This window comes from Ursus maritimus, unplaced genomic scaffold (genome assembly GCF_017311325.1).
Source record: "Ursus maritimus isolate PB19 unplaced genomic scaffold, ASM1731132v1 scaffold_11, whole genome shotgun sequence".
NCBI classification, from domain to species: domain Eukaryota; kingdom Metazoa; phylum Chordata; class Mammalia; order Carnivora; family Ursidae; genus Ursus; species Ursus maritimus.
The window spans coordinates 46,094,132-46,166,220 of record NW_024423453.1 but is presented as its reverse complement, the minus strand read 5'-3'; the positions used below and the strand labels follow the sequence as shown (position 1 = coordinate 46,166,220).

The 72,089-nt window shown below is 37.1% G+C and overlaps 1 protein-coding gene and 1 pseudogene across 3 annotated transcripts; both read right to left on the bottom strand.

Moving 5' to 3' along the window:
- Positions 1-22,471: 22,471 nt before the first annotated feature.
- Positions 22,472-61,907, bottom strand: TMEM144 (transmembrane protein 144). Of its 3 annotated transcripts, none has more exons than XM_040626400.1 (13): positions 61,508-61,907; positions 60,765-60,833; positions 57,582-57,753; positions 55,078-55,200; positions 52,991-53,090; positions 51,207-51,287; positions 43,186-43,267; positions 41,004-41,080; positions 39,054-39,172; positions 36,548-36,667; positions 35,362-35,459; positions 31,786-31,839; positions 22,472-24,959 (listed from the first exon to the last, which is right to left on the bottom strand). In XM_040626400.1, the coding sequence occupies exons 3-13, from the start codon at positions 57,688-57,690 to the stop codon at positions 24,876-24,878; spliced, it is 1,047 nt and encodes a 348-aa protein (XP_040482334.1). In that variant the 5' UTR covers positions 57,691-57,753; positions 60,765-60,833; positions 61,508-61,907; the 3' UTR covers positions 22,472-24,875. The 3 variants fall into 3 exon arrangements, with proteins under 3 accessions (XP_040482334.1, XP_040482333.1, XP_008683766.1); XM_040626399.1 differs by lacking the exon at positions 60,765-60,833 and having other exon boundaries at positions 61,508-61,636; positions 61,764-61,907; XM_008685544.2 differs by lacking the exon at positions 60,765-60,833 and having other exon boundaries at positions 61,508-61,659; positions 61,764-61,816.
- LOC103658060 lies at positions 46,614-48,041 on the bottom strand (annotated as a pseudogene).
- Positions 61,908-72,089: the final 10,182 nt, after the last annotated feature.

Here is a 72,089-nt window from a genome sequence, read left to right as displayed (position 1 = left end):
ATCCAGAATCCAACTGTTGTAGAATCACTGAGACTAATGCCATCTGTGGACACACAAGGTGGGGCAGCTTGCAAGCATTGACCTGATGACACCCTCTTTCTATTATTTCGTTCATTCTTTGAACTTCTGTAGGGATGATTTTCTCTATTTTACAAATCAAGAAGAAATGGAAGTTTAAAAGCTATAATATGCTAAAATTTACTCAGATGAGAAGTGGCAGGACTGGAGTTTAACCAGGTCTATAAAGTGTCAGAGCCTATTCTTATCAATCATTACATCGTTTACCCTTTCATAAGCAGTACTGAGGAATCTAGAAGCAATAAGCAACTAAGTCACTACAAATTATTATTTCATGTTCAATTTCATCATGCAATTATTGACCTTTGATGTAGTATAAGGAAAGCTCAGTTGCTATGTATTATGAAACAAACAAAAGTAAATATCCATCAGAGAAAATAGAATTTATAAAAATCCTAAATAATATAAACACAAGTGTATGATTTCACGTCTTAATCCTGTTTCACTTTTGCAGCAAAGATACTCAGAATAACTATTAATTTGACTACTAGTTAAATTTATATTTTGTAGGATAATGATGTAACCAAAGCTTTTCTCTTAAGTATACTTGATTAGAGCAATGAGAACCATAATAATGAGCACTTAATGTTACAACACATTAGTTTACATGATAATGTTTTCATTTGCATTATTTCCCTTGTTCCTCCAAATAACCATGTGCCAGACAGGGCTGATATTTAAAATTTTTATTTTTTATTGTGAAAACGGACTTTCAGATTGCTAGAAATGGTTCTCAGACCCTTTAAAAAGTCCTGGATATGGAATCTGGTACAAGGCAGTCAGAAAAAAAAATTATTTGGAGTTCTGACAGGTACATTCTCTTTCTTCTATTGTGACTTTGACATGCATCTGACACTACTTCATCATCCTAGCTGTTGTGGCTGTTTGCTTTGTCCCTGGCAACCTGGTTAAACCAATTTGGAGTTTGGCCTATTTCTGAGTTCATCTTGATTCTAATGACTGCTAATACACCTTGTGTTCCAGGCTCCCAGCTTAAGCATTCGTCCTCCTCCTCTTTGTGTGACAAATCTCTGGAGCTTTGCCATTCCCACTTCTGTGCTCTTCAGCAGTCTGGCAAATAGCGGGTCTTCATAATCGATAAAGAAACCGAGGCTTGGAGAAGTTAATTAAATTACCTAGTACCACATTAAATTATCTAGGTGGCAGGACTGGGATTTTAACTTTTGCCTCTCTGGCATCAAGCTGTATGTTCTTCCTATTAGCTGTTACTGAAAATTACAGTTATGTTCATAGTCTTTTTTTTTTTTTAAAGATTTTATTTATTTATTTGACAGAGATAGAGACAGCCAGCGAGAGAGGGAACACAAGCAGGGGAAGTGGGAGAGGAAGAAGCAGGCTCACAGCAGAGGAGCCTGATGTGGGGCTCGATCCCACAACGGCGGGATCACGCCCTGAGCCGAAGGCAGACGCTTAACCGCTGTGCCACCCAGGCGCCCCTATGTTCATAGTCTTGAACATGACTATCTGCATGATGCTTTGCATTCATTCTAATACAAATTCTAATGTAAAATTCTAATACAAAGCTCCGCTTCCAAAGTTCAAGCAGAACCTCAACTATAACTGGTCCACATCTAAGAGACTAGTAGGGTTTTGTAAATTGTTGAAGCAACATTCTAAATCCAAATGGTCCAAGGATCATTTGCATTCTTTTTAGCTGTCCCTCATCAGCTCGTTGTTCCACTGAGTAGAAGCTGGAACACCCTCCCAGCGTGCACTATTTTAAAGCTCTGCCTATCACAGTTGTTTGCATAGGCGTATGGCATAAGTGGTCTGGCTACTGAAGGAATATGTGATCACACTGAAACAAGCTCTTTGCAAATCAATTCTATTAATTTCCTCTGACATTTTAATCTTTTTTTTCCAAATCTTTAAAATTTGTTAAATGTTGGCAGTACCACTTTTGGAATTCTATATTAAAGAAAAGTAGATCTCTCTTCAAATCATTTTTCCACTCAAAGAAGTTTGATCTCCATGTGAAAACTTTGATTCTCTTTGAGACTGGCTTCCTGTTGAGCCAACTGAAGGTAGATTAATTTTGTGCTTTGGAAAAGGACAGATTAAAAGAGTCAGTTGATACATTATTCTAATCACTAAACACACATTTCACATGAGAAAGGACATAAACTTAATAAAGCAATCCCCCAAGAGCAAAGCTTTTCAATGATTAACAAACACAACTTTCATAAATCTTGTAGAGCAGAATTCCTGAGCAAGACAAATAACCAAAGCAGGGCTTCTATTTGGCTCACCCAGTAGAAGTTAACTTTGGCCAAACTCTGAAGTCTTTTACATTTGTTTTCTGTGAAGACAAATACTTGAGGACATGATTTGATAGCTAGTTCGATTCATGTATGGGTTGACTGACTTTCTTTAGTGAGTTTTTTCATTCACAAACAATTTTTGTTTTTAGCCAGGGATTTGATTGTGAGCCTGTTAACTCTAAGTTGTGAAATAAAAAGTTTCCTCTTGTTAGAGGCAGTTCAGGCAATAGCATACTTGATTTCATTAAGTACAATACCTACTATGTCCCCCTAGTGATTATATACCAGCAGGCAATATTAGGGAGTGGATGGATTAAAAGTATGGATTCTGGGGCCAGACTAGCTGGGCTTGAACCCTGGCTCCATCCTTTGTTCGCTCTGTGTTCCTAGGCCAGCTGACCTCTTTGTGTCTCAGTTGTTTAACCTGTAAAATGGAGGAAAAATTGACAGTAGCTATATTATAGGCTTATTGGGAGGATACGTGTTAATATGTGAAAGCATTTGGGACGCAGATCGGTACATGGGAAATATGGTAAGCTGAATATGCAAGGTAACATGGCCACTTTAATTGAAAAGCCCATGGGCGCATGCACCCCAATGTTTATAGCAGCATTATCAACAACAGCCAAATTACGGAAAAAGCCCAGATGTCCACTGACTGATGAACGGATAAAGAAGAGGTGGTATATATGTACAATGGATTATTATTCAGCCATCAAAAAGATAAAACCTTCCCATTTGCAACAACGTGGATGGAACTAGAGAGTATAATGTTAAGTGAAATAAGGTAGTCAGAAAGATAAATATACCATTTCACTTATAGGTGGAATTTAAAAAGCAAAACTGATGAACATAGGGGAAGGGAAGGAAAAATAAAATAGGATAAAAACAGGAAGGGAGACAAACCATAAGAGACTCTTAACTGTAGAGAACAAGCTGAGGGTTGCTGGAGGGGGGGTGGGTGGGGGATGGGCTGAATGGGTGATGGGCATTAAGGAGGTCACTTAATGGGATGAGCACTGGGTATTGTGTGTGGGTAATGAATCACTGGAATCACTCTTGAACCCATGCTGCACTACATGTTAACTAACTTGAATTTAAATAATAATAAAAAAAACCCAGAAATGCATTGAATATATAACTATATGTACTGAGCTTGCCTCACACTATGTATTTTGCCCCTCGAACTTTTTTTTTTTCCTCTTGCTTACGGCTTTAGTAGGTCAAGTATGAAGTCTAGGCTGGCCCATTCCCTGAGATGGGTAAATTACTTAGAGCTGTGATGTCAAATATGATAATCATTAGCCACATATGGCTATTAAAATTAAAATTTATATTAATTGAAATAAAACAAAATTGAAAAATTCAGTTCCTTTGTCACACTAACCACATTTCAAGGGCTCAGTAGTCACATGTGGGTAGTAGCTACCATACTGGACAGTGTGATAATAGAACATTTCTAACTTTGCAGAAAGTCCTACTGGATAGTGCTGATAGAGAGTTTGGTAGTGTGCTATCTTTCTTGTTCCATTCTAACATGTAGCTAATATAAATAGCTTCTAACTTACAAGTGAGATGTATTCTGAAAGTTCATTTGCAAGTCAGTGGGGACTTTGAATAAAACTCCCTGTGGACCAATACCATTAAGATTACAGAAACAGAAAGCATATGAAGAGACAAATGGCTAACAAACATAAGGAAATGTTCAAGCTTATTAGAAATGGAAATTGCAACAATGAGCTTAGTTTTGATGATATGACTGGAAAGATTAAAATAGTGGTCAGGTACAATGCTGGTAAGTGTGCAGTGAGGCAAATGCATGTGGGTATGTATTTTTGGTAGAACTTACCTTTAAAGCATTTTGGCAATACGTATTAAAAGTCTTAAAATTGTTTATACTTTTTGGTCCTGTAATTTGCCTTCCAAGACTTTAATATAAGAAAATAGAGATGCTTACAAGATTCAGTACAAAGTTGCTCTCAACAGCATTAACTATAGTAATAACTGGAAACAACCAATCAGGAGAGGGTTAGCTCAGTTATGACTTTGACATACTGGAACACTGTATATTCACTAAAATGTTTTTGTAACATATTTGAGAATGTAGGAAATACACTTGTAGAAATAAATGAGAAAATGATATTTAATACTGTATAGTATGATTAAATAATTAAAATATCCTTGGGAAGCACTTGAAAATTAACCAACATATTAACAGTAGTTCATCTGTTTTATGGGATGGTGTGTGAGTTTTTATACTTTATATTTTTGAGTTGTCTACAGTGTACATGTGTTCCTTCTTTCAGAAAAAAAATGCAAGAGTACCTCAAAACTATTTAGTGTAAATTATTGGTAGTGAACCTAATAGCACTATAAATACAACTAATCAAATGAAAACAGTCAATAACCATTGGACACATCATCTGTACTTTGTCCTGCATGAGATGCTTAGGTTAAAAAATAGAACTGAACAATGAATAAAATTAATGGAGCATGAATAATTAATCTGATTAGGGTTGTCAAAGGAGACACAGACATATCCTGCTAGGTTATCCTGTGGAAACAAATACACCCCAAATCATAGCTACTCACAACAAAGATTTATTTCTGTTCATGTTACATGTCCCTTTTAGGCTGGCTGTAGCTGTGATCCATGTCCTTTTCACTTGAGGACTGAGGAAGGAGCCCCCATATGGAATATTGCTGATCTTCCTGGCATAGAGAAAAAGAAGGTGGAAGCACTAATGGCCTTAAAGCTTCTGCTCTGACAGAGCTTCACTCCATTTACATTACCTTGGCCAGTGCAAGTCACATGGCTAAACTTGAAGTCAGTGAAGTAGGAAGTACAATATTTCTACAGGAGAGGCCAGAAGTGGAAGTGATTGGATACTTTGATGTTATCACATTCAGCCACACTCACCCAGACGTGGGATTTAAATTCTCTAGATAAGGCTCAGGAAGCTGTACCTTAAACAGTGCTCTTTAAAAAATTGATGAATCCAAAGAGGGGACCCATATTTGGGAATAAATAAATTAGAATATACAAAAATTTATTATTACAATCTATGGCGATCAAGGGATCAAAGTAGAGTGATTATAGGTCCTAACTTGCTAAGGCTTACTAGTTGGCCCAATGTATTATCAAAAATTCCCCCTTTATTCTCCAATGTATCCCAATTTATGTGATTAAATAATACGGCCACCCTAAGAATACGTCATTCTTTCCTGAAATAGAGAAGATATATACAGCTTCCCCTTCTTCCTTTCACATTTGCTTAGCTCAGTATATTCAGTATTTCCTTAGGCCAAGCATATAAGCAATATCTCTTTGGGTCCAATGGATGGTATTTCAGAGAAACTCTAGCCATGATATTCCCTTACAATTTACTGACACATTATTTCTAGGCATCTTCAGAGATAGCTTACATTTCCTCAAAAAGACAGTTCTCTTTGACCCTTTAATTATTGTGGTCAACTGTATTACTGAGAAAATAATTTGCTGCCTCTCTCTACTGAACCACTTTCTACCAGGCATTTCTCTACTCAGCTGTCTCTGCTGAATGATTTTACTTTTTGCCCTGTTGCTATCAGGGTTGGCCAGGACACAGGCATTGACCAGTGAAAGGTGAGTGTGAGTGGAAGTAATGGTGTCATTTCAGAAGTTTTAAGCACCATCACATGGTTCTGCTTTATCCCTTTTCTGTCTTACAGGAGAATGGAAGTTTCCAGATAGAAGCTGCTCCTTCAGCTTTGGTCCTAAAATGAAGAGTATGTACAACGTACCAGATTTCAAAGCAAGACAGAGACCCTGCTGAGTGAGTCACTGTGGTTCTGGGATTGTTTAGCGATGACTTAGTCTAAACTGAATGATGCAGTTTTCAGAGCTCTCCATTTCCTTTTTCTATTCCAGCTCTCTCTCATGGTCAGTCTCTGATACCATGAAGCTACATATGGTTCTGAAGAGCCATTGATATGTTGGATTAGAGGATGCTGCAACATTCCATATAGTGATAACTATACCAAAATGTCTTGCCTCATATCTTCTGGGCCAGAGGTACTGCTGTTATAAAAGCTAAGCTGTAGTGGACACATGATATTTTTGTTTGATGTGCCTCTTCCCTCCTTCACGAGGCGGTCTTTTTCTCTCTTCGTTCATGTTCTATTGGGAGTGCCACTCACAGATTCCTCCCTTCTCACATAGGAATTAACAGTCTACCCATTCATGGTATCTCATTCCCCCAGTCCAGTGATTGCTCCAAGGGTAAGCATGTGGCTGATGTGCTTTTTTGGGACTGATCAGTTTCTAGCTGACATAGAAGGCACTTTTCTTAAGAGATGTTGGAGCTAGAATGGTAGGTAGCTGGAGCTGCTTGTGAAGTCTCACTACCATGTGGAGATAGCCTATATAAGAATAGGGAAAGTAAAAGCAAGCAAGGATATGTAGGGCTGAAAGAAAGTCCTAGAAAATTTAGAGAAGCAGAGGGAGAAAGGAACAAGATGCGAGGAGGGAAAGAGACAGAGAACCCACCAATTCTGAACTAAGTCATGCCTGAATACCATTACACTTACTCTCTCCCTATTTATATAAATGAATAAATTTCTATTTATCTCAAGCGGGTTTGTATTGTTTTCTTTTCCCTTGAAATCAAAAGAGACTTAACTAACACATGAACTGTGTTAGGTGAAGCCATGCAGAAGTTATCCTGTGGCTTTTTCCGAAATTCTTTATTAGAAAGACGGAGAAATAGAGTGAAGGTAGCCACAGGGAAAACTGGAAATGCACCTATTGGGACCTCTTCTTTGCCAGAGAAAAGCAAGGAAAGGTGCAGAGGTGTCCTCTTTATTTTGTCTGATCTAGACTCTTAATCCAGAGAATCAGGCTGCTGAACGAAGTTGGAGAAACAGAGATTAATAGCCAGATGAACAGCTATGAGCTATATGCTTTCTGTTGGAGCCATGTCCATCTGTTGCTGGGTCATCTTCTTTCTCCGAATAGGAAATAACAGAAGATGAAAGGAGGTAACTCACTGAGACAGGAACACAGTAGACCTAAAAAATTCTGAAAGTGATTGCTGGAATTAAAGCTATAATTTACTAGCTCCAGCCCCTCCTCCACAATATTCTTGAGCAAATTGCATGTCTAAATATAACAGCCTCATTAAAATCATGATATTTAAAAAGGTCTAACATACGACCTTTCCTTAGTAGTACAAAACAGCAGGAAAGAAGTGTAGGAAGTAAATGACAAATGAAAAATACACATAAGTAAAATGATTTCTCCAGTATGCAAGAAAATGAGACAATTCTTGGTTTCTAAATGTCATTTCCCAGTAAAAAGAACTAACCTCTTTGAAGAAAGGATTGATAATGGTTTGGGTGGGAGAAATAGAAGGTGAGTTAATGTACCAGAAAGCTAAGAAGTGCACAAAGACTGACGGAGGGGCATTGAGGGGCTCTCCCTGCTGGCTGACTCTGAGGAACTGAAGTATAAAAACAACGACATTTACAATATATTTTGATACACCGAACAACAACAACAAGTTTCCAAGTCTATAGAAAAAGAGAGAAGGGAAGGAGCAGGAAAAATTTACTTCCACAGAAGAATACTGGGTAAAAAATATACAATTAATGATAGAATTACAAAATCACATTTTTTGCAGTCACTGATATAATTTATTCAGGCAGGGATCATCACTGGGTGCTACAGGCAATGGGTGAAAGTTAGTTGGGGAATAGGATATTTACAAACACTCAAAGTATTTTCTAATAATGTACAAGTCCAGTAGGAAACACTTTAATCAAATCATCAAACTCAGCACCTCTCTGGATAGGATACAATGCGAAGTCTACTACATTAACTATTGTATTCTGACAAAAATATCTAAATTGCAGCTATTCACAAGGAAATAATCAGACAAATCAAGATTATAGATTATTTTATAAGGCAACAGGCCTAGATTCTTTACTAAAAAAGTCAGTATCTCTAAAGATAAAAACAGCTAAGAGAGGGGACAGGTATAAATAAAAAGTCAGTAAAGAAACATAACTAAATTCAACGTGTAAGTATTGAATGGATCTGGATCAAAAAAAAAAATGATAGGAAGCCATAAAGGACATTATTTTAACAATCAGGGTAATTTAGGGGCGCCTGGGTGGCACAGCGGTTAAGCGCCTGCGTTCGGCTCAGGGCGTGATCCCGGCGTTATGGGATCGAGCCCCACATCAGGCTCTTCAGCTATGAGCCTGCTTCTTCCTCTCCCGCTCCCCTTGCTTGTGTTCCCTCTCTCTCTGGCTGTCTCTATCTCTGTCGAATAAATAAATAAAATCTTTAAAAAAAAAAAAAAAGAAAGAAAGAAAGAAAATGGATGAAGTGGGCTTCCAGAAAAGCAACTGACCGTTATTTAAAAAAAACAAAAAACAAAAAACAAAAAAAACCAATCAGGGTAATTTAAATATAGGCTGTCAGACAGATACTGCTGTGTAATAAATTCAAATTCAGTGGCTTAAATAATTATTATTTCTCTGGGTTCTGTGGATGGGTTGGGATGTTCTACTGATATTGTTAGTACTCTCTCAGGCAGCTAGAGGGAAATACTGGATTCCCTCCAAGACCCACAGGCACTTTTATTTTCTAGAGGGCCAGACCAGTGTCCTCAGTGGCACCAGCAGCCTTCCATGAGGACAGGCCCCAGTCAGCATATGCATATCTAGTCTCTGCTTGTCGTGGGCTCTTTTGTTGATGTCTCAGATGTTCGCGGTGGCCATCAATGTAACAATCAACCACAAGTGTCATATTAAATAAAGGTTTTGGATCAACGTTAGACTTTTTGGCTCTGTTAATGATATTATAGATTATACAGCACAATATTCTAGTCTTCAACAATAAAGGCTGAAGTCATTGAAATAATGTGACATGATTTGTTTCATGATTGGTGGAATTTACCTTTCAGGAACTCTAGGGAGGAAGGGCAGGAGACAGGGAGGAGAGGGAGACAGAGAGACAATAAGAGAGAGAGAGAGAGCAAGTAAAGGGAGCAAAATGTTAACAATTATTAAAGTTGGATGAGGGGGAGACAGACATTTTCAAATTTTCAAACCTGTGTTTGTTGCACAAATTTTTAGTATGTTTGATACTTTGCAAAATAAGACTTGGTGGAGTTCAAAAGAACGCTGGCAAGCTTGTGAAGAGCAAGCCCACACCTTTTTCACCTCTCAGATCCTTGATTCAGGAGGCCTGGGATCTGCCTGTGTGACAAGAACCGAGCTGACTCTATTAGTCTCTGGTTCACACTTTTAGAGACACCACACCACACCATACACGTTGTAACTACAAGGACAGAGGGTCAGAAAATACAGGTTAAACAGGAAAAGAAGGAGAAAGGGAAGTTACGAAAAATGAAAAGGTAACATAAAATATGATGGAACAAATGAAACCAAACAGCGTTTGTAGGGATAATGATAAATAGCATAACCTCACTGGTTAGATAAAAAGACTCACATTGGATCAAAAAGCAAAGTTCAGCTATACGCTATAAGCAACTCATGTAAAGTTAGGTCAAATAGTGCATTCAAAAGACCCAGTGGAACTTTATAAAGATAAATTTTACCTTCTGTAACGAAGATGCAACTGGAATAAATTTTTCTGAACTAAGTAGTATGACATCAGAATTCAAGAAGCAAACCTGCAAGAAATAGAAAAGGAAGTGAATAGAAAAATAATCCTTTCAGGAAACATTAACTGACAGATTAAATTTTAAAAATAACTATTTGGTTTAAATGATGTGAAAGAGATAATAAATAAGGTTGATTTGATTTGTGTATGCAGAATTTAAACACCTGAGAACAGTCATGGCATCTTACCATCAAGCTTCTATTACACATTTGTAGAAATTGATCCTATCTTAGTGCACAAAAATGCTTCAATGACTTTTAATAACTAGAAAGAATATGGATTTCATTAATTTTATGAAGAATAAAAACTATAAAAATAAAAATTTAAAAACTTTAACCACCTGGAAATTTTGAAGATTTATTTATTTATTTGAGAGAGAGAGAGAGAGCATAGGGGAAGAGCCGAGGGGGAGGGGGAGAGAGAGAATCTCAAGCAGACTCCCTGCTGAACACAGAGCCAGACGCAGGGCTCCATCTCCCTGAGATCATGACCTGAGCCGCAATGAAGAATCAGACGCTTAATTGACTGAGCCACCCAAGTGTCCCTAACCACCTGGAAATTTTAAAATGCTATCTTAATTATTCTTGTGTAAAACAGAATATGTTAACTGGTAGTGCAGAATATCTAGAAAATGAAAATAAAAACTATATATATCAGCTAAAGCTATATTCATAGAAAAATTAATAGATGTAAGTACTTTACGAGATAGAATAAAATATTAATTTAAAAACTTAACTCATTAAAAATAAAGAGGATTAAAATGATTAAAACAGAAATATAAAAGACAAATAATAGAATTGATAAGTAAAACCAGGAACTGTTTTTTTCCCCAAGATCTGGTATTTTAAACCAATAATAATAAACTATAAAACCATGCAGTAGCACAACCAAAATACTAAAAAATTTGAAAGACGTCAGTCGTCCCTGAATTAAATTTACAGATTTAGCTGGTGTCCAATCAAAATACCAATAGATGGGAGTCCCTGGGTGGCTCAGTTGGTTAAGTGACCAACTCTTGATTTCTGCTCAGGTCTCATGGTTCTGAGATCAAGCCCCACATAGGGCAAAACCCCCAAAACAAAAAACAAAAACAAACTAAGAGATGTATTGTGGCTGCTGTTTGTTTGCTTGGAACATGGTAGACTTATTCTACATTTATCTTGAAGTGTAAACATATAAGAATAACCAGAAATAACATGTAAGGGAAGAGGAGTAACTTTGAATAAGCTAACCAGTTTTAAGATGTACTACAAAGAGGTGCCTGGGTGGCTCAGTCGTTAAGCGTCTGCCTTCGGCTCAGGGCGTGATCTCGGCATTCTGGGATCAAGCCCCGCATCAGGCTCCCTGCTCTGCTGGATCCTGCTTCTTCCTCTCCCACTCCCCCTGCTTGTGTTCCCTCTCTTGCTGGCTGTCTCTCTCTGTCAAATAAATTAAAAAAAATCTTAAAAAAAAAAAAAGATGTATAATCAAGACATAGGAAGTACACCTCTTGGTCCTAGCACAAAAAAAATGATTACATGATCCAGAGATTGACTCAAGTACCTATAGGAATTTAGCATACAATAAAAATATTTCAGAACATTGAAGAAAAGCAGAATTTATTCAACAAATGGTGCTAAGAAAATGTACGAGATTTTTGGAAAAATAACATAGGTAAGTCTTCACCTCTTGCTCTAAAATTAACTCCATATGAACTAACACTTTAAATATAAGATATGAAAATAAAATGTTAGGAAAAATCACAGAGGTTTATAAGAATTATTTTGATAGTGTGACCAAAATCTGTTAAAAGGGAACACTTGATATGTTTTACCTTGTAAGAATTAAATGTATAGGTGGTAATCATCAACACAAGCAAAATGAAAAATAAACTAGGAAAAGTATTTACCAAAAAAGTACACCACAAGCAAAGAGATTAATTCCCTTAATATACAAAAGGATCCTACAAATTATCATTTAGGTCCCAAACTTCCTAGACAAAATTGTTAAGAAATAGGAACAAGAAGAAAGACCACAAGAAAGGCAATGCAAGGCATTGATAATACATAGAAAGAATTGATCAATTCTGCTCACAAACAAATACACACCTAAACCCCCCTAGATGTTTAGATGCCATTTTTAATCAAATCACATTGGTAAGTAATTAAGAAACTGATACAAATCATTTGGCAGTATATAGAGAAATCTGTTAGCAGGGTTAAAATACAATTACAACTTTTGCAGAGTATTATGGCAATATCTATCAAAATTTAAAATATGTATCTATCTTGTGATATAATAATTCTACTAGGAATATACCTTATAAACTTATACACAGAAATGCACAAAATACACATGCAAAGATATTAATGGCAGCATTTTATTTATTTTTTTAGTAATAAATATAAGAAATAATGTCTAATATCTTGTGTGTGCCTGTGTGTGTGCGTGTGTGTGTGTGTGTGTAAAAGATGAAAATTGAGAGATTGGGAGAGAATCAAGGTGCTATTTAATTTTCAGTTTTATACTTTTGTTTTTTTCATTGTTTTAAAATAAACTCGTTTTATTAGTAAACCAATTTTAAACAAAATCTATGTCCATTTCAGTGAGAATGTAGATGGGCATGGTAAGTTATGCTAAAAAACAACAAATTCTTGTTCTATAAAGAAATTTCTTTTAGTGTAGTTTAAACTCCAGCCAATATGAATAACAATCTATGTTGATGTGCTTCTCTCCCTCTTTCCCTTCCTTTCTCTCTCTCTCTCTCTTCCATGACTAAACTGCCTAAGAATGGGCCATAAGAAAAGCCCTGTTGGATTCTGAGAGACTTTTCTGAAAAGTTCGCCTGAATGAATAGTAAGTCAAACAGCTGGGCTACAGAACCCGGTAAAACCACACAAAAGCTGAGGGAAATTACGTTGTCTTCCTTTGATTTATGATTTTGAGACATCTTTTCAGGAGGAGAAATCAATCCCACAAAGCATTGAAGTTCAGAAATAATTAGACATGTTGAATTTTTGCAACGGTCACAGAAAAGAGATCCACATTTACATAAAATGGCGCAGCATGTAGAGAGAGCCTGGTTTCTGCAAAAAATCCCTCCTACAGGAAAGCATTCAATTCCAAGTTGCCTTCCAATTGCTCCCCCACCCCCTACATAAAATGCACAAAAAATCTCTTGGAATATATTGTGAGATTTAGCTTTCTATATACATTTTTTTACCACTTATTTAAGAAATCTGTCACGTTCCCATATAAAACTTGATGGTTTTATTACCCAAACAACACATATATGTGATTTTGAATTTCAGACCTGAGGTCCTCAATAAGAAGCATCACAATTAAGATGATACAAGTGAAGAGACAGGATTCAAAATGACTTTGGTTGAGTAAACGAAGAGAAATGAAGAAGGTTCTGGAAAATATCTCAGCTTATGATTTGAGTATTTTAGACATGTCCAACTTTCCTATCTCCATGGAATTTGCTTCTTGGTAATTTTCCACTAGGCATTTCAGAGCTGAAACAAACAGGATCGTTTGGTACCCGACTTTACATCAGACAGTTACCTTAGTAAAACATCATTCTGTACCCAGGAAATAGGAACTGAGGACACACCCTCCTTTAGCCAGTCCACCCGGTGATGGTAGGAAGCCATAAGAATCCATATTCAGAATCCATCCAATTACAGCAAATGATTATTTAATAGCCTATTGGGAAAACATTTCCGCCTTTGGGTTGCAAAAAGGTCTTCAAAAATAGCAGGTCAAATAGTCCCAGGTCTTTGTGACCTAAAATGTCTAATGAAGCTGAAGAAGAATTATTAGAGTATCTTAGAGAAACCTGAAGCCATTCAGCCTAATGATTAAGTAATGATGTCATTAGGTCAGAGAATAATGTGGCTGCTAGCTCCGTATTTATTCAGCCACATTCACCACTGTGGGTAGTCCTGGTTTTGAGAATTTTCCTATGCCCTGAAAGTTCTCAGGCAACACACTCTTCTGTTTACATAACTCTAAAAATGGATTTATTTTGTGATGTGTTCCACTTCTAGGAAATTAAATGATAAAGACTAAAAAAGTCATAAAGTAATAGAAACCCAAGACTGAAAAACAGATGTCACACTGAGAATTCAACTGAGACGTATAGGGTATTAGATAGAAAATAGTTTTCTTTCTTAGTTCAGATTTTTAAAAAATCCATAAATGGCAAAGTACAGTCATTTCAGAGGACAGAATCAGGGGGGAAAAATAGAGAAAACAAGCCCAAACTTAAAAAAAAAAAAAAAAAAAGTTTACATTTTTCACAATTAAACCTGCACTGGCCTCTGGTGGTCAAAATTGAAAATGTGTTTTTACAGAGGAATTAAATGAATGATTATTTAATACACATTAATAACTAAAGGTGAAGCTACCAGATGCTTCATGTTGAGTGAATATTTCGTTTTAACTAACTCACTTGACTACAACATTTCTCCTAATTATTAAAGTTGAATGGCTTCTCTTTGGAAAGGTCACTATTGTTCTAAACTTTTCAACTGTAATTCAGGGGCTATAAATAGTAAGTGTTAGATGACACCACTGATATACTTGGGATTTAGGTATTCATGTATGTTACAATTTATGTAGAAATAATGGGAAAGACTATTTTTCTGGATTTCTTAGGCTACTTCATTTTAGGGAAGTAGGCTATGACTTATTTTATGCCTTATTTTATCACACACATTAAAATGAAAATTTTAAGAACACAGACAGATACCTGATTGTCAAAGAATATCAGGATATAGAATCTTAACCCAGCAACCAAACCTAGTGCCTTTGGTTACTGTATGCAAACATTAGACATATCTTAGGGTATTGATCCTTTTTTTTTTTTTTTAAGATTTTATTTATTTATGTGACAGAGAGACAGCCAGCGAGAGAGGGAACACAGCAGGTGAATGAGAGAGGAAGACGCAGGCTCCCAGCGGAGGAGCCCGATGTGGGACTCGATCCCGAAACCCCGGGATCACGCCCTGAGCCGAAGGCAGACGCTTTAACGACTGCGCTACCCAGGCGCCCCTTAGGGTACTGATCCTTAAGCAGAAAAAAAAAATGTGTAATTCATTATACCTTAAGAAATACAAGATTAATTCCAAGATAACTTGGAATATTAATTTTTCTATCTAGAGAAAATTGAAGGCTGCATTTTCTTGGCTGTTTAGTTTTAACATCATCTTGGATAATTTCATATGGGAGCCAACAAAATTTTTTACTAATGTATTCTTTAAGCCTCAGAAAAAATAATTCCTAAAATGTATAAATAATTTTATTTGGTTCCTCTTTTTATTCTAACCATAAGACATGTTTTTAACTAAGGAAAATACGACAGAAACTATGTTTTACTTTTTGTTCTTTCTGATAATTAGAGGATTTAAAACGGTTTCCTGTTTAACTGTGTAAATTTTATCTACTGTATTAATTGGATGTGAACTCTTATTAAAAGAAGTTACACAGTGAAATTATAAATGGTCTTGAATTTTAGTCTCTTAATTTTTCTCAAATAAACTTCTTTCAATATAAAACCTAAATACATGATAGAAGATAATTTTAGCACCAAATGAGGCCTTTGAGATCTTATTTTAATTCATTCAATAAACATTCATTGTGTACCTATTTAAAATATTGAGTTGGCTACCTAAACAAGTGAGGGGAAACTACAAAGATAAATCGGAACGTATCATGAGATTAAGATGCTTGTAGCTTTGCGGAGAGACAAGAAGGGTTTAAGGAAAGTGAGACTGTAAAGTAGAAAGTGAAGACATGCATTGTATCAAAGAAATGACGCTAAGTGCACTTACGCTGAAACCTTTTGTGGAGATGGGCAGATGGAAAACTAGAAAGAGGAGCATTTTTAAGAAAATATGGAACACATGCAAATCCAGAAGAAAACACTAATATTTTAATAGATCAAAGGATTGTGGTACAAAATGTCAATTCATCGAAGAGAAAACGTCAACAGAAAAATGTTAAAACAGGTAATAAAAGAAAGGCAAATTAAGTAAATGACAAGCTATTTTTACCCTACTGGATATTAACTTTAGAAAATGTTTTAAATTTTTTACTAGGGAAAATTTCAAACATACACAAATGTGCAAATGATAACATAACGCCGCCCCAAGTACCCATCGACCACGCTCTGTAACTGTCAATGAATGTCCAACTTTGTTATTAAAAGCCCCGCCCACTTAACCCCACCCCTGTAGCATTTTGTAACAAATCCCAGACCTTATTTGATTTCATTCATAAGTAATTCTGTTTGAATTTCTAAAAAAGGACACTTTTTAAAAGTAACCAAAATACCATTATCAAACCTAAACATACTTTAAGATAACTTAGACAGTTTTCAAATTTTCAATTGCTTTATTATTGAAATAAGGATTGGAATAAGGTCCAGATATTGCTTTTGGTTCACACATCTATGGATCCTTCTCTCTTTCTCTGAATGTACACCTCCACACACGTGTATATATAAGCAGCTAAATATATATTACATAGATGTACAGAAGTACATACGTACACACACGTGCACATGTGTGTATGCGCACACACACGTGTCTATGTTGAAGGAATCAAATCCTTTGTCCCGTACAGTTTCCCACACTTGGTATTTTGCTGATTTGATTCCTGTGGTGTCTTTAACATCTCCCTTTCCCTATTTTGTGTATATTGGTAATTGCAATTAATTACAATTAGGATTGAGACTCTGTTAGGGGGTTTTGGAGAGGGTTTAAGGAAGTGGGGCTTTGCTCTGGACTGGATGCTGTCAGGAAATGGGTAATTCAATGACGGTCTTTATAAATCTTCTCTAGGAGGAGGGAAGACTAGAAAGAGGCCAAAGCTGTCATTGGTAAAGCAGCCAGGCACTCATCTCAGCCAGAAGGGGTATTTTGTGGCTCGAACAATACTTATGTTTTGTCCATGTTCAGACATGATTGTGAGTTTTTCTCTTGATCCATCCTGGTCACAGGGTGGCCTTGTCTGATGTTGATGTTCTGTGAAGTTGTATCTGTTCAACAGAACCCCAAGGCCTAACTTTGAATCCTGGGCCAGTTCCTGGATATCAGTACCTCTTTGCTCAGTGTTCACTCACCTCCACCCAGCAGTTCATCTCCTCAGTATATGTCTGAAAGAAATGCATGCATATATCCACGGAAAGTCTAGTGCAGGAGTGTTCGTAGTCTATGAACAGAAGAGTGGATAAACAAATTGTGGCATATCCATAAAATGTGCTGGAATACTACTCATTAACAAAGCAAACTAGTGATACATACAACAAAACATCTGAGTCTTAAAAACATTATGCAGAGGGAAAATCACCAAACACCAAGGAAACATATCATATTATTACAGATATTGTAAGGGCAAGCGAAATTTGTAATGGGGGAAGAACAGTGATCGCCTAGAATGATGTGCGTGTGGTGTGGGGTGGGGTAGAAGGTGTAGGCCTGGGGGATTGACCACAAAGAGTCATGAGGGAAATTTCTTGGGTGATAGAAGCCTTTATAACTTGATTTGTGTCATGGCAGGTCAAATGTTTAACTTTGTAAAAATTATCAGAGTGAGCGTTTATTGTATGTAAATTGTGCCTCAATAAAGTAAATGCCATATTCAATTACAATTTTTCTATTTGTTGGGCTATTACTGTCTCTTCAACTCTTCCTTTTTTAAAAAGATTTAATTTATTTATGCCCGAGAGACAGAGAGAGAGGCAGAGGCAGAGGGATAAGCAGGCTCCCGACAGAGCAGGGAGACCAATGCGGGACTCAATCCCAGGACCGTGGGATCAAGACCTGAGCTGAAGGCAGACACTTAACTGACTGAGCCACCCAGGGGCCCCTCTCTTCAACTCTTTTTATCCATGTTCTATCAACATACAAGTTTCATATGTTGCCTCAATGAGACTAATTCTCAAAGTTCCCTTAAAACCTCTTTGTCTTACTATATCATATTCTGAACCAAATATAAACATTGTTTTTGAACATAGTCTTTTACCCTCAAAATTTACGGAATTTTATACATAATAAAACATTTTATGTATTTTTAAAATGTATCATGAATGAATTGACCACCAAACTCATAATGCTGTGTCGGGTCAAGTAAATGACAACTTACTTTACGCTGTCTTTCAAGAGCTATATGTCATGTTTCAATTGAGAAATATATTATGTATGTGGAGAGAATATATAGAGTTTCCTTCTTCAGACGGTGGATAATTTTTTGAAAAGTTCTAACCATATTTTTTATTAGATTCCTTATTGCCCCGCCTCCAACGCCTTTGCTTAATTTGACTAGAGCTTAATTTGACTTCAACAGAAGCAAGTGAAATTCTAATTACTCTCAGACCAGGTATGACCCAGAGGAAAATTTCCCAAGAATTCCATGTTTTTTTGTGTGTTTATAATAAGCATGTTTTTACTATAGTCTCAGATACATTATAAAGCAATCTTCACAGAATAGTAATACAAGGCAGTGTACTTAAGAGTTTAAACTCAAATTCTTTTTATGGCTAAAGAGCTAATTACCCCAAAATGGTTTACCACATGTGTGATGGCTGATTTTATGTGTCAACCTGACTGGGCCACAGGGTGTCCAGGTGTTTGGTTAAACATTATTCCTGGTGTGTGTATGAGAATGTTTCTGGAAGAGATTAACATTTGAACTGGTAGACTGAGTAAAACAGATTGCCCTCCCCCATGTCAGAGGCCTCATCCAATTCATTAAAGGCTGAGTAAGAGGGAATTCACTGTCAGCCTGAATGTCTTTGAGCTGGAACGTGGGTTTTCTCCTGCCTTTGGAGGACCTGGATTCAGAGTACAACTTAGTGCATTGGCTATCCTGGTTCTCAGGCTTTCAAAAGCAGACAACAATTTATACCATCATAGCTTCCCCTTCTCAGGTTTCTGACTTGGACTGTAACTATATCATGAGCTCTCCCAGGGCTCCAGATTGCCAACTGCAGATCTTGAGATTTCTCAACCTTCATAATCATGTGAGCCAATTATTTTTAATAATTTTCTTCATATATATATATGGGTATACACACACACACATACATAGAAAGGTTACTCTAGCATCAGTGTAAACGGATGATAAGTAAGTCACAACACACATATTAAAATTCTCTGTTCAATTTTATTTTTCACTTTCCTCAGGATGCTTAAAAAGATAGGAGTTTAACTGTTGTCCAGAGAGACAGTCTGTCTTCAACAGGAAAAAAATGAGATGCATTCCCACACGAGGACTTCAGTAGCTAAAAAACAACCGAGCTAGCTCTGATGTCCTTTATTTGCTAAAAAAAATCTTCCTGTTGATATCAAGAAACTTAAAAAAAAATCCTACTCCTTTTATCTAATTCCTGTCACAGCTTTTTCTATACAGAGGACATGTGTGCCTAAAATGCTTTATACAACATTCCAGGTCATCTGGTTCATTTCTTTCTTTCTCACAAACAAACAAACAAACAAACAAAAATCACTTGGCATATTCTATTTCATTTTATAGAAGAAGAGAGGTATGCCCATCCTGTACTATCTAAAGATGAAATTCTCAACTCTGTTAAGACAAAAAGCCACTTTTTGAGACCTTCACAACATGTAATTTTTCTCCTTATTCTATGTTTGCTTTGCAGCTTAGCCAACATCTTTATCTGAGTAGTAGTATTGCCAGTATTAAAGGTTATGGGTTGCATTTGTGCGTCTTCTTTTGTATGCTCATTGGATTAGTTTCCTAGGGATAGGACGATAAATTATCACAAACTTGATGCCTTAAAACAACAGAAATTTATTCTTTCACAGTTAGTGGCTGAAGTCTGGCAAGGTTGGTTCCTTCTAGGGGATCTGAAGGAGAACCCCTTTCCATGCCTGTCTCTTAGCTTCCAGTGGCTTCCCGCAATCCTTGGCCTTCCTTGGATTGCAGTTACATCACTTCAATCTCTGCCTCCATCTTCATGTGGCCTTCTTCTCTGTGTTTCTGTATCAAATATCTCTTTCCTTTCTCTTATGAGGATAATAGTTATTGGATTTTGAGTCCATCCTAAATCCAAGTTGATCACATCTTGAGATCCTTAATTTAATTACATCTGCAAAGACCCTATTTCTAGATAAGGTCATACTCACAGGTACTGAAAATTACAACTTAGTTATATTTCTTTGGGAGCCATATTCAATAAACTACAATGCGTAATTATTCTTTGATGTTGCTTTTCATGAAAATGTGACAAAAGAGAAGTTGAAATTAAAATGTAACAAAATGCTAATTAGAGGATTTCTACTGCCAATAAAAATGGAGTAATAGGAACCAAGGTAATCTTTATACATTAAAGAAATAGCAAAACAGGTAAAATGTATGAAATGTTGGACCACAGGCAGGACGTGACCGTGATCCCCGTCAGAAGGGGAAACAAATAAGTTGAGTACTGTAATTCTTCAATTTTACTGCCTATATAGAGTTTGCAGGCTGCAGTGCTGTAAGGGGGAACACACAGCCCAGCAGACATCCTGAGTTGAGTAGACAGAAATAAGAATTTGGGATGGTCAAGGCAAATAGAATATATGTATGTATAACTGGAGATCTAGAAAAAGAGGAAGGGGGTGGAGAATAAGAACAAGTCAAAAATGTACAAGAAACAATCACAGAGAAGAAAATAAATCAATGAATCGAAGAGAGAAACAGGGTAGAGAAAACTCAAGTAAATCTAGAGCTAATTTGTTGAATAGATGAATCAAATTGATAAACTTTTAGCTAGAATGTTCATAAAAAGAGAAGAAACAAATTACCAATATCAGGAATGAGAAAGTGGACATCACTACAGATCCTATAGATATGAAGAGGAGAATGAAGAAATATTATAAACAATATTATGCCAATAATGTCTCAATGTACATGAAATGAGTAAATTCCTTGAAAGACAAAAATTAAGAAAATTCACTCAAGAAGAAATAGATGACTTGAATCAACAAATATATGTTAAAGAAAATGAAGCCTAAATAGCTTTACTTTTCAATTCTACCAAAAACTGAAGGAAGAATAGTATCAATTGTTAGCAAACTTTTTAAAGCCACTACTCTGATATTACAGACCAATATCCCTCATGAACACGAAAGCAAATTAAATCCAACAATATATAGATAGACTAATAACACATCATGACCAAGTAGTGTTTACCACAGGAATGCAACATCGGTTTAATATTTGAAAATTAATGTAATATGCCATATTACCAGAATAAAAAGAAAAAAATCATCTCAAAAGATGCAAAAAAATTTTTTTTTCACAAAATATAGCATTCTTTCTTGATAAAAACTCTCAGGAAACTACAAACAGAAATTTCAAGTAATCTCAGTAATCTGAGATTTGTAGTAATCTCAGGTAATTTCACAACCTGAGAAAGAGCATTTGGGAAAAAAAAGAAAAGAACATATAGCTTATACTATATTTAATGATGAAAGATTAGGAGTGAGACCAGGGTGTCCCCTTTTACCACTTCTATTCAAAATACAGTGGAGGGCCATAAAGCAAAGAAAAGATGAACGGCACTTGGATTGAAAAATAAGAAGTAAAATTCTTTATTTGCTGACATCATGAATGGCTACATGGAAAATCCTAAGAAATCTGCAAGAAACCAATTAGAGCTAATAGCTGAGTTTAGCAAAGATGTAAGATACAAACTGTGCTTTTAAAAAAAAAGTCATCAAAATAAAAAACTTTCTCATACATCTTTTGTTTTCACTACTAGCAACTAATTTGGCTGAGGCCTCATTTTATGGATTATCTTTCATGATCAGACCCCTTACTGTATCCCCTCATAGCACCCCCTAATTTTCCTTTATAGCCCTCTAAGATTTTTACTCGATATCTTGGGATTTTCTGATTAAGTTCCATGGCTGCTTTATTCATGTGTTCCAAGGCCTAGCCTGCCTCAGATGCAAGGGATCCACCCAATAAATACTTAATGTATGATTCAGTAAGTTACTAAGAGTAACACTGTTCACTTAAGTGGGAGAATTTTATTGGACACACATTATACCTCATTAAAGTTGATTAAAATAGGCTATATTTGTGAGTTTTTTGTTTTGTTTTTTTAATGAGGCAAATTTCTGACACAAGTGTTTTTAGGTAGCTCACAGAGTCTCCAGCAGGACCACAAATTGACCTTGGAGGCTACATAATCAGGAAGGAGAGATCCTACTGCAAAGGAGGCTAGAAAAGTGAGTTTCTAGATTCTATCTTAAGAAGGTAGGACTTTTAATTTGGAAAATTTCCCAACTTTCCCTTGATCTCTTTTTTACTTGTGTGTGCATGTGAGTGTGCATGTTTGTCTTGAAATTAAAAAGTACTAAAAAAAAAATAAAGAGGAAAATAACGTACACTCATATCTTCCTTACCTAGTCTTAATTACTTTAACATTTAAACACATGTTCTGAGCTCTTTCGCTGTTGACTCTTTAACACATATTAAAGAACAAATATATGAATTCATTGCCATAAAAATTAGAGTATTAAAAATAATGCTCAAGTTCACACTGACCCTGGTGTTGCCATTCTGATCTCATTCATCCTCACCAGAGGCAAACATTATTATGAGCTCTGTATATGTATTTTTCTAATGTTTTGCATATATAGGCATTTATAGAAAAATGTATATTACTTTGATTCTTCAAAATTTACCTAAATGGTATCATACTGTGCACATGGTTCTACAACTTGCCTTTTTTATCAATGTGTTTTTCAGCTCACAAATATTGATACAAATAGGTAGTACAAACAAACGAATACAAGAGGAATACATGGAGATTTGGTAACTCCGGGGCAACACGGTACTATTAATTCCATAAAACCCATTAGGAATTTTGAGAAGTTAAGAGTTTTTATTTTGATAATAAACAATTCCCATAATCTGGATGCCAGCCTCACTGGGATGCCACTTCCCTACTTCAGGTAGTGACTTCTCCGTACACAGAGACAGAAAGCCAAGCAAGAAGTTAAAACACATGAATTTGACCCTACTAGACAAGGAAGAAAAAAGCCTCAAAACTTAATAGAGAGAGTAGGTGTTAACTTCTTAAATTGAGCAAAGAAAGTGGACATTTGGTCATCACCTGTTTAGACTAACCTCTACATAGTAAGTTTTCTGCATGGTAACCATTTTGAAAAGCTTGTTTTTACCCCCCACACTACTCTTATCTCTTACCAACACTAAAAGCATTGTGTGGTAGCAGAAACTGTATAGTGGTAATAAGATTTTTTTTCATCTTTCTTCTGCAATTGCTTTATTTCACATTAAAAATTTTGCATATAGATTGGCAATCTCAACTACAGAATTGAATGCTATCCGTATGAAATTTGAAAATATATTTAAGCAAATTAGCTTTTGAGTTATGTCAATTTATTTAAAGTTATCAACATAATTAATTATATTTCAGGTTAGAATTAAAATGAGTTTTGGTAAGGTGTTACAATCGAAGAATTCATAATGAAATAGAGACTCTAGTATCATTATTTAAATTGCACTCAAATAGAGGAATGAATAATAACTAGTTGTTTGGATGGACTGGTGGTGAGGGCAGTAGCTCTTACAAAATATTCCCCAATCTACAGACACGTTTTCTTTCTCAAACAGTACATAACAATAATAGCTAAGAATTATACAATGTTTGCCAAGTGCCAGACACTCAATGAACATGTTACAGATTTTAATTAATTTGAACCTTACAATAGCCATTAACATTATCATTATGTCCATTTCATAGATAAGGAATCTGAAACAGGAGGCTTGGGAACTCCTTTAAAGTCATACAATGAAGATGAAAGCCATTTGGGTCAGCGCCAGAGTGCATACACTTAAACAGAATGCTGTTCTGTCTCTTCTGAATATGTATATAAAAATAGCATGTCCGTTATTTTTTTTTCCTTAAAGGAAACCACCAGTTTACACAGGAAGAAAACTTCCAGTTTAAAGAGGGATTTTAGGAAAGTGTATTTCAGAAAAAAATAAAAAATTTTACACACAAAGAAGGGTTTGGTCCCTGCAAATTCTTACTCTAATAAGCTAGACCCTCACTACAGCAACTCTAGAATTTCCCGTTTGGAATCATACAGACATATATGTGTGTGTATTTACGTGTGTGTATCTGTATATGTCTGTAGATATATTATATGTATATTCTCAATGGTTGGAAATCTTTGTCCTTTGAAGACAGATTTTATCTGTAGATAATCAAAAGCATTTTGAGCGAAGATGAGGGGGTGACGTAGAGTTGAGCAATATTAATTTGAAGTAAAAATAAGTTTGGGCAAAAAATGAAATGGCCTTTTTCATATTCAGTTACTAACTCTGACATTTACTTTTTCTGGCAAGGATCTAGACAGGTTTGGAATCTAATTCCATTATAACGTAGGTCTTCTCCCCATTTCTCTCCCCAACGTTTTTCTGCCTCTCTTCATTAACAAGGGTAATATGTTGGCAACTTGGACATAGACAAAATTCTCTGTGTATATGAACTCCACACTGTTTTGCTGCTTATGCAACACCAAGTACATATTATGGTAAAGGAGCACTCTCAGCGGTAATGCTGTAAGAGGGCAGACATTTTAATTACCCAGTAAAGTCCTACTGACATAAATAGTTCATTAGAGGAATTTTCCATTTTAATACTTGACCGCAACTTAGTTTTCCTTTATTCTCACATTCGTGAAAAAAAAATCATTTACCCAGTCCAAGACGGGTTGAGATCCATTTGCTGTGTGAAAATGAACTCAGCATAATCGCTAGGAGTCCTGTAGCAGGGTTCTCTTACCCACTGCTGCCATCTGCTGGTCTTGTAATTGTTAGATTTTAGAGAAAGCCGTGCATAATGCTCCAGTCAAGATGATGCAAAATGCAAATATCATCAATAGGTAGTTTTGTAGACCCTGCATAATAAAAAAAGAGTAAGTGTAATTAAGAAAATCTGAATCGAACATGCAGAAAGCACAGAACGTCCAGATTGCTAAGGACCTTACTAACAGCTTCCTGTATGCCTTTTGCTATCCCTCCAACTAGTCATCCAGATTGTCTTGCAAACCCATTAGAACCTTCCTAATTCACCCACTCAGTAAACACATGTGGGCACCCACTTTGCATCAACATGCACTGGGGTTAAAATGGTAAGCAAGGTGTGCCCTTATTCAGATAATGGTGTAATATGGGAGACAAAAGTTAATCATCGCAGAAAAGAATGTTACAAAGCGAGAGGGGTGTTAATAAGTAAACGACCATGATTGTTTCTGAGGGGTGTTACAAAGGAATCTTAGTGAGGCTGGTTGGGAGGGTGAGGAATTCAGCTTCTAACTGTAAGCACCAAGTAATTGGGTAGGGAAACAGGCAGAGATTCCAAGTAGAAGGAATTTTATATGCAAAGTTCTGCTGTAAGATAAAGTGTGATACTTGCCAGGAATTGAAAGGAAGTCAGTGTAACCACAGCTACGGGAGTTAAGTGGAACAAAACCAGGTTGGAGGGCTATGGTCCGCGCTTGTGGGATCTCACAGGCCATGTACCCTTTGGGGTTTTATTTTTCCAAGTAATGGGAAGACATTAAAGAAATGGGCAGCTGGATGTGGTTAAAAGATGGGATTCACATTTCATTAAGTCCACCCTCTTTTCTGTAGATGGTGAACAGGTTGGAGGGGTCCAGAATGGATGCAAGGAGATGATGGAAGAGGGAACTACAGCTTTCTTGGGCACAGAATGATGACGTGCAGCTGGAGAGACAGAGATGGATGTGAAGGGCAAGGAAGGAACAGAGAGACTGTTTGTCTTGCCCAATTATGGGTGGGTGCCCTGGTCTTAAAGGCGGGAAACACTGACAACCACTTCCCAATGTAGCCAGTCTATCTTTGATTAAACAAGAAATAACTTTATTTAAGAAAAGATTTATTTATTTTGGGGGGGCAGAGGGAGAGAGAGAATCTCAGAAAGACTCCCCACTGATCTCAGAGCCTGACTGCCAGGCTCCACCTCTCGACTCTGAAATCATGACCAGAGCTGAAATCAAGAGTTGGATGCTTAACCGACTGAGCCACCTAAGCCACTCAGGTGCCCCTAACAAAGGATCTTGCTGTGTTAAGTAAATATATTTAATTTACTGTAAGCTCTTTATTTAAATTTTATATATTTATTTGAGAGAGAGAGTGAACTAGAGAGAAAGCACAAGCAGGGAGAGGGAGAGGGAGCAGCAGACTCCCTGCTGAGCAGGGAGCCCGACGTGGGACTCAATCCTAGGACCCTGGGATCATGACCTGAGCCAAAGGCAGACACTTAGCGGACCGAGGCACCCAGGTGCCCCAATTTACTGTAAGTTCTATCTATCTCCAGGGGTACAGATAGATCAATTCTAATCTCTCTCCCACAAGATAAACCCTCAAACATTAAAAAAATAACTGTCTTATATTCTTAAAGCTTATTTTTTTCTGACCAGTATTTTAGCCCCTTTGACCATGTTTCATATGAAATAGATTCAAGGTCCCTGGCTGTTCCCATCTGAATGGTTGCCATGCTGTCTATGTCCCTCTTTAAATATAAGTCCTGAGGCTCTAAGGCAGGGTTTGAACATCGCAAAGTAAAACAGGACCAGTATCTCCCTAACTTTAGATAGAAATTTTAAAACAACATTGAGATCTCCTGACAGTCGAATTATATAAATATATAATATCACATATAATATTATTATTATCTCTTAAGATTAATGCCAATTAATATAGTCAAAATTCCAAAAAGCATATATCCTCTTTCTTCAACTTCATCAAGAATTGGGGAAAAAAATGGATTAAATGACCTCTATTTGATGACAGGGGAGATGTCTTTGTAAGTTGGGCTGGGGCCAACTAAATTTTCTGATTCTCTATGAGCATGAATACTACCAGAAGTCACTCTAGTACAAGTTCCACAAATGAAAGCACCACAAAGCCTTTCCAAGTACAGAGCGGCTTGTTTACACACACACACACACACACACACACACTCACACACACACTCCTGCTGAGGCTGTAATGTTCCCTGACATCAGTTTTATTTTATTTTATTTTTTATTTTTTTTTAAAGATTTATTTATTTATTTGAGAGAGAGAGAGACAGCCAGTGAGAGAGGGAACACAGGCAGGGGGAGTGGGAGAGGAAGAAGCAGGCTCCCAGCGGAGGAGCCTGATGTGGGTCTCGATCCCAGAACGCTGGGATCACACCCTGAGCCGAAAGTAGATGCTTAATGACTGAGCCACCCAGGCGCCCCCCTGACATCAGTTTTAAAGACTGCAACCTTTACTAGATACCAGTACCAAAGGAGAGGAGACACTCAAATATTTGCTCAAAGAATGAATACAATCAGGTGATTTCCAAGTGTCCTTTGTGAATTAGACAATTGATACAATGACTTAAATAAGAAAAAACAACATATGGTCCTCAATTATCAGCACTTTACAACCTAATTATGTGATTACTTTGCTGAGCTCTCTCCTTTATTGTCTGTGTAATCAGAAGAATAATGTTCTCTCTCGGAGAGTAAAATATTTTTCCCCTTTGAGGTGAAGAATCTGTCCAAACTGTCTATAGTCTCCTAAAGACAAAGACTGATTATATTTGGGCAATAGCAATAGTTTCCCCTCGTCAAAGGTGAATATAAACACTTAGAAAGATCATGCTAACATTCTCCACAAAGCACAAAGTTTTTAACCTGGATCTTTGAAACAGCTACTAAGATAACAGATGATATCTTCCTTTATCTGGGAGGAGCTACTGACCTATAAATTGTGGTGGTAGTAATTTCCTGCACTGGCATTTCTGTAGACATTGTGTCTAAAGTATGTTTCTAAAGATAATAATGTACATTTAAGTTTAAAATAGCTCAAAGTAAAATTCTAAAACAAACTTCCCAAAGATGAACACATACCAGATATCAAAGAGCACTGGAAGTGGAAAGCCTCCAAGTGGTGCCCGGATGGCATTAAGACTAAATGAAATCATTAAACGCTTTAGCACAAAAAGTGCTTGGATTTCAGATTAAGTTCTTACTGCTATAGGTTTTAGACTTTCAAATATGTGTCTTCGAGTATTGCTTCAAGACATACTGATAGGGCCTAGAAGTCGGTAAAGATACGTTTTGCTTTTGTTTTCCTCTAGGGTTTTATCTTGTTTCTAAGAAAAATAATTTTTAAAAGTTCTGATGGGGGAGCCTGGGCGGCTCAGTAGGTTAAGCATCTGCCTTTGGCTCAGGTCATTAGCGTTTGGCTCAGGTCATGATCCCAGGGTCATGGGATCAAGTCCCGGGTCGCGTTCCCTGCTCCGTAGGGAGTCTGCTTCTCCCCCTGCCTGCCCCTCCCCCCACTCATGCCCTCTCTCTCTTTCAAATAAATAAAATCTTAAAAAAAATTCTAATAGGATTTTGGTTTCAGTGTTTAGTTGACAGCTCTTTCTTAAGCAAGTTGGCATGTAAAGTATTTAAAACTTGCCTTTAAATCACCTGTTAAGAGGCAACTAGGCACCTGCACTGAATCCTAAGCCTCACTGGATACTTAAGTTTTGTTTGTAGACAGATTTGTAAGGTTTTTTTTTTTTTTTTTTTTTTTAAGCCCAGAAGGTCAATAAAAGTCACTCTTTGCTTCCAGCTTGGTCCTCTCTCTCTTTATTTTTACATCCATACTTGGCCAAACTTTAGAACTCACTCTCAAAATTCCATATAGAACTCCATTGGAATTTGTAGGAACCACACTGACTGTACTTGGAAACAACTGCCTACTAACAACAGTGAGTTGCTCCGTCAGGAATGTGGTGAGCTTCCCCATTTGTTCTGATATTTTCTTATGTTCTGTAGTAAACTTTTGTGGTAAAGTGAATGATTTTATAAATCTAGCAATTCCTTGTCGATTATTTTCTTAAACTTTTATAATTTTTGTAGTTTTTAATAGCATTTATTTTCCTTTTTAAAAAATATTTATTTATTTGAGAGAGAGAGCATGAGCAGGGGGAGGGGCAGAGGGAGAGGGAGACAGAGAATCCTCAAGCAGATTCCCTGCCGCTGAGTGCAGAGCCCCACTTGGGGCTCGATCCCAGGACACTGAGATCATGACCTGAGCTGAAATCAAGAGCCAGATGCTTAACCGACTGAGCCATACAGGTGCCCCTATTTTCCTCTTTTTAATTGCTTATTGGTGGCATATTAGAAAGCTATTGATTTTATACTTATCCTATATTTTGGCACCTTACCAAGTGATCTTATTGGATCTCAAGATTTTCAGCTGATTCACTTAGATTTTTAAAGAAGATAATGTTACATGCCAATGACAGTTTTCTCATTTTCTTTCCTACATCTATTTCTCTTTCTTAATTTTATTTTACCACACTGGCTAGGAAATCCAGAAAATACTGAATAATAGCAGTGATGGAGAAATCTTTGACTTTCAACTCACAGAGAACTCCTTTTTTTCTCAGCTTTATTGAGGTATAATTGAGAGAGAACTTTTAGGTTTCACTTTAGCTACACATTTGCTATTGTTATAATAGACAGCTTTCTCCTATCCGTAGCACTTCTAAGAAGTTTTCTCTTAATTAAAAACTGGTTTTTAGGGGAGCCTGGGTGGCACAGCGGTAAAGCATCTGCCTTCAGCTCAGGGCGTGATCCCGGCGTTATGGGATCGAGCCCCACATCAGGCTCCTCCGCTATGAGCCTGCTTCTTCCTCCCCCACTCCCCCTGCTTGTGTTCCCTCTCTCGCTGGCTGTCTCTATCTCTGTCGAATAAATAAATAAAATCTTTAAAAAAAAAAACAAACTGGTTTTTAGGGTGCCTGAGTGTCTTAGTCGGTTAAGCATCTGCCTTCAGCTCAGGTCATGAACCCAGGGTCCTGGAATCGAGTCCCATACTGGGCTCCCTGCTCAGCAGGGGGTCTGCTTCTCCCTCTGCCTTTCCCCTGCTTGTGCTCTCTCTCTCTCTCAAATAAAAAAAAAAACCTGGTTTTTAATTTCAGCACGTCTTTTAAATATATATCATCACACAGTTTTTCGCTGTTTACCTAATATTATATTACTCTGATTAATTAGCCTATTATGAACTTTCCCGGCACTGCTGAATTAAGCCCTACTTGGTCATGGCTTATCATTTAAAGAAAAAAATTCTGCTGTATTTGACCTTAGCTGTCTTTTTAAAGGTGTCTTTTTAAAAAGGCTTTCTTTGAATGTCTTTTAGTATCATTTTAGAGGACCCAGGAATTACCACTAGGCTCAATGGGTTCTGTCTCTCAAGTTCTTATAACTAGGGAAGAAGATTTTTAAGTTCATATCATTATTACAGTAGTAGTGACTAAAATAATTTTCAAATCCTTTGTATTAAATCTAGTCTTCATTTATGTTTCTTTTTATCTATAACTGCAAATAAACTATGCTCACTTGTGATTTTCTAAGGCTTCAGGACGTTATACTAGATAATAAATACCCAATTCTTACATAGCAATTATTTTCCTTTGGGAGGCAGATGAAATATCTGCAAAGAGATTACAGCACATTTTGGACATATAATTATTTTTTGCAGAAAGCAACCCTAACTAAAATAAATGAGAAATGTGTATTGAAGAAATTTATGGGTCTATAAATGTTTTAAGTTGTCTTGTGTATTTTAAAAAGTATAAAAATTAAGATCCTGGTGCATATCTCTAAACAAATTTATTATTTTTTAAATCTGAGAATCCTGTATTATCAAATTATGGCTTTCTAAATCAAAACATTTCACTTAGAATAAATGAAATGATATTTTAAATCTAAAACTGAATAAAATCATTTTAAGGATTATCCAGGTACACAGATTGCTTTTTGGTTCGCAGAGATTAGGAACATCAGATCTTTTTAGAACCAAGAATTTTTTATTACAGCTGCATATGAAGACAGAGAATTATTATATCCATGATACCTCGCTCGACATAGTACCTTTGATTTACATATATTTCTAGTAAAAACTATTACAAAATACTATTCACATATATTCCTCAAATAAAGGTAAATGGGAAAAATGCTAAAACAATTAAAAATTTAAAAAAAATATTTTGTTTTTAAGCAATCTCTACACCCAACCTAGAACTCACAACCCTGAGATCAAGAGTCCTACGCTCCACCAACCAAGCCAACCAGGTGCCCCTAAAACAATTTTTAATGAAAATACACACACACACACCCTAGAGCTATTTTAAATCAGTTTTAAGTCACCATCATTTACACTTGAAAGAGAAGTGGGAGTAGTCACCTGCTACCATACTATTTTCCTATAAAATTGCTCAGGCCTTCGGGAGGCATGAGAACCAACAAAAAAGTCTATTCCCAAATTCCATTTGCCTCAGGGATATTTTAATCTTTAGGATAAAAAAATCTTTCATCTTGTTTATCTATCATATTTTACATTAAATAAAATTTCCCTCTATCATATTTTATTGGATTATGTAGCCAAAATCTCTCATGGAAAAAAAAGTCAACTAAAGCATTTTCCCTCTGGGAGCTGGGATGGAGAGAAACATGTTCCATAATAATTATCATATCTTTAGTATTTTATTTCCTTGTTAGGGATGATAGCATTTTGAACATCTGAGTTTGTCAAATCCATTCATGTGTTTTCTGCCCTGGGCTTAGGGGTCACATACAGTTTTCAGAAAATAACACAAACATAGTATGAAATGCCTTTACCTGGCTCTACGACCTGTTTTTGAAATCTACCCTTTCTTGTACATACCTGTATTTCCTTAAACATGAAGACACCCCACATTGCAGCTATAAATCCTGGACCCTTGAATAAAAAGAAAAACTGTAATTAAATTGGTTATTTTTTTCTGTAACTTGAACTCTACCTAAATATAGTATATTGGAGAGCTGACCTAATACTTTCATTGAATAACTTTCTACCATAAAAACAGTATAACAGTATTCTCAGGGAAAACTATTCATAATCTCAACCCTAACTCAACATTAAACTAAGCAGCATTCGGTAAAAAATGAAGATTTTTTTTGTCTCTTTCTGATTTTCATATTTATTACACTGATGATGTTATACTATTATGTGATTTACTTTAATAAATGTGATCTACTTACAATAAAATTTTAATAAGCAAATGATTTATTTTTTTAATGAACTTAGGATACTAGAAATAGGATTAATAGGAGAAAGTGTAGAAATAATTTTTCTTAAAGATTTTATTTACTTGAGAGAGAGAGAGGGACAGAGAGAGAAAACACACAAGCAGGAAGAGCTGCAGAGGGAGAGGGAGAAGCAGAATCCCCGCCAAGCGGGGAGCCCGGAGTGGGGCTCGATCCCAGGACCCTGGGATCATGACCTGAGCTGAAGGCAGAGGCTTAACTGACTGAGCCGCCCAGATGCCCCAAAAGTGTGGGAATAATTAACCACTTTTTTTCAGCATGAGGCAATCTCACAACTGAAGAAACTGTAGTTAGTATTTCTTTTGGATCTGGCAAATAACGTACTTTAAAAAAATTCTTGAACTGATAACTATTGCACAGTGATGAACTATGTCTAACATTAAACTCCAATGGATGCTAAAGACAGTATTATAGGAAGACAGAAAAGCCATGTAAGGAAAAATAAGCAATAGGTTTATTCAGACAAGAATGAAATAATCTAGGAAAGGGAAATGAGAAGACATGAGGTGGAAAGAAAGGATGATTCTCCAGTTCAAAATTTGAAGCTATTCAAGTTTATTAACTTTTTTTAGCTGAGAAGGAAAAAAATTGGAATTTGGATTAATCATGGTGTTTGTGGAGAGGGTATTGTATCAGCATTTCTATGATTCCTTTTCAAGCCCTGCACAAACTCTGGAAGAGTTTCTCATAAACAATCCAACATGTTTTTCCCCCTCCACTACTCCAACTGTCTACATGACTGGGTCAACAAAGTTTGACTCCACTCCTGGCATGTAAAAATACATTACTCTCTGTTTATCAGTGTCTGGAAAATTCAACATCAAAAGAGCCAGAGAAATAGGTCAGAGGAACTGTCTTTTATCAATGACGTAAGGTCCTAAGCCTCAAAATCCAAACCAAACAAGAAGCATCTGGGTGCTTTAGGCAATTCCATACTGACTTTGGACAGGGTGGAAGGAAACAATAGAAAAGGAGATATAATAATAATGTTATCAGGTCAATCACTCAAGAATTTTATCCTCTCTAATTAAGAAATTTATTTTCCTTCAGAGAACATGATAGAAGACAATGCCAAAAGGTATCACTGACCTTTGAGACTTTTTGGCTGATCATTTCCTAAATACCAGTTTAGACATGGTCTAAGGGTAATTGTGAGGAGTAATGTGGTTATGGGAAGTGATGTTTTGCTAAAAGTACGCGCAAGCATAGGCCCAAGTATGTACATACTCTTTGACTCGGGCAAAGGAGAGCCAAATAGGAAGGACAGCTTAGGTAAGAGACAGAGCTGTGTTGGCAACTGGGATTGCATATTTTCCTTTCATAAAATGAATATAAGTTACGTATTTGTAAATCAGCCTTTGAAAACAAGGTGAGCTTGGGCTACCTTGAGAAGCTGAACTTCTGGATAAACTGATTCAGCTTTTAGATTTATCAGTGAAGACTTGGAGCAGAGTAACAAGCCCTTGCTCCTGCCACATGGGTTTTTTTCTTCTTTTTCTTCCCTCCCTCCCCGCTCTCTTTCTCCTCACCTTCCACCCTCCCTCCCTTCCTTCTTTCCTTCCCTCCTTCCTTCCTTCCTTCTCTTCTCTTTCTCTCTCTTTACTTTTTAATTAAATGTTATTTGCTAATAAGCTATAGCTGCTTTCAAGAAACTCACAGTCTAGTTACCAGTGGGTATATAACAGTGGAAATTTACGTACCTGGGAAGAACAGCGTTGCTAGAATTTCTTTTTTAAAGTGCTCTTTTGATAAAATAAAACTGATCATATTTATAATTGTTGAAGCCAGATGATGGGTATGTTTGAAATTTTCCACTAAAAAAGTTAATGTTAAAAAAATCCAGTTCTCCCAAGAAGTAAAGAAGAATGTAAGATCCTTGAGGAAAAGACTGAATCTTTTCTGAATCTTTTCTGCATGTAGAAAATATTGCTCTTGACTAGAGTAACAAAAGTGAAACCAAGCAAGAACCTACTAGAACTTTTTTTTTTTAAGATTTTATTTATTTATTTGACACAGAGAGAGACAGCCAGTGGGAGAGGGAACACAGGCAGGAGGAGTGTGAGAGAAAGAAGCAGGCTCCCAGTGGAGGAGCCTGATGTGGGGCTTGATCTCAGGACTCTGGGATCACGCCCTGAGCCGAAGGCAGACGCTTAATGACTGAGCCACCAAGGCGCCCCCCTACCAGAACTTTTGCCCAATTCCCTCAAGTCCCAGAAACAACTGTTTTTTCCCAGGTAACAATCTCCAAGCACCAGAGGAAGCTAAACCTGGTGGGTGAGAAGACTTTGTTTATATCACAGACTATTCGAGAATAGTCTTTCTGACAGGCAAGTCTCCAAGAGCTACAGTGACTATTCCCATCAACCATCTCCCTGAACCTCACCTATCTCAGCACTTTATTTCCATGGAATTGGGCTTTAATGTTTTATCCCAAGTCTTTACCATAATTTAATACAAGACACAGTGACAGAAAAACCAAATCTCTGTCTACTATAGATTTTTTTGAGGAATATTATTTATTCTTATTTATGTCCCCTGTAAAAGGCCCCATATGTTACATTCTATTAAGAATTTAGTGCTAGAAAATAAATGATCTCTTCTGAGGAAATAACATGTTACCAGTTACCCCACTGTATTACTCCCTTTTGGAAGCACCAAGCAAAACTTAAGATTTAATCACATAACTCATCCAGAGACAACAGTTTGCTTTAGGACTTCCTGAAAGCCTTTAAAAATACTGAAGTACCATATGAGGATTCTGAAGTACTTTCTGTCTCATGACGTTGTCATGAGATTCAAGCGTCGGAATATACACAAAAGCATTTTTAATTTGTAAACTGTTGTACAGAGATAAGTATTGTTATAAACAGCAAATTACAATGTATCCAAAATGACATCAGGTAAAATGACCAGACAAAAACTGCGAGGATATCAAAGATGAATAAACCTGCTAAAACGAGGCTAGCGATGGTCTCTTAGCAATCAGGGACATGAGGGGAGAGGGTATCGGTGAATTTACATGAATCTCTTACACAAATTGTCCTCCTGAACAATTGAACTCCATGACAGTCCCCAGTGATTCACTCAGAATACTTCAGAAAAATCAGATTTACATTTGAAAAACAAAAATTTGGAGAAACATTCAGCTACTTACAGCAGTGATTATTGGAAAACTGACCACAGCACTGAGAGCGTTGTTAGCTATGAACCAACAGCAGGTGGCTATTGCCCAAAGAACTCCTGACAGGAATCCTGAAACACATGCAAACAGCGCACATTTACAAACCACGTTCCTCTCCTGAAAAGTCCACACTCTGGAAACAGTGGGAATATTAAAGCGCTCATTTCAATGCATTCCTATCGACATATTTGGCCAGCATGATTTTATGATCATTTTGGAAGCTAAGTCGTTTTTTGTTGTTGTTCTTGACTGCTGTGGGTATAATTATCAACCTTTTCATTTTATTGACATTAATAAAATACCCAAAGTTGTAGTTGAGATAAAACTGGGTAGTGGAGAGGGACCTAGGGAAGATATTGGATCTGGGCATGGTCTGCAAACACCATTTACTTTAAAAGATCAACATACTAATATGTGAAATTCAGAATGATGCTTATAGCTAAGAAAAAAAAAGCTCCTAGAATTTGAATGAAAATACCAGATAAAACGTTCAGGATACTTTAGCTAAGTGGTCAATAAATACCCTATCATTTTTTATAAGGTATAGTGGCATACTTTGACCTGAATGAATCAGGTATTCAAAATGAATCTCTGACATACGCTTTATTTTATTCTTAAATATATATATATGTTTTTTACTTGTGGGCCTACATTCCAAATTGCTTTATGGCAAACTCCTATATAAGAAATTGTATATATTTTTTTACCACCAGTGCTGAATGGATTAAGTCCAAAGAATGTGCATTTATCATATACCCTTTTCAAACTCTAAAACAATTTCTCCTTATTTTTCAGAGAAAATGTTTGTTTACCTAAGTGACTACAAAGTACTATTAACTCTGACTTTTAATAAGCATCCTTAGGTAATGAAGAAGAAATAATAAAGTCTGATGGTCAATACACAAGGTATTTTGGCACAGGAAATCATCTTGGATTCACTGTTCAAGTTTCAGGTTCTGTAATGTCTGGCATTTCGTATCAAGTTTCATGGTTTTTAAATCTTTCATATTTAGTGGTGAGTTGGGCCAAAGCAATTAGGGAATATATACACAGACCACATGCTCAGGATGGCTTGGTTTCCGGAAGATGATTATTCAAGCTAAGTGAGTAGAGAATACTTTTACAGAGTAAGAAGATTTTTTGTAGTAAATGTTCTTACCTGGCAAGACTGCTTCAGGATATAACTTGAGGTTATTTTTCATGGCTATACAGTAGACCAGAAAGTAGATTGTGCTTGTAAAAAAGATGCCACTGAAGTGTGCAAAAACGTAGTCTAAATCTGAAAAGACAGACCACAAAACTCTCAACTGCATCCTTTTATTCATCCCAAATATATTTAGGGTTCTCAAAATAAAACAAACTCATCAAAATTAGCCTTAAAAGTAAAGGAACCATTAATTATATTTTATCATCCTAGTTTTCTACATGCTGTTTATATAGAATTTTAATTAACATATTTAAAACTTAGAAATATTAAGTAGTATATTAGTTACTACAATCAGTTCTAAAAGGCTGGTTTTTCTGATTATCTTGGAAAGATAAACAAGAAACTACAAATATTATGCAAATACGATCTTCTTTTTAAGAATAGGCTTCGGACTTAATTTTACTAATGGCAATTGTAGCAAATCTCCAAATAGACTGTAGTGGGGGTGGCATGAAAAATACAGGGGGGTGCTAATTTTATATGGCGACTAATCCGGAGACCAGGATCTCTGTTGCAGATGACAGCTGTATGGAAGCATATTCAGGAAGTTATCTCAAAGAGAGTTTTCTTTAGTTGTTTACTATAGGCCTCAGTACATGGGGGAGTTAATGACACATGATGGTGGTCATCTGAGAAACCCCAAGTGCACTGACTGTTTAAACAGACTGTTGTTTAGTCATACAGATGGGTATCCTACAGGTTCTTGGCTGGGAAGCTCACATTGGACTCAACGTTTCTCTCAACTAAAATTTTGACAAAGGTGAGTGGTCATGTTTAAGGAGAAAAGCTTGAAGGTCAAAAAGTATGTCTATTCTTCTAAAATCTTCAACCCTACTTCTGGATCATATAAGAACACGTATATGAACTACCACAAGGGGCAGCATAGCATATTTAATAAAAGCACAGACCAGCTGGGTGGGATCTGCAATCCACTAAACTTTGAGACCTGGACAAATGATCTAAACCCTCATTGTCTTAATTTTCTCAACTGTAAAACAAGGATAATGATGGTATCTAACTAATAAGCTTCCTATGAAGGTCAACTGAGTTATTGTAATGTGCTTAGAATAGTGTCTAGCACAGTGCATGTAATACTTATGTGTTTGTTAGATAAATGAAATAAAAAATTGCACCTCCCTAGAATTATTTTTTAATAAAGTGGAATAAAGTGTGTTTCTATTAGACGGCATTAAAGTTGTCATAAGAAAGGTCCCTAAGAATTGATTGTATTGTTTATGCAAAGAGATTGTTGACATTATTTATTATGGCCCAGGACCAAGAACAACTGTACTCCTGGATGATTAGTTCTTTTTATCTTGTGTTCACTGAATTGTGGGACTGATTTGATTTCCCTTGTGTCCATAAGAAATCTTAGAGTCATATTTATAGCTCATTTCTAGCAAGTGTACAAATATGTCACAGCTTTTAGACTCGTTCCTGGTTCCATTTTATTTCTTCATTCTTGTTTTTCCTTCTCTTTTAATTTATCCTATGTTATTCTATTTTTATTGGTTCTTATCTTTTACAGATGAAAATAATAAGAACACAAAAAATATTTGTAGAAAATCTTAAAAAAAAAAGAAGTTAGTCAAAGGTTTGAATGCTAATTGGACTGAATTTAAAAAGGGAGGAAGAAATAATGGTGTCCCCGCAGTCTAGCCACTCAATTAAAATCTTTCAAATCCCAGTTTTTTCATCAGTCTCTCCCTCATGACTTTTGCCTTCCAAATTTCTCCCTTATCTGAACGTAGATCACATTAATTTTCTGTACCATCCAATTTGGAACTTTATTACCTATGATCTCATTATTTTATGAGTTCATGGGTGGAAGCCATGCTTCAACAAAATGATAGGACCCCTGAAGTAGACCTTCTTTCATCTCCTGATGAGCCTGTACGAGGGCTATTGGACGGAGGGTTGAGTTTACAACAGACAGACTCAATCTATCACTAGAAACTGAGATAATCTGGGAGCATTATGTTGGGCTTTTCAATGCACTCCTCTATGCTTTAAAAACAATATCCTCTGACTAGGCTATACTTTGACCTTTAGGAAGGTTATACTTTGACCTTTACTTGATTTTAAAGTGATAGGTACTGCACTTTAGCTTTTTTAAAAAGAGCAGAAGAATACATATTTTCTCAGAGATTACCTAACTGGAAAATAATCTCCAAATCTTACTGTAAAGCCAGGAACTATGTGTTAAGATCTAAGTAGCCTATATAAACCCTGATTAGAATAAAGTTGATTATATTTGTATTTTGACGATCATATGAAAAGACTCAAACGGTCTTTTATTACTTTTAGTCTTTAGTGGTTTTCTAATTCACCACTTACAATGAAAAAGTAAGATCAAGTCATATACCAGGATTTACTATGATCACATTCTTTTTATATTCTTAAGTAGGAAAACAGGTATTGAGTTTATGTATAAAGTAAAATAATGTTTTACTCTTACCATACTGGCTTGCCCCTGCGTATATACTGTCATTTCTTTTGCTGTGGTCCTTGATATAAATGATGGGCACAAATGTAGACCCATAGAGCATTCCAGATATCACGGCAAGACTGCAGCCCCTTAAAAAACAAATACATCACTGTTAATCTTGGCCCACAGCAGTATTTCTGACAAACACACAAATGGAATCATAACTAAAGCATGCTTCAAAGTGTAAATCACAAGCAGTTATGCAGAAATCACACATCTATCTCAAGCTCTGTGACTGTCAAAAGTCAAAGAAATACCCTCCAGGGTTAGAGAGGCATCGGGACTAAAAGGGCAGCTTCTGTCCCCCACTGCCTAGTTTCGGAAGTGTATGATTTACAGAAATTATAATGGATTATCATTATAAATTGTCATTACTTAGATGTGACTATTGCTATCATTATACCGTCCTGCATAATAAACTTGGCTTTCTAAATACGAACTATTTGTGGACTGACACTATGCTCTATGCTTCTCAAACACTCGATAATATCCAGCACAGGGCTAGGGCAGACAAAATACTAAATGCATGCTTGCCCATGCCTTCGTTGACAAGGGTATGGTCAACAGTGCTGATTTAATCAAACAATTTGGATAGTTCGCGTAAAACATTTCTTGTCTTTTTACAAAAGAAAATATTTCATCTTAAACACTGGAGTCATGTTGACTCCTCAGACTTGGGCCACATTTGCATGAGACAAGTGTTCCCAATAATTTTGGGGAGAGATGATTAATATTTTGGAACAGTCCCTTTCACTTTATACAAAGGGCAAAGACATGAAACAGGAAAGAGTTTTAGGCAAAAACAAACAAGCAAACAAACATTCCTTTCCAAGCTTAAAAAACAAATTCTTAAGGTCTATTATAATAGGAACTCATAGGGCCAACCTGGCAATCAGCTCTATCCACCCGGGAAATCCCTGTGTCATGGGGAAGCCTGGACTCCACAGTCCTGAAAGGGGTGTCCCAGACACAGACCGGACTAATACACAAGGTCTGGCTAATCATGAGACAATCAAAAATGTTTTTCTTAACAAATATTCCCTTAGAATGGCAGAGGTTTGTGAAAAAATGTTTTGTTTTGAGAGATCTGTTTTACTCTGAAGCAAAAACAGCAACATATTTATCTTCCAAAGCTTCTCTGTGAGCTCATTCTCTCATTCACTCAATTGATTCAAATATGTATTGAGCATTTATTATGCACCAGGCACAGCCTCTTTCCCACCGTGAGGTCAGTGTACATACTAACAAAGGAAATGCTTTATATTCTTGAAGGGCTTATGTGTGTCACCGAAAGAAGTCCAGAACAGTCATCGATTGTAAAATGCAAGCTATCCACTTACATATTATCCTATTTCTCTGCTAATCCAAACACATCCCACAAGAAACTCTAAAATACAGGGACTGCTGGTGAGCCAAACTCTCTCAGTCTTTAGGAGAGCGAAGGGTATAACTACCTGGACCCAAAATATTCTACTATATTTGTAAATGACTATCTTGAGACTATAAGTCATCTAACACAGGGGTGTAGGGGTTTTCTGGAGGAAGTGGAGGCCAGGCACCCTGGGCAGTGCAGTATTAGAGAAGTGTACTGCCTACTTTGACTGTCATTGCCGAGAGCCTGTTGGTCATCATATGCTCTGGCCTGTATTACCTCTTTCACTTTAGGCACAAAAGTGCTGCAAAATGAGATTGTTTTTGTCAGCTGCTTATTACTGCAGTGGGTTGGGAATTTCTCGACACACTGAGATCACGGACCTCTATACCTAAAAATTCAGCAGGGACAAGAAAGTCTGTCCGCCATGGACTATGGGAGTCAAAGCTTATGTTACCATTTGCTTCTTGAACTTAGATGAGTATCACTTCACTCCGGTAATCCTTGCTTTAATCAAATACGAAAAGAATAACAGAAACTCTTCTTACACTGTGCGCTGTTGGGCTGTAGAAAGTTTATCCACCCAGGAATAACCAGGACAGGAATCTTGACTGCTGTTGATCGCCTACGGAAAATATTGGCACAAACCAAAACAGAAACAGCATTCAGTTGATAATCACAGGTGACAAGAAGATTTTCAATGTTTTTCTCTTCTTTCTCAAACATACTTTAAAATATGAGCATGTGACACTATGCATTCTGATTCTGTCCGTATCTCCAGACTCAAATGTTTCTGATTCTGTTCCTCTTTCATTCAGAAAGGTTTGGCAGTTGGAAACTTCTCTGTTTAATTTTTTTCAGTTTAATATATGGCTATTTTGATACACCTATCAAAAGTAACAGGAGTTAACCATGCTTGTGTTTCATCTGCATATTTTAATAATTTGTAAAAAAAATTAGAACCAAGGAAAACTCAGACTCTTGTACAGAATACTTAAGATTGATAGGTACTTTTTTTTTTTTTTAAAGATTTTATTTATTTACTTGACAGAGAGAGAGATAGCCACCGAGAGAGGGAATACAAGCAGGGGGAGTGAGAGAGGAAGAAGCAGGCTCATAGCGGAGGAGCCTGATGTGGGACTCGATCCCATAACGCCGGGATCACGCCCTGAGCCGAAGGCAGACGCTTAACTGCTGTGCCACCCAGGCGCCCCTGATAGGTACTTTTTAAATTCAGTTTTCTTTAGCTGGATTAGTTAATAAAACATTTTCAGCCATGTTTCATGATTAGGTTAATATTCTTTTTTTTAGGTTAATATTCTAAGTCAGGAAGAATTATAAGCCAATTTATAATATTTCTAATATTGAATGTAATCATCTTTGCCTTTTAGTTGACATTTCTTTAACGTGATACTCCTAATGCCTTTGTAAGAGATAAGAAACTAGTTTTGAATTCTTTGCCATGTGTTAAGTCAAGTTTGGCAATAATGCTTTCTTTCAATGAGGAGGAGCTCATGATGTATGGTTGCATGATATCCAATCATGCTCTTCGTGTATCTTTACACTTGGTTTGCTTATATCCTTCCATCGTGCCTGGAAAAATCTAAGGCAGTTAACCTGCAATATATCTTTTTCTGAGTTGCGTTTTTCTTTTTCTCTCCCTTGGTGTGAAGAGTGGTTGGTCAGGAGGTATCTGAATTCCAAGGGGAGGCAAGGAACATTAGACATGTTCACTCCGTCTCAATTCCTCCATTCTCTCTCTGCAACATCTTCTGGATTAGATGTTTATGGGTTAGTAAATCTCTTTTCTCTTATACTTTAGCTAATTATTAGTTAACTTTGTGTCAATTTAACTAAGGTTTCAGTCACGTTATTTGATGAGGGTTTTGATGGGAGAAGAAGGAAGGGAGAAGAAAAGGTTAATTTTGAAGGAGTAGAGGCAGCACCTTCCAGGGAGGCAATGCCTCAGCAGGGGTGCAGGACTCTGGTTTCCGAGGGCAGCTGGGTAGCACTGGACCGGCTTTAGAGAGAAGAGAGATTGAACCAGGAAGGACTAGAGTCTGGGCTCATGGGCATGGGGAATTGCCCTGAAATCACTTTTGTGTATGTAGCCACTGGCCTTCATGCTTTGTCAACTCTCCTATAGGCTGTCCCTGTTTAATCTAGATTTGCTAGTCCAGACTAATTTAGGTTCTTCAAGGTCAAACAGTCAATTCTTACGTATTTCTTGTCTTTACCTTTGAGTAGAACAGGATGTGATGAAAGAGAAAAAGGAAGAAAATCAAGTCCTACTCCTCTTTTCATATGACTTGACTTTTCCTTTCATTGACTCTGCCTCTGATCAATTCCCCACTGCTCTCCCCTGGCCTACTTTAAGACCTGTCTCCTCCCTCTTTCTAAAGTAACTTTCATATTCCTCTTCAATACTTAGGGTCTTCCCATTGCAGAAATCCTTAAGCCATTCCAAAATACGAGCTTGTATATACATCTTCTAGTTGGGATCTACCATTAGTACATATAAATAGACCTCTGCGTTTGCTGAGAAGTTTCCTGGGGCAATCTTGATTGGTTGCTACGTAGACCTAACTATAATAAATATACAAACATATTGTCGATGGTCCTGAATGAAAAAAAAAAACTACCTTCTCATCTGTGTCTCAAATCTATGCATTTTCCTTTTATCTTAATTTTTTTATGCTTCAAATCACTTGTTTCTCATATTGTACTCACATGATCTGTCATTAATGGTGTGGTGTCCACAGAACACGTGTTATTTGGTATTTCACTTTTGATGAACAAAAATATGAAAGCACTGTAAAGAAAATAAATTTTAGTGATGTTTATCAGAACCCTGGTTTATATCAAGCTGCCTGAATTTTATGAGAAAACACAGCTTAAATCCAGTCCTAATGCATGACGATTACTGCCACACTGCCTCTTCAGGGGCCCTGCCATTTCTCTAGGATGACATTCTCTTTGACATCTCTCGTTGTCCTTAACTGCAATGAGTTAGAAGGCTTACTCATAAGATTTCCCCTCAAATCAGACCTTCCTCTTGATTTTCTTGTTTCAATCAACAGCAGCATCTTTCTTTTATTCTTGCTTACCTCTGGAATCACACGGAAAAAAAAAATACAAATGAAAACCACCTGGAAGTACTATTTCTCACCTTTTATACTGACAAAACCCTAAATGTTTAACAACATCCTTGTTGGACAAACTTTAGCGGACAGTTACCACTGATGTGAATACAGCACTGTGCAACCCCCGTGGAGGAGACTCTGGGGCCCGAGAACACCGCTACACCCACACTCAGAGGACGCAATCTGCATGGTCACACAATGGAATGCCACACAGATATAAAAAAAGAAATGAGGACACCCTCTGTGCTCTGATATGGAAAGATCTGCAGAGTATATTTTAAGAGATAAAAACACATGCATAAGCCTGATGACTTTTCCCCCTTTGACATCTTCTCATAATGCTCTATATATCCATGTAACAAATGCTTCACTTACCATTGACTTTTGAACCATGCAAATAGGTTAAAATTTGTTAAAATATTAAATTAACTTAGGAAACTAACAATTCTGGTATACCTTTGACATTCCTTTTAAAAATATGTTTGCATGGTTCCAGAGCTAAAGCAATATAATAAGTTTTCAAAGTACAGAGGAGGCTGAAATAGTGTAGGTAGCAAAGTGCAGACTAGTGCTTATAATGTGTACTTTTTTAAATACAAATTTAAAATTTCTTAGTTAGCTTCCTTAGTTCAGTCTCTTACTACTTGCTTTAAAAACTTTAATGGTTCCATATTCCCTTCTACAGCAAATTTAACTGTCCTTTTGAGTTTTATTCCCCTTTGTTATGTTCCCTATAACCTACTCCACATAATTCTCCACAGGGATTTTCATCTCTGACTTGTCCCTGCTCTAACCTCTCCTTCACCCCCATCTTCCACAACCACCTGCTCTTGCTTCTCTTTCTTAGCTGAACACAGCACATACTCCCCTCTTCTTATCCAAACTAAAGAAGGACTGAAGTGCTTAATGTGACAAGAAACCTCCCCCCTCCCACCTCAGTCCTCACTGACTCTTCTTCTTGTCTGAATTCCCACAACACTAAGAATAGTCATCGCATAATCCAGACCATTTACCACAAGTCCTTGTAAACTTTTTTCTCTACAGATTTTCTAATTCGACGGAAGATAAGATCTCCTTCAAGATCCTCAAAGTGCTTAACACTCAGTAAAAATGAATGCATAAAGCCTAATTAAATGTGTGTATCTTAGTTAAATGTGTGCTTACACACATGCTAATTTGCAAAGCTATTATTAGACATCTCAACTGCATTTTCTTCTCAAAGTTACCATGAAAACCCTCACTTTGTATAGACCAGGGTGTTTTCCTAATAACAATACAGGATGGTATGTTAGAAATACTTGAAGGGTACCAATGAGAAAGTCTTTGTTTCTTCAAATGACTGTATGACCCTCCTACAAATCACTTAGGCTCTCTGAGCCTCAACTTTTTCCATCTAAAGAAATGGGGATGTGCCCACCTCACCGAGCCGTGATGAGAATTAAATAGTAATGCATACAAAATTCTTAGTGTACTTTTGAGAACATGGTAAAATCTCAAAATGCGTTAGGAAATAAAGAACCTATTGGATGGGAGAGGGGGTTTCGAGCATGAGGAAAAAAAATCAGAACTAAGATATGAGTGGCTTTGAACTTGTGTGACTAGTGCTTGTCACAAAATAGGTAAGTCAGCTCAATTAGATTAAGGGGGGCTACAGGGCACTAAGTTAGGACAAGGTAATGAAATTTATCTTATGGATATGAACATGAAACCAAACAGATCACAAGGTCTTTTGGGCTAAAGACTTACAGAACTTGGTGCAGTATGTCAGACACAAAGGTCCATGATAGTCTGTGAATATTGTCAAAAGCATGGAAAATTTTAGAAAAATCAATATGTGATATGCAGGAGTGCCTTTCTACATTTTTGATCTTTCCAGTTTCCCTAGATTTGTAATCCTACCCATCTTACTATTAGAACTTGCGTGTACGTGTTTACCCTGACAACTTAATTTAACAAGGCTTTACTGAGCATCTTTTAAGTGTCAAGCACTGTGTGGCAAAGTCTGATGGTGATGGTGGGAGAATGGTATTCAAAGAAAATAACAGACTTTGTCCTTCAGGATCTCACAGTTCAAGGATAAAGGAATTGTATGAGTAATACAAAACAGACCCTTCCATAATAGAAGAAGTTCAAAATGCAATGGAAGTTTAGGGACAACTCACTCTAATTAGGATGAAGGGAAATCAAGAAAACAACACAGGATGGAAAAAAAATCTCAACTGATATATAAGGAAGGCCAAGGAAGCTGAGGAAAGGGTCTTTGGGCTGGGGGAAGTGTCTGGGGTATGGTGTGATAAATAATCCTAGGTCAGTGAATTGATAATACAGGGAGAAAGCTATCTAGGAGGACGGGTTGAAAATCTGTGATGGTGGACATACCAGACTAAGGAGACAGATTTCTTCTGAATCCAATGGGAGTCTTCCAAGGTTCTTAATTAGAAGAGTGATAACTGATTTGATAGCAGATACAAGCAAGCTATACTGGCAATAGGAAAAAATGGAACTAGGGAAAGTAGATGTGAGATTTTTTTTTTATGCTCTCATTTCTATTAACTTTTGAAGTTTTATGGCAGTTAAAGTATTTTTGATTCTATGTATGAAGGTTAAAAAAAATTTTTTTCTTCATGAAATATAAAAGCAACCAATTTCACCATCACGTAAAAGTAAAAACTGGGATTCTTTTCTAAATTAGTCCAAAGTGGCATTTTAGGAACTGAGTTCTAGACTGCTGCACTAACACCATGACAACCCAAAGCGTAGGGTTGGGTCTGGTTTTGTTTCGGTTTTCTTTTCAATATCCAGTTCTAGACTGCTGCACTAACACCATGACAACCCAAAGTGTAGGGTTGGGTCTGGTTTTGTTTCAGTTTTCTTTTCAATATCCAGTGCTCACGGACTAAGTTCTGGAAATGTTTCAATTGTTAGGCAGGGATCTGTTTGTATTCCACCACGGGTATGCTCCTTGGATTGGATGCTGGAGAATGAGGCACATTTTGCCGGACCCATGTTGACTACCTAGTAGTCATCAAGGTCAAAAAATTCATCATCTCCTCCTTGGTATTCCATTCTCTGGAAGTCTACTTGATACTGCAAGATAACCTCCAATTCCAGAAAATCCTTTCACAAACTGAGATCCTTCTTATGACTTATCTGTGACAATTTTCAATATAGCACCACATTTTTTAGAGTTGTTAGCAAACCATTCCAGCAGAGGCATACTCTCTCAGTCAGCTCATGTTCTTGTCCTGTCTCTTTGTCTGTGAAATGAGATGTATCCTCCTCTTGTTCTGGAGTTAGATAATTTTCTCCTCTTCCGTGCTTTGGCAATGAAGACTGTATCTCATTATATCCAGATTTTCACAGACTACTAGAATTTCCACAGCTCCCATTTCTAAAGCCTTTAGTGTATCTTCAACTCCAAAACAGTACTTGCCTGTGTCCTGGCTGATTTAATCAAAGTGTCATCCAATTAATTTCTTCTCTTGAATGAATTTCACGTTGCAGAGGACTTCAGAGATAATAGCTTAGTTGAATCCATTTTCACAACCACAGGAAATATCAACTAATTTTAAAACTTTTGATTGCAACCTCTGATCAAACATATCAGATTGATTTAGTTCAGTTTAAAAGTCAGCTGATGCAGCTAAAACAAGACCAGCCACATTCACTTTGTTCCCAGAAATAAACAGCTGAACAGCAGTCTCAGCTACTTTCTGAACATAGTTATGTCACTTTTCCACTCTTAAAAGAGCAAAACACAAGTCTGATCGACCTCCTCTACCATGTTTCTTTGGGAGATCCACAGTGAATTTGTGCAGGACTTCTCTTGAGTCTCCTTGGCGTGTGCCCAAAAGTGCACCACTACTATCTGTTACAATGAAGCCAAACTTGCTGTCACCTGAGAGTAGTGCTGTGAGAGCCTCTGTATGAATTTGTTGAATACCAAATACAATGACCTACTAATTTGTTTGAAAGGTTCAAAGTCAATGTTGACTTTCTTTTCCTTTCCTTCTTTGTTACAATTGTACCACAGCAAACAACCAGGCCATTTGGAGGTACTTTGTTATAAAGTCTGAGTCTTTGTTGTACAGATGTAATGGCTCCCAGGACTGAAAGGCAGTTTACTTGACTTAATGTTAGAAGCAGTTCCAAACTCGTCTGCTAACATTTTTGCCACTCATGAAATCTGGTCTTTGGGAGGAATGATCAGTGATATCATGCTTGTGCCATGGCCGCGGGCCGTCTCCAAGCTCTTGATGAACTTCTTGGTCTTCCAGATCTTCATGCTCCTGTTGGCAGCACTGGGGTCGCCTGCCATCTTCTCGCCTCCTCCTCCCTCCCAGTCCTAGGTGGCAGGCCTGCTCCTCCCTGGCGGCAGCTCTGAGATTTTTTTTTTTTTAATTTTCTTTTTAATTTATTTGATAGAGAGAGAGAGTGACAGCAAGTGAGTGGGATGAGGGGCAGAGAGAGAAGGAGAGAGAGAATCCCCAGCAGACTCCGAGCTGAGTGTGGAGCCTCACATGGGGCTCAATTTCATGACCCTGAGATCATGACCCTGAGATCATGACCTGAGCCAGAACCAAGAGTCAGACGCTTAGCTGACTGAGCCACCCAAGTGCCCCTAGATGTGAGATTTTTACAGTCATATGCAGGTGGATATATAGTAAAGAACTGGGGGAAAAGAAAGGAAGAACCTGTGAAACATTAAGAAATTTTTTTTTTACAGGATTAGATACAGAATGGGGTATGAAAGGGAAAAAAAAAAAACCTCAAGATGACTAAGGTTTTGAATTTGAATAACCGTGGCTATTACATTCTAGGTGAGAGGGAACACAGGAAGAGGAACCAGTGTGCAGGGAAGGGTAGAATAAGAAAAGTAATTCTGATTGGGAAATACTGAAGGCAGAGAGAAAGGAACTAACGGTTAGTGTTGGTGGAGGGCTGACCATGTGCCTGACCCGGCAGGGTCTTCTTCCAGGCATTATCTCATCTCAGACTGGGGAGGAGGTCCCTGGGGGGCAGCTCTGTAGAGATGTCAAGCTTGGTCCATAGTTAGATATAAGGACTGTGGCTCTGAAGAAAGGTAATGGCTGGAAACAAAGACTGGATTTCCTCACAACACAACTCTCCAGGAAAAGCAAGTTAAGTGACAAAGAAATGGGGAGTAGACTCATGGATAAACCAAAGCAATTTTTTTTTAATTAGAAAGGAAATCTGCTTTTTTATGAACTCTGACTCCTGGATCTTCATTAAAGTTTGTCAAAGAGAACATTGTTTCTTTGTGTCAGCTCCACACCCACCTCCATATATTCTCTCCTGACCATGGAGCCTTTCTAGGCTGAAAACTGTCTTCCCAAACTGTATTAGCAGCTAGGTTTTACCAACGGGAGGCATACAAATAGACTTAAAAGTTGAGAAAAGCCATTTTGTTTGGATGGCGGCTCTGGTAGTTTCAGGGCAGAGGCAACCGTGCTGGTTAGAGTGTGGGCTCCAGGGCTTTGGGCAGAGCCCCCTTCTTCCTTTAGCTCCAAAAGGCCTTACTGAAATTTTGTAAACAATTCCCTGTGTGAAATGCTCTGCTGTTTAAAATACCTAGAGGAGGCCCCTGGGTGGCTTAGTCTGTTAAGCACCCAACTCTTGATTTTGGCTCAGGTTGTGATCTCAGGGTCATGAGATCGAGCCCCAGGTCAGGCTCTGTGGTAGGTGTGGAACATGCTTAAGATTCTCTCTCCCTTTGCCCACTCTCCCAAAATAAATAAATAATAAAATAAATAAAATAAAATAAAATACCTAGAGTGGTTTTGGTTGTAGAAACTGACTGATACCTACCTTACATATAGGGAAAATGTAATGCTGAAAACAATCTCACCTATCCTTTAAAAACTGGACTGTACAGAGGATAAGATCAATAATTTCAGTTTTAAAAAGAAAAGCAACAGGAGGTGCCCAAACAAATGTGACCATATTCCAAGCTTCTTTATACTGGCCACGAAACTCCAAGCTTATTCAATGAATGCCCTTGAACAAACGGATTTAACGGAGTTAAAATAATGAAAGTTTCCAAAAGGTTCTCTTGGTAAAGAAACCTAAAAGGGAGCCAGAATGCACTACAGGAAGAGATCATCGCATTTCTGTGCCACAGCCCGAGCTCCAAACCAAGCCCCCTGATTCCCAAGTGCACTGACAGTTTACCACAGAGCTGAACAACAGATGCCCGAAGGGAAGCCAGTAATTGAACATGAACTAGCTATTGATACAAATAATGATGATTATAATAAAAATTACCCAACTTACAGAGCATTAGCCATGTACCTAGCAATACACAAAGCACTTAACATATTTCTTTTCATTTCGCCTTTAAAATATTTTATAAGCCTGGCACAATTATTACCTTCACTTTAGCCCCACATGAAGAAACCAAGGCTTGGAGAAATTAAGTAATTTGCCCAAGGTCATAGAGGTAGAAGTCGGTAGAATAGGAATAATTTGCAATTTTAGAGAATGTACACTTTCTAAAGAAAGAAGAAATATGGAGAAAAACAATGCCTGACAGACTGTAAAATTGGTCTTAAATTACTATTAAGTCAAAACTAAGGCACGCTACATTACAATTTTGGGGCGTAAAGAAATTGTTTTTGAGAGAGCTATTCAACGCTAGGATGCCATGTGAATTGTACAAAATACATAAAATTGCCTCTAACCAAAAATGTCAGGAATCTGCTTTTTTAGAATAATCTATGTTATTTCTTCTCCAATTGGCCTGCAACCACTCTCTTAGGTAACATTTCAATGACAAAGAGATTGTTCCTGAATGTGGCTGGGGAAAAGCCATCATTGCAGGAGGAAGAGAAATATAGTGTTCTTTCCCTGAAAAATAAAAAAGTACTAAAATCTTTCCAGGCAGGGCTATCCATTATGTGAAGCACTGACAGGGAATATAAATGGAGTCTAGAAGGGAAAGGGGACTGAATTTAAGGTGACCTAATTCTTGCTGGAGTTTTATTGATCGAACACTGCCATATAGAGATTTAAAGTCATTTTCATCTTCATTCATATAGTGCATACGACTAGACACAGACACATCCCAAAACACGTATTTAAATGAGTATGAGTGAGAGAGTAGTTGTCTGACTGGGATAAGAAGAGATGAGGTGACAGGAATGTGGAAACTGGGGGGGCAAGAGGAAGTGAGTAATGAGAGGAGATAAGAGGAGAGAATTAATGGCTATTCCAGGGGCCTTGGGAGCCAGAAAACATGTATTTATACAGTATTGTTTAGTTTGCAAAATAATGTGCCATTTGATTCTAATTTATGAGCTATGTACTATAATTTTTCTAAAGGTCACACATAAATGAAAGTGAGCTTCAAAGCAGCTCAACGATTTTCCTGGGGTCTCGGAGTTTTCAAGAATTAAAGCTGGGGGCTGGGACCCCGGAGCTGGCCCTTTTTGTCCTCGAAAGGCAAATCTGTAAATGTAAATGAAGAGTCTGAGGACAAATCATGTCACTTTTATGAAATGCACGTTTAAAAAAATGTGACCACATTGGGATCTCTAAAAGGTATTCTAAATGTTTGGAAGAACAGTTAGATCAGAAATGACTGTGTACCTTACTACTGATAATCCAGCTCCGACATAATTTAGCACCGGTTTTGACACTTCTTCTGCATCCATTCCAAACCAGCCAAACCTGGAATTGAGAAAGTTACATTAAAGTAGGTATTTTTGAAAATGTGTTCATCATAGCGTTCAAGAGCATAGACTCAGGGTCAGATTCCTGGATTCAAATCCTAAATCCCTCTCTTACTAACTGTGACTTGAACAAGTTAACTCTTTTCCGTGCCTCAATTCCCCATGTTTAAAAAGCGGTACCTATAAGATAGGTATAATTATTATTATATATATACCTTCCTTCTTATAAAGATATTGTAAATGAGTTAGTATACGTAAAAGTACTTGTGAGTGTCCCTTTCTTATTAAGATTAAGGAAGAAGGAAGATAAAATAGATTAGTGGCTAAGTGAATGCTAATTAATTGGCTGCAATTTTGTATACTATTTATTGAGACAGCCTTTTAAGTAACTGCTTGGTTAAAGATCACTACTTTTTGGCATCACCATATATAAATATATATATATATATATATATATAGTGTGTGTGTGTATATATATATATATATATATATATATATATTTTATATATATATATTTTTTTCATGCCTTGACATTGTAGAAATTGTTACTAACAATTACTGTGACCCATTCAGGGCAAGAATGAAAGAGGCAAGAAGAAGCAGCAAAAGAAAATAGCACTTGTAAGAAGCTGGTGGAAGAATGGGGAAAGGCCAGGAAAGACTAGATTGGAGGTTAGTTCCTTTTGTTATTACTGAGGTTGCTATAATGCTTTGAGAGGGAAGAGGAGCCCAAAAAGTAAGGTGAGAGTGACATCCTTCCTTCTACTCCTCTTCCCCAAACTCAGTTTGAGTGTTAATTTTAATGTGAACAAGGGCAGCACAGTCAAAAGAAGTTTCTATGGTGACAGGGGTCTTCTACAGGTGCACTGTGTAACAGGGTGTTTCTAGCCATCTAGGGCTGTTGACACTTGATCTGTGGGCAGTGCAGCTGTGGAGCTGAATGTTTCATTTTATCAAATTTTAATTCATTTAACTTTAAATATAAACGGACACCATGTGGCTTGTGGTGACCCTCTGGACCCCTCTAGAGCTGGGGCTGGCACACTTTTCCTTGAAGGGCTAGAGAGTAAATATCTTAGGCATAGTGGGCCAGATGGTCCCTCGCAACTACTCAACTCTGCCACTACAGTGTAAAAGCAGGCAGAGACGATATGAAATGGGTGGGTTTGGCTGTGTTCCAATAAAACTTTATTTACAAAAACGGCTGGGATGGTGGGCCATGGTTTGCTGACCCTGGCCCAGGTTCCTGAAGGAATATGTGCTTTAGAACTAGATGACCTGGGTTTGAAGCCTAGCTTAGTCATCCTGTGATATTCAGCAAGTTACTCAATCTCCTTGTCTTTCAGCTCTCTTATAAGGCAGTGCTTACCTCATGTTTGTGAAAAGGAGAGGAGAATGATGCATATAACACGTCTAGCAAATTGTCACACAATAGAAAGGGAAAATACTCATCAGTTCCCCTCCTCTCTTCCTTCTTCTGTTCTGAAGAGATAATTCTTTACTGTATCTTAACCAAATATCTAGATCGGATATTAGAATTTAGGGCAAATAATAATTAAAAGTAGCATATTTCATGTGTATATCTTACAGCTGTAATCTCTGTGAGGGTAAAAACCAGGTTATTCCTCTCAGCTAGCCCAATCCCTAGGACTTGCCTTATTATCAGTGTAGAGAATCTTAGTTGAAATTGTTTTGTGTTACCTTGAGCTTGCCCAGCCAGTTAAGGTATTAAATGATCCCCAGATTAAGATTCCAAGGCCTAAACCAATGGTTTTGATAATTGGAACAACAGCAATGTTCCCTGGAGATGTAACATACAGAAAAAAATATGTTATTTCTAATTCAAAAATACATTTATAAATTGAATTAATTTTTAACTTCAAATGAAGCTTATGGGATTTGGACAAATGTAGGAAAGCACAATTCCTCAGTCTTTGAATGAAAGAACTATATTTTTTGGCATTATACGCAGGTTTATGATTGCTAGAACTAGGCGTAAGACAAAATCTTACAAAGAAAAATGATGAATTAGCTCTTTGCCTAATTGCCCCAATGCTCTTTATCCTTAACATAGGTCTCTATTCTATAACTTTTTTCAGAAACTGCTAATGATAAAATTAGTAGTGACTGTCCTCTTAGACTTGAACCAAAGTCAAGCACTAATCAAGCCTTTGGCCCAATATGACCCCAGACTGCTCTTCCATGCTCATTGACTTATCTTCTAGAGCCCTGTATTCATTGCTTTGTGTTCTAGAAGGTCACTCAAGGACAAATTGTTTGATTATTTTTTTTATAGTTCTTAACCTCTGAGCAGTCTGGCCTCAGTCCTGCAATCTTCTCTTGAAAGGTTTCCTCTGGTGGTTTCCAAGATGCTGTCATTTCCTGATTCCCTCCTGTCTCTCTCTTTCACAGGCTACTCTTTCTTGTCATACTGTCTGGATTTAGGTGCCCCCTAAACATTTTCCCTTGAACACATTCTTCCTCTTGCTATATAGTCTTCTTTGGGCACTTGACCTAATTTAAGGATTTCAGCTATCAATTAGAGACACATGCTCCCAGAGCTATTGCTCTAGCCTGGACCTTCTCCAGAGTTTTTGTGCTCTGCTTCCAAAACAAGAGATCTCCGACCAGATGTCCCTCACTGTGGGAACATTAGAAACTTCAGTCTCAAAAGGTCCCAAACTGAACTCATCACTTTTCTTTTTGGACACATACTTTTCTCTATTTTCATCACTCTTGTCAGTGATACCACCACCCTCCTAATCATCTATGATAAAATCCCTACATCATCATTGGCTGCTCCCTTTCCTCTACTTCCCATCTCCATTCAGTTACTATGACCTATAGCATCCACATCTGCAACATTTCTCCAATTACAGCCCTCCCCTCCCCCACTGAATCCCAATGAAACCTGTTGGGTAATTATAAATACTATAGTTGTTATAAAGATCTGTAGGATACAGAGAGTTTTCTCTGTATCCCTCTCCCCATTAGACATGATAAACATAATCCTACCAAGGTATAAGGGAGATATAATAATCTAAATTCCAGTGGAAATTTAAAAGTGAACTCTTCTGTCCCCCAACTCAGGAACTTCACTAGATTATTTAATTCTGCAGGAATTCAAATTAAGTGGGTATCCAATAAGTTTTTAACATTTTAAAATTTATTTGCTTTTAATCAAATTAACCTCTAAAAAATCCTTGATACTTGGAATTTTTTTTGCTAAATAGAATAGAATTCTCCTGGGATATATTAATATTAATAGAAGGAAAACCATCCTTACTGGTCAAACAAAGGTATAAATTCCAGTTATATAATTCCAGATATTGATAAAGCAACAGAGGGGAGATTTTTGTTTGCTTTTGTTTTTTTTTGCCAGTGCTTTTGAAATGATAATGTGTCTGTTTGCCTACTTTTAAGGACAAGTCTTAAATATTTTATTAGTAGAGACTACTATTGAAAAAAATATTTTCCGATTAACATAGAGAAAGAAAGACTGGAGCATTTAAACCAATATATGAATTATGCTTGAACAGAGAGCAACTGAAACATTTTTGCTATAATTTTCTATCAGGAACTAAGAAAGAAATCATTAAGAGGAAAAAGTCAGGAAATGTACCCAAAATATTTATTAAGCATCTGAATGAAAGAAACTAAACTAATTTCTAGTCTCTATGACTAAGGATTATTCAGAATTGCTGTTTGCACTATTTCCTTTTACTATGAACCAGAGTTATTTTGATCATAGTATTAAATGACTACAGAATAAATTATATCAGCATTACCTGTTGCCCAAATGCAGCCCCCAACCATTGCGAAAGGCCAAAATTTCGGGCAATGTAATATCAGATTGACCACCAGGGCAATCAACCATATGGCAGCACAAAGTACCCACTGGAGAAACATTCCTGGAAATAAAAGAAATTGGTTTCAGTGATTCAAACTGATTTGAGTAAATTAATGCTTAGAAGTATCAAAGAGATATTATTATAGGAATGGTCACAATATATTGAAGGCCTCTATGTGGGTGCTTTGCACACCTAATGCGATTTTTACCACTACTATGCATCACAGTTAACCCTAGTTTAAAGACGGAGAAAAATGAATGTGAGATAAGTAGCTTGTCTCAACAGCTAACGGTTTGTAGAGCTGGAATTTAAACCGATGCTGTTTACTCCAAAGCTTGCCAAGCACAGTGCATTCCTGCTTAACATTCTTTTGTTTCACGTATTAGACAAATCAAGAATTTTCTACTGAAGAGTATTGGCAAGACTAAGTCTATGCATTTTTACATGAATGTTATACCTAGTGCCATCTCTCACCAAAACACAGCATCAAGAACTTCAGAATAGCACAGTAGTAATTTAAACCTTTCGGGATCATTTATGTCACCTTTGGGATAAAAACAAAGCCACTCATGGCCACATGCAAGACCTTTCACAGTTAGAGTTGAATGCCTGTGATGAGCCAGATGGTACAAGCATGAGAACTAGCATTCTGGGTCAGGGCGTTCTCCTTCTGTGTTCTGGGTTGCCATTTGCCAGTTAGCTGAAGATGACATGGTGATATGAGGTCTATCTATACCTGAAGCTTTGTACCATCAAGGGTTTAGGGATTACATGGTTAAAGAGAAAGTCGATACTGGAAGAAACACTAGGCCGGGTATAACTCTGTGTACCACTTCTGACTCTGCCTGTGGAAGGTTTTTCCCTACTTCAATTCAATCTCACAGTGGAGGAGAGAAAAAAAAATAGCTGTTAGCCTCTAGGACAAAAAAGGAAGATCACAGAGATGAAAGGGAACTTCATCTTACAAGTTCTTCATTTTCCAAATGAGAAACTGAGAACAAAAGAGCTGATGAGACTTGTCCAGGATCACAATTGTTGAGAGAAACCTAAAAGCCAGTTCCTCTACCCCTTAGTATATATTTTGTTCTTCTTTTAGTAGTTTCCATTTCCATCCTAACTCCAAAGAAAAAGAGAAGAAAGGCTCTGGAAGAAAAAGATTTGTAATTCTGTTGTTTAAGTAGTAGCAAGACATAAGGAAGTGAGGTGATACAGTCACTGCTTCCCGCCAGGTGTTCAGCATAACATCTGAACATCTCCTTCTCCTGGCTATCATCTCCTAGGCAAGTGGATAAAAACAAACACCAAAAAAACAAAACTCTTGCTTCTCTTTCACTGAAGTTCATATTACAGTCGGGTCAACTATAATGTGTCACGTGCGTTCCTAAAAACACGGCACTGTGCCAAATCACATAATAAAAACCGCGGAGATTTTATGGGGGAAAAGGGAACACCACTCAAAAAACATTTCATCAACAACATATTTTTAAAAAAAGACAGAAACCTAATTAAAAAAAAAAGACAAGAACTAATAAAAAAAAAAGTTCAGTTTTATACTGCTAAGTGGTTAAGAAATTCACAAGTATTACAATAAATATGACACCTTAACTTGAAAAAGACTTGAAGGTTGCTTAGGGGAGTGGGCATCAGAAGTGTGGCAGCTTGTGAGCTATGGTGAAGCTGGTGGATGCGGGGGTCCTAACACCAGACGTGAACAGGTGTAGTGCTGAGGGAGTGGCAGGATGGAGAGGGGTGTGTGTGTAAGCGCATCTCGTGCTTTCCCACGCGTCTTTATTCATCTGGGTGCAGTTTTCTGTGCTCACCGAGTGCTGTATCAGAGTCAAAATGGCACATAAGTGGGGCGCCTGGGTGGCTCAGTCGTTAAGCGTCTGCCTTCGGCTCAGGGCATGGTCCCGGGGTTATGGGATCGAGCCCCGCATCAGGCTCCTTCGCTGGGAGCCTGCTTCTTCCTCTCCCACTCCCCCTGCTTGTGTTCCCTCTCTCTCTGGCTGTCTCTATCTCTGTCAAATAAATAAATAAAACCTTGAAAAATAAAAAAAAATGGCACATAAGCACAAAATTCATGTTGTGCTCAAACTGTTTATTATTATATGAAGCATATTTGAAATTCACATTTTCCAAACAAGTGTATATTAGTAGAACTGACTAACTTTCTTCTTTTGTAAACATAACAGGTAAGGCTCAAATGCTTTCCTGACAGTCACTCTCCCAGCTTTACCATGAAACACAACCTTAAGACTATTCTATACTGACTAAATCACAGATAAACTGGCATGAGCATTATCAAGTGATTTATTATAAACTCTATTCATTTGGCGCCAGTTACAAGAAAATGTGTAGCCATCATTAAAAAAAAAACACCAAAAAAGAGAACTTCACATGTGAAAGTAACTGAAAGTTAACCATGAAGGAAAAATAATTACCATCACCAGTATCATATTTTTTAAGCGGTACAAAGTTTGAGCCAAACAAAAGGACAGCTACAGAAGAGGAGATGAAACCAATTGTTAGGTCTGTTCCGTTAGTGCTCATGGTTCCAGAACTGCCTGACAATGAGCCGGTTCACTTTACACTTGGTGTCCTTTTCAAGAGCTTCTGAAATAAAATAAAAATAAAACCATTAAGAAGTTGTGAGTCTGTGAACAAATTGTGATTACTAAGTGGTATTTATTGAGCTTTTTGAAAGTATGCTGAGTCCTTCTTCCTGATCAAGTTAGGACACTTTGAAATTATGTATTATGTTCACACTCCATGTTCATTCGTTTTTTCTTTTATTTTACCAACAAATAGTTTCTGATCATTAATCTACAATTAGAAAAACCCACCTTTGTCTTCAGAGCTTGAAAGCCTAACTTCTCCCAATCTGGAGATAACCCTTTTTTTTTTTTTTAAGATTCATTCATTGATTTGAGTGAGAGAATGAATGGGGGAGGGGCAGAGGGAGAAGGAGAGAGAATCCTCAAGCAGACTCCCTGCTGAGCATGGAGCCCAACGCAGGGCTCCATTCCAGGACCCCGAGATCATGAACTGAGCTGAAACCAAGAGTTGGCCGCTTAACAAACTCAGCCACCTAGGCACGTCTGGAGATAATTCTTATTATAAAAAAAATTATCCTGTGTAGGTGGACTGGTATAACGAAAAGATTTATGGACCAGGACTTAATTTACTTCAATTGGTTGTTGTGACAACCAAATGAGTGAGCATGTGTGAAGATGTTCAGAACATCTAGTCTGGGGCACCTGGGCAGCTCAGTCATTTAAGCATCCGACTTTTGATTTCAGCTCAGGTCATGATCTCAAGGTTATGAGATCGAGCCCCACTTGGGGCTCTGCCTTAGTCATGGAGCTGCTTAAGATTCTTTCTCCCTCTGCCCCCCTTTTTCATATAAATATATAAAAAAACTATCAGTGCCTCAAAAGCAAAAGCTTTTTAAAAATTTTAGATAGGAGCCGAAGGGCACGTGTAGATTGTATTGCTGCTACATACTCAGAATTACCTAGAGGCAAAGGCACTTTCCTCATCAGTAGTACCCTCATAGAGTGTATTAGTTTAAGTAGTTCATGAAACCTTGTATCGCTATGACTTAAAAAGAAAAATAACTGAACATATAGAAGAACCCCTTAAAGATCTCTTCAAGAATTTCTTAAATCTTTTCAAGGTTTATGTCCTTGAAATATCCCTTCAGAATCTCCTTGACTCTTTTTTTTTTTTAAAAGATTTTATTTATTTGTCAGAGAGAGGGGGAGAGAGAGCACAAGCGGGGGGGTGGGGGGTGGCAGGCAGAGAGAGAAGCAGACTCCCCGCTGAGCAAGGAGCCTGATGCGGGACTTGATCCCGGGACCCTGGGATCATGACCTGAGCCGAAGGCAGATGCTTAACCAAGGGAGCCACCCAGGCAGCCCTCTCCTAGACTCTTAAGGGTAGAGAACAAACTGAGGGCTGTTGGGGGAGGTGGGGGGGGATGGGCTAGATGTGTGATGGGCATTAAGGAGGGCACTTGTTATGATGAGCACTCGGTGTTGTATGTAAGTATTGAATCACTAAATTCTACTCTTGAAACCAATATTACACTACATGTTAGCTAACTAGAATTTAAATAAAAATTTGGAAGAAGAAAAAAAGGAACCTTCTAAAGTACAAGATCGACTGGTATGATGCACAACCCATCACCTAGGCAGCAGAACAGTGTGAGACAGTTAGCCAGCTGTGCCATCTGGTAGCTACTAGCCACACGTGGATAACTAAATTTTCATTAAAATTAAGTAAAAAAAAAAAAAAAAAAATCAGTTCCTTAGCCAAGCTAATTAAATATCAAATGCTTGACACTCACATATAGCCGGTAGTTATCTCAATAGTGCAGATTATAGAACATTTCCACCATTACAGGAAGTTCTATTGGACAGCACTGCTAAGCTTATTAAGTAGTTCTGGTTCCCTATGAAGAAAAGGACCCAAAATAAGAAATAGCTAAGAACTTAGACATTTTTCGTAACATTAGAAAAGGCAATTGAATATAATTCACTCTTTTAGTTGCATAATCTACAAGAGAAAAAAAATAACACAAAAGAGTCCTTTTATCAAAGGGGCAATCAGAGTCTTTCCACAATACCATTTTGAAATCATATTTTGTGTATTGACTTTTTGGTTCATTTCATCTCCTTAAGCCCTCTGGAGTGGAAGATAATGAATCCAGTCTTTTTTTCCCTCCAAATTTAATGTTGTGATGACTTCTTGTGGATAGGGGTTGAATAAAGTACATCTGAAATCACCTTTCCTTGTTGTTTTATTTTACAATGATATTTACTTTAAAGGTATTTTGGGGCACCTGGGTGGCTCAGTCAGTTAGCGTCTGACTCTTGGTTTAAGCTCAGGTCATGATCTCAGGGTCTTGGGATTGAGCCCTCCATGGGGCTCTACTCAGTAAGTAGTGGGCTTGAGATTCTCTCTCCCTCTTCCTCTGTCCCTCTCAGCACCCACCCACGCTCACACTGGTGCACTCTCTATCAAATAAATAAATTAATAAATCTTAAAAAAAAATAAAGGTGTTTCATTTTTCCATGTATTGTTCCTTATGTGTTCTTGCAGAGAATATTAAATATAGAACTACCTACAATATATATTCTTTGGCATTATTAAGGACAATTTAACTGAAAACAGGGATAACTTCAAAATTACTCAATAAATCTTAGTAAGAAAAACGTCTATTTGAAGTTGTATGTGCTTTCTTAAAACAAACCAAAACAAATGCTGATAAGACAATATTCTCCTTGGGGATGTAGTTGAGGAAGAGACTCTGAGATATACTGAAACACTAACACAATAACACTACTTCAGTAAAAATAATAGTCTTACGTTAGGTGCAAAGAAGTTTTAGCCCTGTTATGCCAGAGGAACTGGCATTATCTGAGAAGGATATCACGGGACTAAGAAGACACATGATTTGGTGATAGCTAAGGAATTAGTTTCTTTTTTTTCCATTTAAATTAAATAGCAAAGTGAAACAAAACCTCTATAAGTACACTGATAAGAGAATGTCTAACTTTCAGAAGTGGCACATTATTTTAGTGAAAAGATGGCTTTATTAAAGACTATTGACAGCTTCAAACCTCTTAGATTTCATTCCGGTTGAAGTGATAATTTAAAGTGCCGATCAGATTGCATGGGCTGCATTTTGACTGCGGAGTGAACATTATCAGTGTTAATTAAAGTTATTACCTGCAAATAAATGAAATTTATTGCATACAGCTCTAGTACGTTTCAGAAAGCAAGTCATCTAATTTCAATGTGGGCTGGCAAGCTGGCAAAATGCACTATCTTGAAGGACGGATCTACCTTTCTAAATCAATAAAATTTATATGCAAAAGTAAAGCAGTATCACTTTTAGCATATTACTCCAATTCTTTTTAGTGCAGACTTGTTGAATTAACAAATCTCAAAGCACTTAAAAGTAGTTTTTAAATGCTTGCTTTCAAGTGTCCTCTGATATTTTATTAAATTACATTCATTCATTTTTATTTTTGTACTTTTATTTCACTTATTTTTAGTAAATGTTTTTTCTCTCAATTTTTCCTGTCAATTTAAACTTCTATGTAGACCTTTTTATGTTAGTACTTGACACGTTCTGATTAATAATACTTGTTCTGCAACTAAGATTTCAGTTTTAGTTTCATGTTAATTTCCTCAACTCTCCTGGCAACTTTCTGCCGGCATCTTGCCTAAACTTCTCAGTGCTCGAACATACTAATCCTGAGCTTTGATTTTTTCCTTTCTAACAATCAGCGCATTCTGAAAAATCAGGAGACACTCCGCTGCAAAGCTATTGGGTTTCCTTTGAGTTCCTCGTACTCACTGCGCTCGGGGCTGGCGCTGAAACTCCCTCCAGCACGGCACCCACTCGATTCGTTTCCACTGCGCCGCTGCGAAGCCTGCACCGGCCTATTCCCCCAGCTGCTGGCACAGCCCGGCCGGCCTTTACTTCCTGCCGGGACAAATTACCTGTGACTGGGCGGGAGAAGGGAGGGCTCTAGCACCTACGACCCAGAGGTCTGTTGCCTCGGGGCGACCTGGCTGCCCCGCCACCCATTATTTCCTGCCGGGACAATTACCATCAGCGCGGCGGGAGGGGGAGGGAGCGCTACAATAAAGGAGACCTGGAGGACGCCCCAGGCAGCAGGTTGAGAAACACCTTCCCCCAGCTCCTGCGCGGGCGTGCCTGGTCTTGTGACTCACGTGACCCTGAGGAGGCGTCCTCAGGCCCTGTGTCAATCAACCAGCAAACTAGAAAGTCTTTTGTGTATTTTAAGAGGTGATGGTTCAGGCAGCTCTGTGCGTGTCACCCTCTAAAAGTCCCAGAGTTAGGTAGTATTTGTACTGTTCATGGATGAAAGAAAAGGCCAAGGAATTTCATACAATCATAAAAGGCTATCTAAAGCTGAATTTGTTATCACCATCAAGAAATTCATCTGAACCACTAACGTCACTGACATCTCTGGGACAACACAAGATTCCACTTGTAGTCACTAATCCTTTCTAAATGCACCCAGACCATTTCTCCTGTTGTATTTATCTAATAGGTACTGAGTACCACGTGAGAACTACGTTCCAGGCCTCTGAAACTTGATTGGACATTACGATCACCCAAGAGGTTTTCTGTTTTGTTTAGTTTTTAAAATACTAATACCGGGACCCCAGAGCAGACCAGCTGGGGATGTGGCTGAGGATCATTTTTTCCACCAGCTAATTCTAATGTGTAGCTGTACTGAGAATCACATTCTAGATCAATTGTCGAATTTTATTGCTGGGGAGAATTACCTGGAGAATGAGTTAAAATACAGATTCCTGACATCTTGATTTAGATTTTGAGAAACATTGCTCTAGTTCTCCACTGTCAGGTACATAGCCATTAACTGCATATGGCTATTTGAATTCGAATTGGAATAAAAATTCAGTGGTTCATTTGTACTGGATACTTTTTAAGGGCTCAATAGTCACATGTGCAGATTACAGAACATTTCTATCATTGCAGAAAGTTCTATTGGACAACACTGTTCTGGACTCAAGAGCCCCGGAAGTATAGCAGTGACCTATAGGAGTCCTACCTTCATATGGAATCCAGAATAGCAAGAGACGCAGATATGAACAAATAAGTTCAGAAAAGGGGAAGTGCTGGGTTCTGTCCTTGTCTAGGAGATCAAGGAAGGCCTCTCTGAGGAAGTGACAGTTAACAGAGACAGTTCAGTAGTTGGTGATGACTGTAGTGTTACAAGAGGAAGAAAGCATAAGGACAGCCCAAAGATGAGGTATCCTGGAAGGAAGTCCTGCTGTAAACATTACTCATATTTATAAACAATAGTGTGAGAAGCAGGGGCGCCTGGGTGGCTCAGTTGGTTAAGCAGCCGACTCTGGATTTCGGCTCAGGTTATGTCTCAGGGTCATGAAATTGAGCCCTGCCTTGGCCTCCATGCTGACTGTGAAGCCTGCTTGGGATTCTCCCTCTCTCTCCCTCTGCCCCTCCCTGCTCATGCTCTCTCTCTCTCTCTCAAATAAATAAATAAATAAAAAGAAATAAATATTTAAAAAAACCCAATAGTGTAAGTAGCAGATGGGAAGGAAAAGTATCATGTCATTTAAAGAATTAAGGAGGCTAAGGCTTTTCACCTAAGTGAAGAGATTAATTCAGAAATTCGGAGTTCAGAAAAATTTTGAGGAAACAAGTTTCCCTTTCCCCATGAACTCTCTCACCCCAAAACATAGGGCTTAAATCCAACCTACAATTGTTTCACTTCATGATTACAGGAGACCTCAATGATCATGTGGTTCATTCTTGCTTCAGATTCACCTTGAGAAACTGAGACTCACATTGTTGTGAATTTCCTAAAATCTTAGTGAGTTGGCTGAGTCAGGATTGAGGACATTTACTACAGGATGTCCCAGCTCCAGCGCCTTTCACATGATGCCACAGATCCAACCCAAACATGGGTGATCCTCTGCTTAAACTAAAATTCTTCCTTCATATGTGTTAACGTCTAAACATAAAAGTCTGTATTGGAAGATCCAGGTTAGCTTCATATACTAGCCATTTATCTCTGGAAAAGTCGTGTAATATCTCTAAGCCTGTTTCCTAATATATATTATTACTGACATATTAAGATCTGTGTATCTCACCCTTTTTTTGTAGTCAAGAGATAAAATATATTAAAAAATATTAGGATTCTGGTTTCTGATATGGCATTTAAAGATCTTGGGAGTTATCACTCCTGTCATCAGGATAAGAAGAAAGCTGAACACACTGAAAATCAGCAGCTCTTCTTAGATCTACCACTTGATCGAGGTCACAAGGTAAATCAGCTCCCTGAAAACCGCAGAGGTAGGTGAATGCAGAGAATCATACCTTATGACCACTAGAGCCAGTTATGGTTAGAGGGCTCTTCCGCAGGAATGGTGAGGACCCAGAGTCCAGCCAGCACCCATACCTTCAGGAGTTTACCTTCAGGAGTCCTGCTATGTTCTCACAGTAAAGATCAGGGAAAAATTTTCTCTTGCTTCTGGCAAGGGGAGGGAAAAAGTAGCCATTATGAAACATGCTCAGAGCCTCTGTTCTCTGAAATAAAGACTAGCTTTCTAGGTAAACATCTTTATCAGAGCTTTATCAGACTTGGAAGAAGAGTAGTTGGGTAATTTGAGGCCCTTCTAGTTTTCTCGTCTCTCGTGGAGGGAGGAAAAAAAAAAAAGGGTTAGGAAACTTCTCTGAAGGTTACAATCCAGGGATCCTGGCTCACTAAAAATGGAGATTTACTCATAAGAGTATAGAGTGCTTCCACTCCCCAATACCTTATGACCATATTAAAAGTGTTCCAAGAATAACAGTGGATTATAACTGAGAGTGCAAGAAACAAACACTGTTTAAGGATTTCTAGGAAAACCCAAAGACAAAAGAAGAGACAGAAGGAAGGACATTACGAGAAATTGAAACCTATGAGAGCTCTAGCAAATATTAAATACAACCTAACTTCTGGCAAGGTAAAAAGAAAATCTCACACTAAAGGCTTGCTTACAACAGTGTCTATTATTTGATACATCGTATCTGGCTTGTAAAAAAAATTACAAGCCATACTAAAAGGCAAGAAAAAACAATCTAAAGAGATAAAGGAAGCCTCAGACCTAGACTCAGATATGGTTGAGATTTCGGAACTATCGGACTCGGGATTTAAGTTACCTATTATTAATATGCAAAGAGCTCTGTTGGAAAAAGTTAACATGCAAAACAAGATGTGTAATATGAGAGATGACAACTTTAAGGATGGAAAGAAAATGCTTTTCATTTATTTTAAGAATGAAAAGAAAAGAAAAACACTGCAACTGAAATGAAGAATGCTTTTTTACAGCCAAGAAATAGTGAGCTTAAAGATGTGTCAATAGAAACTTTGCAAACGTAAATGTAAAAGGAGTACAGTATTGAAAAACCACAATAGAATATTCAAAAACTGAGAAAATTACAAAAAAAGTGTAACGCAGAGGTAATGAAAATACCAGAAAGAAAAAAGAGAAAGGAAGAGAAGTATTTGAAGTAATAATGGCTGAGAATTTTCCAAAATTAATGACAGATGATACCAAATCACAGGTCCAGGAAGCTCAAACACTAAACAGGATAAAAACAGAAAATACATGGGGGCGTATCATATTCAAATTACAGAAAATCAGACAAAGAAAAAATATTGAAGGGAGACGGGGTGGAGGGGGGGAATGCCTTATCTATGGAGGAGCAAGGTTAAGAATTTTATCAAACTTTCTTCAGAAACCATGCAGGCAAGAAGAGAGTATAGTGAAATATTTCATATTGAAAGAAAAGCTCATCAATTTAGACATCTGAATTAAGTGCAATTATTCTTTGAAAAGTAAAGAGGAGGGACACCTAGGTGGCTCGGTTGGTCAAGCAGCTGCCTTTGGCTCAGGTCATGATGCCAGGGTTCTGGGATCGAGTCCTGCATCCAGCTCCTTGCTCAGCGGGGAGCCTGCTTCCCCCCCACCCCGCCTTCTCTGCCTGCTGCTCCCTCTGCGTGTACTCTCTCTCTCTCTCTGACAAATAAATAATATCTTTAAAAAAAAAATAAAGAGGAATTAAGACTTTCTCAGACAAAAACTGAGTGGATTTTTTTTTTTTTATCAGTAGACCTATCTTGGAAGAAATGTTAAAAGAAGATTTTTATAAAGAAGAGAACAAATATAGTTCAGAAATTTGGATCAAGACGAAGAAAGGAAGAACATGAGAAGAAAAATAAGTGGAGGCAGAATAAGATCTTTTATTTTTCATTCTTAATTAATCTAGTAGATAACTATAAAACAATAATAGCAACAACGTATTACGTGGTTATAGCTTAAATAGTTATAGAGCTTATAGCCTAAGGGAAATAAATGACAGCAATGTCAGAAGGGACAGGAGTGAAGAATTGGGAACGCTCTACTATAAAGTACTTGCACTATCTATGAAGAGGTATGGTGTTATTTGAAAGGTGATTTAGATTAGTTGTAAATGTATACTGCAAACTCTAGGGCAATTGCTTAAAAATGGCCACAAGAAGTATAGCTGATATGCCAAGAGAGAAGAGAAAACGGAATCATAAAATGCTTAATTGAAACCAGAGAAAGTAGAAAAAAAGGGGGGAAGACAAAGGAAACAAAGAACAGGACAACAAATAGGAAACTATATGCGGTGGGTATTAATCCAATTCTATCAATAATTATTTTAAATGTGAGCCATCTAAATACAGCAATTAAAAGATAGAACAAATAAAATACGGAACCCAGATACATGCTGTTAACAGGAAACCCACTTTAATTATAAAGACACAGATTAAAAGGGATGGATAAAGATATACCATGCTAACACTAATTGTAAAATGAAGCTGGGAATAGCTATTTTAATTTCAGACAAAGAAGACTTCAGAGCAAGGAAATTACTGGGGACAAAGAGGCATAACACAATGGTAAAGGGGTTGACTCTCCCAGAAGACATGACCATCTTCTCTACTCACATCACAGCGGAGTGTCAGAACACATGAGGCAAACAGTGAAAACTGCAAGAAGAAATCAACGTGAATTCACTGTTGTAGTTGGAATCTTCAACACCCCTCCATTAGTAATTGACAGATCCAGTGGACAAAAAAGCAGTAAGGATATAGTCGAACTGCATAGCACTATCACCATCTGGATCTAACTGACAGTTATGTAATATTTCATCCGCCCACAGGAGGCTATACATTCTCTTCAAGCTCACATAGAGCATGGACCACCATGGACACATTCTGGGCTATTCAATATGTTTTGGCAAGTTTAAAAGAATAAATATCATAGAAAGTATGCTCTCAGGCCACAGTGAAGTTAAACCGGAAATAACAGAGAGATAGCTGGAAAATCCCAAAATATTAGAATCTAAACAACACACCTAAATAAGTCATGCATGGATCAAAAAAAAGCTCTCAAAATAAAATAAACTTCAAACTAAATGAAAATGAAAATACTATTTATGAAATTTATGAGATGAGTGAAATCAGTGCTTAGAGGAAAACATAGAATTCATACATCAGAAAAGAAAGCTTCGAAATTAATAATGTAAATGTATACAACAGGAAACTAGAAACAGAAAAATTACATTCAAAGTCAGGAGAAGAAAAAAAAGTTTAGAGTAGAGCTCAAAAAAATTGAAAACAGAAATCAATAAAGAAAATCAATGAGACAAAAAGCTGGTTATTTGAAGAGATCAATAAAATTAATAAACTTCTAGCCAGGTTAATTAAAAAAAGAAAAAAAGACACAAATTACTATTAATATAAATGAAAAATATGCACCACTACTGATCCCTTGGATGATAAAAGGATAATGAATATTATGAACAACTCTACGCCCACACATTTGATAACCTAGATGAAATAGAACAATTCCTTGAAAGACACAGTCTGCCAAAACTCACTCAAGGAGAAATAGATAATCTGAATAAGCCTATATCTTTAAAGAAATTGTTTCAATAATGAGTAGCCTTCTAAACAGAAAGTATCAGGTCCAGGTGAGTTCACTGGTGAATATACATTTAAGGAAGAACATCTACTAATTATCTATGATCTCTTCCAGAAAACAGCAACAGAAACAATTCCTAACTCATTCTGTGAAGCCAGCATTATCCTAATACTAAAACCAGATAAGAAAATTACAAGAAAGGAAAATTACAGACCAATATCTCTCATAGATGCATAGATGCAAAAATCAACAAAATATTAGCAAATATAAGCCAACAATGTATAAAAAAGAATTATATGCCATGACCAAATGGGATTTATACCACCTATGTAAAACCGGTTCAACAATCAAAAATCAGTTTCTGTAATCTACCATACCACCAGGTTAAACAGGAAAAGTCGCATGATCTGATCAATAGTTACAGCAAAAGCATTTGACAAAATCCAATACCCATTCATGTTAAAAACACTCAACAGGGGCGCCTGGGTGGCTCAGTCATTAAGCGTCTGCCTTCGGCTCAGGGTGTGAACCTGGCATTCTGGGATAGAGACCCGCATCAGGCTCCTCTGCTGGGAGCCTGCTTCTTCCTCTCCCACTCCCCCTGCTTGTGTTTCCTCTCTCACTGGCTGTCTGTCTCTCTGTCAAATAAATAAATAAAATCTTAAAAAAAAAAATACTCAACAAACTAGGAAAAGAGAGGGCACTTCCTCAACTTGATAAAGAACATCTACAAAAGCTTACAGCAAACGTACTTAATGGTGAGAAATTAGATCTTTCTCACTGAGATCAGGAGCAAGATAAGGGTGACCCTTCTCACCACTGCCTTTTAATATTATACTGAAAGTCCTAACTAATTTAATAAGACAAGAAAAAGAAATAAAAGGTATATAGACTGGGAAGGAAGAAATAAAACTGTCTTTGTTCAGAAATGATATGGTCGTATATATAGAAAATTCCTAAGAATTGCCAAAAAGAACTCCTGGAACTAATAAGCACTTACAGAAAGGTTGCAGGATACAAGGTTAATATAGAAAAGTCAATTGTTTTTTTGTATATCAGCAATGAAAAATAAAATTTATAATTAAAAACATAATTCCATTTACATTAGCACTCACTAAAATAAAAAAATTGGTATAAATCTAACAAAATACTTGCAAGATCTATATGAGGAAAACTACAAAATTCTGATGAATGAAATCAGAGAACTAAATAAATGGAGAGATATTCCACGTTCGTGAATAGAAGACTTAGTAATGTTAAGATGTCACTTCTTCACAACTTGGTCTATCAATTCAATGCAATCCCAACAAAAATCCTAGCAAGTTATCTTGTGAATATTGACAAGTTATGTGGAAAGGCAAAATACCCAGAATAACCAATGCGATACTGAAGAAGAACAAAGTTGGAGAAATGACACTACCCAACTTCAAGACTTACTATCAAGCATTGCAATGATGCCAATGTGGTATAGACAGTAGACACTTGTCTATTCAATGGAGCAGAATAGAGAGCCGAGGAAACAGATTCCCACATACATAATCATCCATTCTCTGACGAAGGAACACAGGTAATTTGGTGGAGAAAGTTTAGGCTTTTCAACAAATGGTGCAAAACAACTGGACATCATGTACAAGACAATGCTAGATGCAGACTTTACACTTCTCACAAAAATTAACTTAATATGGCCCAGGCACCTAAATGTAAAGCACAAAACTTAAAAGCTTGTAGAAGATAACATAGGATAAAATTTGGTGAACTTGGGTTTAGTGATGAGCTTTCATAAACAACACTAATAGCATAATCAATGAAGTAAACAATTGATGAATTGGACTTATTAAAAAGAAAAAAACTGCTGTGCAAGACATTATTAAAAAAATGAAAAGGCAACCCTCATACAGGAGAACATATATGCAAAATATATACCTGACGAACAACTTCCACCCAAAAATATTTAAACGATTCTTAAAACTCAACAACACAACTTGAAAAGTAGACTAAAGATCCAAACAGATATCTCACTAAAGGAGATACGAAAATGGCAAATAATCATATGGAAAGATGCTCAAAGCAATATATCACTAGGCAATTGCAAATTGAAACAGCAATTGCAAATTAAATTGCAGTTTAAAACCATTGTATACCTACTAGAATAGCTAAAATCCAAAAAAAAATCTGACCATATGACCTGATGGTAAGGCTGTGGAGCCAGTGAAACTCTCCTTGTTGGTGGGAATGCAAAATGGTATCGTTCCTTTGGAAGACAGCTTAACAGTTTCTTACAAAGCTAAACATAGTCTTACCATACTATCCAGCAATCATGTTTCTAGGTATTTGTCCAAATGAATTAAAACTTATGCCTACACAACTATTTATAGCAGCCTTATTCATATTTTCTAAAAACTAGAAGCATCTGAGATGTCTCTTAATAGGTGAGTGGATAGACAAACCATGGTACATTGTACAATAGAATATTGTTTAAAAATAGAAGGAAATGAACTATCAAATTACAAAAAGACATGGAGGAATTTAAATTGCATACTGCTAAGTGAAAAAAGTCAACCAGAAAAAATGGCACACTATATGAGTCCAACTGTATATGACATTCTGGGAAAAGCAAGACTATGGAGACAGAAAAAGGCCTGTGTCTGCAAGGAGTTCAAGGACAGAAGTGGATGTTCATGGATGAGTATGTGAAGCATAGGGATTGTAAGGGCACTGAAGCTATTCTGTATGATACTATAATGGTGGGTATATGACATTATACATTTGTTAGAACCCATAGAACTGTACAATCTAAAGAGTGAGCCCTAATATAAACTATGGGCTTTAGTTCCTAGTAACGTATCAATATTGGCTCATGATTGTAATGTGCAACACATCATTAATGTGCAGTGATACGCACTAATGCAACATGTTAATAATAGGGGAAATGTAAGAGGGGAGAGAGGCGGTACATGGAAACTCTGTCCTATCTTTTCATTTTTTCTGTAAATCTGAAAGTGTTGTAAAAAATAAAATCTACAAAATTATTATTATTTTGAGTTTGTGATTATTTCATAGCAGTTACACTCTTTTCTCAGTCAGGTGAAGCATACCAACTATATCAAATTTAACATATGGTGATATTTTATATTATATATATATATATATAATTTGTCTTTTTCAACTATTCACTAAATATGAGAAGTATTTATAAAGTAAGACATCTACTGTCAAGTACTATTTTATTCTTTCCTATGGAATCAAAGCCAATGTTTCCCATATGTAATCTCTGAACTTGGGTTTATCATTTCATGACCCTTTGGGGTATGTGTGGATGTAACAGCTTTAAAAAAATCTCAGTGATTTTCTCTCCTTCCCCTAGTTGCTAAGTGATCCTGGACGATCCTACAGGGATCCATTTTGAGGGTCTCTCTATATAACGAGAAATGATGAATTGTGTGAAGGCAAAAAAAACCCCTGCTGATTCATCAGATAGTATAATCATGTACTTTAGTGTTTAAAAGAGCTCTTCCTGGGTTCTTGGGAAAAGAAGGAATCAACTTAACACAAATATTTTTAAGAAGAGTTTTATTATATAATGAAAGCAAACAAAATTTTCCAAGAATTATTTGAAACTGGGTAAAATAAACTATGGTACTGAGAATTGATGACTTAATGTTGAAATAAATATTCTTGTCTTGACTCATAGCATATTTGTCAGTGAAATATTTTATAAGAAGGTTTATCTTGATGAATAATAAAACTATTACCTTATGTTGACTTTTTAAAAGGGCTCACAAAAAAGTTAAAGCTTTGCTCCTTAGAAAGTTCACATTTCTCTAAGTATACTAAACCAATGATGGTTTTAATCTCCTATTCTGAGTTTAAGAAAACACGAACACTATTTACTTATTTGTTTTTATTTATATTAATTTCATAATGTCTTTGAAGCACTGTAGAATGAGAATATACAATGAAATAGTGCAGATAAAGGATAAAAAACAGGAAACTTGAAAGAAAAAATCAAGACGAAACAAAATAGAAGGTACAGACTAAGGACTCACATAATTACTATAATTTGATTTCAATTTTGGTCTGAGTTCCACAAGGAAAAAGGCAAGGAGTTGGTTAGGATAGTTTACCATTTAACTGCATTTTTTGTGAAACAATTATTCAGGAAAGAAGCCTTTTCTAGCAGTAAATTTTAAAAGCAGTTTTATAAAGTTGGAGTGGGTCACAAAAGGTCTATGTTGGAAGCATTTTTAAAGTTACTGTTAATTGAGTATTCTTACAGCTTGAACATTCATATACTCATTGGGCAAATCTTTATGGAATGTGTACTATAATAAATCAAGCACCTCCCTAGGCACTGGAAGTTGACAAAAATCCCTGCATCGACTCAGCTTTCGCCTTAATAAGGGGAGCCAGATAATAAGCAA

Coding starts and splice junctions, on each gene's coding strand:
- TMEM144 (XM_040626400.1), bottom strand. CDS start 57,690: ATGAGCACTAACGGAACAGACCTAACAATTGGTTTCATCTCCTCTTCT. Junction 36,668..39,053: donor CGCAGGGGCAAGCCAGTATG/GTAAGAGTAAAA, acceptor CTGTCTTTTCAG/ATTTAGACTACGTTTTTGCA. Junction 35,460..36,547: donor TCCTGAAGCAGTCTTGCCAG/GTAAGAACATTT, acceptor CATGTGTTTCAG/GATTCCTGTCAGGAGTTCTT.